General features: G+C 36.8%; 2 protein-coding genes across 2 annotated transcripts; one reads left to right on the plus strand and one right to left on the minus strand.

Annotated features, from left to right (window-relative positions):
• Positions 1 to 33,514: 33,514 nt before the first annotated feature.
• On the minus strand, positions 33,515 to 40,756 carry LOC113232586. The gene is made up of 3 exons (XM_026467354.1): positions 40,542 to 40,756; positions 33,842 to 34,425; positions 33,515 to 33,535 (listed from the first exon to the last, which is right to left on the minus strand). The coding sequence occupies exons 1-3, from the start codon at positions 40,702 to 40,704 to the stop codon at positions 33,515 to 33,517; spliced, it is 768 nt and encodes a 255-aa protein (XP_026323139.1). The 5' UTR covers positions 40,705 to 40,756.
• Positions 40,757 to 49,120: 8,364 nt separating this feature from the next.
• On the plus strand, positions 49,121 to 60,381 carry LOC113232441 (serine/threonine-protein phosphatase PP2A 65 kDa regulatory subunit). The gene is made up of 6 exons (XM_026467176.1): positions 49,121 to 49,462; positions 51,378 to 51,612; positions 51,931 to 52,117; positions 52,498 to 52,652; positions 53,789 to 53,906; positions 59,093 to 60,381. The coding sequence occupies exons 1-6, from the start codon at positions 49,237 to 49,239 to the stop codon at positions 59,942 to 59,944; spliced, it is 1,773 nt and encodes a 590-aa protein (XP_026322961.1). The 5' UTR covers positions 49,121 to 49,236; the 3' UTR covers positions 59,945 to 60,381.
• The last annotated feature ends 3,532 nt before the right edge of the window (positions 60,382 to 63,913 follow it).

Consider the following 63,913-nt stretch of genomic DNA (forward strand, 5'->3'; position numbering starts at 1 on the left):
GTCATCACAAGTAAGGGTTTTCATCTTTCCACATCTCATGCAATTGTTTTCGAATGTTGTACAAGTTTCATGCAACCACATTCGACATATCTGACATTGAATCCAATCTGATTTCGATTTAGTAAAATTGTAATTCTCGAAACATTCTACGCAATAATCATTATCAGAATTTTGTTTATTTATATTTTTTATTTTTAAATTAGCATTTTCGACTTTTATTTTCTTTTCAGTATCTCTCGATCTTGATTTGGTTGGTAGTCCTTTGGTGGCTTTTCCTTTGAGTGATTTCGGATTAATATATATATTTTCTTCATTTTCACTGTCAGAACTGTAAATTTGTATTCTTCTCTTCCTTAAAGCTCTTCTTTCGGTCAGTTTAATATAATCTGTGTTACCTAGAAATGAAGACATAAAAAGTTAACCATTTATTTCATTTTATTTAATAAGTCATTCAAAAACATATCTGACACGGGTGGGCCTTGAACCCACAACCTCAATATTTATTTTATTCAAGCTTAATTATAGCCACAAAGAGTTAAAAAACATAAAAAGAAAAAAATCTCCCTTTGCTCGTAAAATAATTTATAGTTGCGGATAGTTGCCCCAGGGCGACTAGTTTCTAGGGCGACTATCCTTTTTGATACGGATACTTGCCCTTTTTATTTGGAAAAAAAATAAAAAAAATTTAGCAATAAAATGTTATAAATAGTGTAATGTAAACTCTAATGCACGCAACGAAACAAAAAGTTGACTGAAAAGACAATCAGTAATAAAAATATTCAATAGAAATTACTTACCAATATAGTTTCAACGCCTATCGAAGTTTCGCCGCGGAAGATTTTCGCTCACACGGACAAAACGCGTACGTCTAAACTGACGGTTGACGTGGCACTGAGGTCTGCGGGAGGGGTACTTACAATTGTAGTAGCTCGCTACTGCCACAAACGCCCGTAACATAGTTAATTCGAAACCGTGGCAAGTATCCCCGTGGCGCAACTATCCGGCTTTTACCCTATAATTTAATAAAATAATTTTGATATATAGAGGTTGTTACACATAGGAAATGAAACTATTTTTCCGGATTTAAATCAAAAAATAATTTCACAAATAAGTGACGTTATTCTGTTCAAAAAGACAGTGACGAGCTTAGGGAATCTCTTTTAATTAGCAAAAATACTTTTTTTTTAGACTTTAGAAAAGGAGGAGGTTCTCAATTCGACTGTAGTTTTTTTTATATATATTACGCGATAACGGCATTTGTGAACCGATTTTGATGATTATTTTTTGTTGGAAAGATTTAAATTTAAATTTTATTTAAATTTGAAGAAAATATTTCACCTTAAGGGTGGCAAATCGGGGGAAGAATGACTTTTGAGGTCTGTTTTTTTGAAACTCAGTTCTGTAGGTATAAAGAACTAACTGAGATTTTTCAGTTCAGTACGGTAGACAACAGAATTTTGATTCAGAACTAAAAACAGCGCCGTTGTGATACGGTTTATGAAATTATAATCGACAGATTAGAACTACAGGAGTAGGAAAAGGATATTTGTGTTATTTAAAATGTGTTCCTGCTATCCCGGGAATTTTGGTCTAAAAAATTTCGTAACTCTTGACAATTTTTTGATATTTTAGAGACTCGATGCTGATGTTTTCAGTCTTGGGTATATCGAGACCACAGACCACATAAAATGGAGACTTTTGTTACTTAAATCACTTTATTAAACAGTATTAAAAATGTTATTAAATCAACAGTCATTTTTAATTCCTGTTATGTACATAGCTACACCGTAGAGTGGAGCTTAGAATAATTTAATTTTCTGTTCCTATCACTCTGTTTCTGTGGTTCCTATCCATTCCACTAATTATTATGGCATGAATAGAATGCTTACGCGAATGATGCGTACTTTTAATCAAAAATCCGATTGTAGGATTTAAGGTCTCTTATAGAAATAAATTGGAATCAGTCTTTCTTGAAAATGGACTATAAAATAGATGAAAACTTGTTCCCTGAACGGTATACCTTGAAAAAAGACTTTTTTAAGGCTAGAGTGAACAGGCATTATTTAGATATGCATGCTCTTCGCTTTCCATTAGGTGAGATGGAAATTTTGTACCGCGTAGGCACAAGACCGACGACCTAGCAAAAGTTGCGGGAGTCCACAGGATGCGGGCAGAACAAGAGCGATCGTTGTGGTGACATTTTGGAGAAGCCTATGTCGAGAAATGATGACAATGATGATTAAACTTGTATACAAACTTGTTTAATCTCCTTGCGAACACACCGAATATAACGAATTGTGCCAACGATAATTATAACAGTTTGTGGAATTACATTCCCGAGTTTTATTGAAATCGGTAAACGGAAAGTGAGTGAATTCCAGTAAACTGGATTCAGTTCCTAATTTGTCACCCTTACAGCGGTTACTTACGGCGACGGCTTTTAGCAGCGATGTAGTCGCTAATCGCCTACATTTACACACACGCGCGATTTTAAACAGCGATGCAAACGCGATGCAAATGCGATGCAAACGCGATGCAGTCGCTAATCGTTTACCTTTACACAAGCGCGCGATTTTAAGCAGCTATGTAAACGATGCATTCGCGCGTTTGTATCGATGCAATCCCGCGTGTGTACCCAGCAGTGGCGCTTGCATCGCTGCTCAAAACTACCTCTGTGGCCGAACGGTTACAATGACGAATTGCCAAGCAGAGGTTCCAGGTTCGATTCCCGGGCCGGGACAAATATTTGTAGGGCCTACATTTATTTCTCTCGTAAGTTACGGTGTAATTTGTGGTTGTCTGCGTGTGTGTCCATGGCACCCGCGACACAGGGTTTCCCTAGTGTAAAAGTCGCCGTGTGTAACCACTCTTAGAAGTAGTAGAGTATTTTCTTCAAATTTAAATGGGACCACTACTGAGGTACCCCCTTTCAACCAAAGTCGGAGCAATCGCATAATATGCACAAAAAATACAGTCAAATTGAGAACCTCGTCCGTTTTTTTGAAGTTGGTTAAAAAATGGCAATTATTCTGCCATGGCAGTGTACGCATAGGGTTGAAGGTTGAACTGGAGTTCAGCAAAGTCGTCACGAAGTCGACGAAGTGAGTATAGAAGTAGCGTCGTAAAACTTCCCTCTCTACAATATATTGGGGAAATAACATGTTTGCTGCATTTGTGATAGTTTTGCCAACTTTTTTATTGAATAACAACATGTATACAAGATAAGAGTATAACTAACCGTTGTCGTACGATTACCACGCTGGACTGCCACGCAGAGACCCCGGGTTCGATTCCCGAGCTGGGAGAAATATTTGTATGGCCTACATTTATTTCTCCCGAGAGTTTCGGTTTTCGTTCGTTTCGAACGAGCTGTTCTGTGTACTGTTTAGGTTCTCGGATTTCTCTCAATTAAAAGTTTAAGGAGACTGGTATCATGACTGTGACATCACAGTATATTTACTCAAACATTTTGTATGCCCGTAAAAATATACATAATTTCGTTAAGAAAGAAGATATCCATAATATTAACCTTAGAGTTAGAACTTAGGAGTCCAAACTCATGGTACCACGATTTAGTTTAACTAAGGTAAAAGATAATTTTATGGGCAATTGTATACATTTTTACAATAAGATTCCGGAGCATATATTAAAATTGCCATTTTCTAAGTTTAAAACTTACATTAAAAGTAGGTATTTTAATTTAAAAATCATATTAGAAAATTGTAGACTACGTGTTAGATAAAGATGTATGGAAAGACAACGTAAGTCTGGATTCACACAAATTGATTCAAAATGTATTCTATAGCATTTAAGTTTATTTGAAAAGAGCAATCCTTAGAGTCTTCCTCGTTCTTTTCAGGGAGGTCAGTGTATTGAACGAGCAGTAGCTTAAAAAAATACGTTTTTAAGTGTAAAAATTTTACTTATGGAATAAATTATTTTGACTTTGACTTTGACTTTGATTCCTGTGAGCTCAACTGATTCCGATTATGGGAAAATGTCATGTGTAAGTAAATTTTAACGCCCTGATATATGAAATCAACCTTGGATTTAATCTATGACGTACAATACCAACGGAATGTACCGTAAGGTCAACGCAGTACAAATGTCACAGTCATTTACAAAACGTCGACATTTAGCAAAGTGCCCAGTTACACTAGACATTTATCCAAACGACTGCATAACATGCTCCACTCACCAAATGACGACAATTTTTCCCTTTCTGACCCAAGGTTCTTTTTTTGCTTAGACAAGAAACTAGACATTTAGACGAGGATGTTAGATTTTTCCGACAATTGCCTTAATTACCTGGCTACTGGGGTCAGACGACGTTTTTTCTAACGATTGCCGCTAAAGCTGTTTTATACATTTGGAGCGTAAGCACGCATTTTAATTAAATTGAAATATAATCTTTGCTTCCTACACCCGCCGCCACCTCGTAGTTACAATCCATCAGTGTTTTTTTATGATATCAAATGATAGGATGAACAAGGTATACGTCTGATGTTAAGCGACACGCCTGTCCGTAACAGATGCAGTGCCACTCAGAGGCACAGCCACTGCGCCCGTTATCCTGACACATAAGTTGACGAGTCCCGTTTGCCTATAATTTGTCATGGAGTATATAACCAGAAATAGAGACGAATTGCCATTTAATTTGTTTGAAAACTATTCTGCCAAATCATTACTGTGACAACTGCGCTCCGCAAATTAAAAATCAAATTAAAAAGTAGCTAACAGTGTAAAATAGCACATAAAAATTAAAGTCCAATAATAACCTTCGGCGGAATTCAATTTTGAAATTTCTGTCCGTGAAAATGAGGGCACTATCTGCAAAAATGATGCAGTACATAACTAAAATCATGAATATTAGTAGGCTATATTAGTGTACATATTTCAGAGAGGATTTCCACGTTTGAATGCTGATGCGTTCAGTCTATTTATGTATATTATATAGTCTATTTCTGGTTATATACTCGATAGTATATAACCAGAAATAGTTATACATATATATATCCGTAACAGATGCAGTGTCACTAAGAGGCACTTCCACGGCGCCCGTCACACTGAGACATAAGTTGACAAGTCCCGTTTGCCTATAATTTGCCATCGAGTATACAACCAGAAATAGAGACGAAATGTCATTTAATTTGTTTGAAAACTATTCTACCATATCATTACAGTAATAACTGCGCTCCGATTGGTCAGCCCGAATTCGAAACAATTGACGGGTGTCGTCAATTGTTTCACTTCAAATCGACTAGTTTAACTTGAGCTTTGCTATAATGGACGAAAATTGCAAAAGATTTAATATACATATTCAACATAAAACACATTCAATATTCAATTACCGATGAAATTTGATTCCGTTTGTTTTATAATTAGATGTTTTGCTGTTTTTCCCACACCACCGAATGGAACAGCCCCCATTGTTAGAGATATTATCTTTATTACAATAAATACAGAATATTTTTGGAATATACGGAGACGAACACACAGGTCAGTTGTTGGCGCTGTACTATTTCAGTTTTCTCTTTTGTGAATTCAGCGCAAACGAGAGTTGACATTTAAAAGTGTTATAAGGATAGATGGCCCTTATTTCGTCTCTATTTCTGGTTATATACTCGATGCCCTTCATGTATATTGCAGTGATCAATGAAAAAGGCCGATCTGTCACCATTTTTATTTTTCCCTAGGTAGATAAAGTAAGAAGTTACCGCAAGAGAAAAGTAGATACCTGCTTATTTAATTTCATTTCTTTAAATATTATTTTCTTGCTTTTGAGTTTTTGTCACACTTTTAGTTAAAGGCGGCAGAATTCAAGTTACCAAAAGCGAAAAGTACAAATGCAATCATATTCAAAATATTGTCTCAGGCCAAGCATCCCTAGACTCCGCATAATGAAAAGCAAATGTGAGAACAAAGAATTCAATTAAAATGCTTTATTCACGATACACAGAAAATATGAAACTAGGTCGTGTTGCACCCTAGGTGAAAATATTTTTATACTTTCTAGAAGCTTTATAAGTAAGTAAGTAAGCTTTATAGGTAAGAGTGCTGGGAATTGGATTTACAGGCACATGGCACTTTTCAAGTTATGCCTCAGGGTGACGGGCGCAGTGGTAGTGCCCCTCAGATCTTTGAGATTTAAGGCTCTGAGTGGCACTGCAATTGTTATGGATGGACTGGCGTGTCGCTTACCATCAACACGACTTGTCCGTCACGTACATTAAAACACAAAATACTGTTTATTTTTAACCTAAAAAATTTAAACAAACAAATTATTACTGAAATACAAAAATAATATACGTACACATTTCTAAATGTGTTATTGCCGCATCTAGTACGCTCTGTTGCATCGAATATTCTGTGTTCGCTTGTATTTTTGTCTAACTAGATTACATTATTTTCATCACCTACTTACTGTTAGTGCGCTGCTTGTATATTTTAAATTTGAATTATTTAATGCATTGTAATTTTAATGAGAGATAAAATGTTCTTTTACTATTGTTAGTCCGGTGTGCCACAAAATCCATAAGAAGTATGGTAATCGTTTGCCATAAACCAAATGTCAGTAAACAGGGCATTGCGAAACCGTAAAACGCAGTAAATCCCGTCGCAAACAGTTGACGTAACCTGACTGCGTGGCAGATAAATGGCCCATTCATAAAAATTGTGCTCTGGGTTTTCACCATTTTCATGAAACTTCTGCGGCCGTAGTAATTGATAACGCAAAAAACATACAAGAACTAACACACAGAATTACTTACTTAACATATATATACCTATACACAGAAAACAATCGTTGCTGTCTGATGCTCTACAATTTGTTAAGTTTTTATGATTGTAACCGTCAATAACAATGGTTAAATTTACTAATTATTAATTAGTTAATTACGCATCATTTGAATAGAGGGCTTTACATGGACACCGTAGCGCGTGATTCAGCAATCGTGCGCCATTGAGCGCGCGTCAAGAAGTTGAAAGGAAAAGGGAAAGACCGCCCGATTACACTCATCAGTCGTGCGAACAATCGTGCGTTGCAAAGTTGCTTTTAAAGCGCAGACCACACCGGGGACGAATAGAATAGAATACGTTTATTTGCTAGAATACAGTAATTACATAGGTCTTAAGTAAAATTAGGTCCATTGTATTCAACCTGCAAACAGATGTGCAAATATTAATGGGATTTAATGTTTAGTCTCCATAGTTTCAAATTAATGTAATGAATTTGTAAATTATAAGTATTCTTTATTACTATAGAAGCAATGTGTCAATAGCCATTTTGTCAATTGTAATTTAAAAGTGTATCATTGTAACAATTTAATTTTGTTTGGTAAATAATTGTGAATAATAATACACGTGTTGAAGCAGTTATTCTTATAAATTACTTTATTGCAACGGGTTTCGTATAAAAGATTCATAATTTTTGCTTTAGTTTGCCTTTGAATGACTTCACCACGTGTTTTAAAATATTGAGGATGAGAGTTAACTAATACACAGATATCCCTAATGTACATGCACGGAAAAGACAATATGTTTAGCGTTTTGGAGCTAGCTAATTTTGCTATAGGATGTAGCTAGGATGGACAGGCGTGTAACTTACCATCAGGCGCACGACTTGTTCGCCCCGTCACTTGATATTATAAAAAAGCTAGGTAAGCTAACGTAGTTGTATGCAAAGCTGAGCTAATAAAATACGTAGTAACTAATAACTATGTGCAAGAGGAAGGGCGGCAGAGGGACATATTTTACATAGCAAGCAGGATCGTTGGGTTAGTTTAGTTAGCTCGGTTAGCTTAGTTCGCGGTGTGAACCGAAGTGAAAAGATGCCCCGGCTACGTGCGCTAAGTTACCTTAGCTTCGTTCGCGGCGTAGCCTGCACATTACATAAACGCTCTTCCGTTGTAATAAAAACGAAGACGACCAATCGCGCACGAATGAACGTTAGCTTAAAAAACTTCAAACAGGATCACACGCGGTAGTGTGGTGTGTAAGGGGAGCTAAAGTTTGTAAAATTTTCGGTTTATAAAAAACCACTTTTAGCACCACAGCATTTAAGCTACGGCCCAAGATTGTAACTAAGTCTTAATCAAACATGCGTGATACTGATCACTTGAGATTGTATCATCCAAGATGCTGATGTTATGATTGATTACAATGTATTAATACCGGTAAGCTTGAGATGCTTCTCGACATCTGAGTGACATCTCAGCCGATACGCACTTGATACCAGATTTGGATTTGTTATTACACTTCCGGACATATTTCGAGCGTGGTGGCTCGCATTTTTAGTATTAAGTGCTCTAAGCTTATGCAATGTTTCATTGATCAAAAACTATTATGCAATTTTGAAACTAGTATACTAAACGTCTTTTCCATAAGTCCTTGCTGGGAATTTGGATTTGCAGAACCGGGGGAAAGCTTTTTTTCGATAATAAAACTATTTTTGTATTCTAGCCCTTTACGACAAAAATGCGAGGTGGCTCGAATTATGTGTTCGGGAGTATAATAATATTTTAGTAGGGACGTACGTAACCTATTATAGCGGAGAAGTAATAATGCGCGCAATGCGAAGGCCGACTTATAACACTGTCATACAAACATTCTACGGAAAAAATAAAGGAAATATTAAAATAACGGAAAATAACACTATGTAACAAAGATTATATATTTAAAGATTTCTCATAGATGGCGCTACGACTAAAAAGTCGTTGAAAGACCAAGTACAAAGACACGACGCAAGCACATAGAAAAATTCGTGAGGTCCGTTGGTTCGTTCCGTGGCTTAGTTGGTATAGCGTCTGGCACGGTATGCAAGAAGACTTTTTCTGAGTGTTCGATCTTTGTATTAATAATTATAACAAACTAGTGGAGTCATTTCACAAAAAATAATTGAATATCAATTCAATAAAAATTTAATTAATACTATGTAACAAATTTTCAAAAAGGTACTGTTTCTGGTATGGCAGTATTCATTTTTATTTGCCTAATTGAGCAGCAAGTATCGATGTTTAGTTACAGTAGAGGTCCTTGTGAGTTCGTCCAAGGAAGTAAGGTGGCTACACCTTAACTATTTCTGCCGCCAAGGAGTAATGTGAACATTAGTGCGTTCCGGTTTTGAAGGGTAAGGATGCTGGTGAAATTACAAGCACATGGGACTTGTCAACTTATGTCTCAGGGTGACAGGCGCTGTGGCAGTGCCGCTCAGATCTTTGCGGATTTAAAGCTCTGAGTGGCACGGCAACTGTTATGGACAGGGTGTAGCTTTCCATCAGCGCGGTAAAACTCTCAAAGCGGTAAATTTATTGTTGTTTTAAAAAGGAAACACTTGTTTATGACAGTTATAAAATAAATATTTAACAATTAAAAAAATGTAAACTGAACTAAAAATGTTTAATGATGAAAAATAAAAATAAAGAACTAATTTGTGTGGTCTGATGGGCTAACTTTATATAATATTAGGGTGAGCAAATTTTCTTTAAATACGTGAATTACTTAAATCTATTCCACGGCAGCCGCCGCCAAAAACAACGCACGCGCAGTACGGACGCACAACTGGACAAAATGAACCGGGCGACAAGGCTTACTCGATGCTTCGCTTTCGCGCCATTACATTAAATTTATTTTCACGCCTGTCCTGATTTGTCAAAGTAGGACACTTTTAAGTTTTTTGGAGACAGCTGGACTGTCCCGCTCAAAGCAGGACGTATGGTCGCGTTGCCTATACCCCGACACTTTTGTGGTTGTCACTGTAGTATTTACATAACTGTCTATTTACATAGCAACATTTCTTACGTATTTACATAATCTCGTAGATTGTATATGTAGAGTTTTGGTTTAAATATACTGTTGAGTCGAAATATAACGTTCCCTTTTTGTCTTTAAGGTGGTGAAGGTGGACGTGAGGTGTGGGGGGTCGCCCGTCACGTCTTACAATCCGTGTGCTCTTGAAATTAATATGAATAAAATAAGAACAGGTGAAAAAAATTTGACGCAGAATCGACGTACCACGAACGGGCGGCACGTCATGTCGTTAAACTGCTGAGCAATTTGCAAATTCTGGGATAAATGTACATTTAATAACTAAAGGTCATCAGAGAAATATTTCCATATAAAAATTATGTACAAAGTTAGACATATTTTAGAATTTTTTCTGAGTTTTCGATCTTTATTTTAATAATTTTAGCAAACTAGTGGAGTAGTTTCACGTAAAAACAATTGAATATCAATTCAATAAAAATTTAAATGCAATCAATAGCGACATCTCTAGCCGGGCCTGTTAGTTGTAAAGGTATGTAACTGGGTGACGAGATATCATAGATATCTCATAGATACGACGCAAGCACATAGAAAAATTCGTGAGGTCCGCTGGTTCGTTCCGTGGCTTAGTTGGTATAACGTCTGGCACGGTATGCTAGAAGACGTCTGTTCGAGTCCGGCCGGATCGAAGGAATTTTTTCTGAGTGTTCGATCTTTGTATTAATAATTATAACAAAGTTAGGGTCGTATTCTAGAACTCTACTCAATGCTCAAGTCAGGATTTGAGTATGGTTTAAAGCACTTGATATCATACTCAAGTCCCTGCCATTAGGGTCATATTTCCAGTGCTTGTGTTGCCAGTGCAATCCTGACTTGAGCATTGAATAGAGTTCTAGAATACGACCCTTAGACATTTTAATCCTAAATAATTAGTTTTAGTGTCCTAGTTTTTAGCCTGTTTTCGGGTTTTATGTGATCGGATAAAGTACATCCTATCGTGTAACACATTAGCACATTCTTTAGACAATATCATTACGTGTATCGTACATTTTTTGAAAGGCCGTTATTCAATTGTAAATACCTAAACCATTTGATATAGCAAAACAGTTTTTCCCGCTTCTCTTCCGGTGTCTCGCCTTAAATAAAGAGAAACCCTGAAATGGTTTTGGTTAATTCCGCATAATAGTGAAAGTGTGTGTGTGAATTAATCGCTTTGGAAAAAATATATAGTAAAATTGAAGATGTATACACGATTCCTAAAAACACGATTTCTAAAAATTTTCACGATTGAAAAAAAAATACAAACTTACCTCGAAATTTTACCATAGTCCATTTGTTTAGGTACTTAACTAAATGTAAACAATCTTGATACATCTTTTTATTGAAACCATTGACTTACAATTATATGGACGTCGGGTCCGCGCTAAAAAGTGTCCGCACTTGTAAGGCGCTAAAATCGTATACAGAGCGCGACACTCCGCTTTAGTCTTCATTTGTTCGACTGACAGCGCGATACTGCGATGACATTACAATTTAAATTTCGAATAGGTTGACTTGGGACATTTTTTTCGTGGTTTTTGTATTAGACCCGTCGTCCATTTATTTGTAAGTCAATGATTGAAACACATGCTTTACAAATCAATAGGTATAAAAATAGACACGCAATTTCATATGAAGCTAAGTATTTGTATTTTGTATTTGAAGGTAAGGGAAAATCATTTTATAAATGTATATTTCATTAAATAGACATCTCAAGATTGTTTACATTTATTTAAGTACCTAAACAGATGGACTATAGAAAACCGCTGTATTCAATAGGTACTATATACATACCAATGATTTTTTTTTATATCAACTCAACTAAATAGAACATTTATAGTATACGACACGCACTTTTATATGGTTTTAATTTCGTTTGTAAAAAAATTAATCCTGAAATAAAGCCAGTGTCTGCCGTTCGACCCAAGCAAAATGAACCATATTAGTATGGGAGGTAGTATCGACTCTCAATGGTACACAAATATAAATTTATCATTGTCCTGTTCACAAAAGCAAAGTTTTAGCGGGGAAATAAAGTTTTTTCATGCTTTTATGTTAGCACCGATTAGAAAATGATAATTATATTGATTACCCAGATACAAAAATTGTGTTGCATGGAACATAAAGTACAAATTAAAATAACACCTTTAGAAAACACTTTATAGCTTTATATTTAAAATGTAATATTCACCTATTCCGTTACAGTAGTAAATAATAAACAATAATAAATAAATTCCATTTCATTCACCCATATCATTTTTCTCGTAAAAGCTCCGCTGTTGTCGGTTAAAAACAAAAGACTCTCCTCATCACGATTAGCCAATAGTTTTTTGTACCAAAAAGACAAACGCCATTAGCACACCATAGAATGATTTACACAAGGCCCAGGCAGATAAAGTCCATAAACTACTGTGAATCATGGGGTTTCCACGACGACCCACATAGTCATGCGAATGGGCCGGACTAAGTGCGTGGGGCCTAAAATTTTACGATGTAAAACTATCTACATCAAACTTGCTATACACATCGGAATTAATGTAACAACGAATGGTGGGTCTAAACCAGTGAGTAGAATGACAGGAAGAGGCCGATACCTCCAAGACTTGAATAATTAGAGTGAATGTCATGTAATAATCAACTTGTCATGTAATATTCTTCGGTTCTTTTTCCAAAATTTTATTTTAAACTAAAATAAAAATATTATATGTATTTACTTGTATATTCAAAGCCCATGATTAAAACTAAATTTGAATTCTCACAACATCGAAATTGCTTACAATTCAAATCGATGCATATTTGTAAGTACTCGTACGGACGTATCTGATAATTTTGTAATCACTGAATAAGTCGTACTAAATATAACTAAATATTATTTAGCTTTCCAAATCGAACATTTTCCAGAACAAATTTACGCGAGTAAGTGCGCTCTGAGATTGTGGATAATAAAACAAAAAATATTGAAATACCAACAGAGTAAACTATTTCAAACACCAGCCATCGAGAAAATCGTATTTCCGTTGCAAAGTTAAATTAACTCTATGTTGGCAGCAATACGGTCCAATATTACATCAACAAGTATTTTAATTCTCGCCTCACCCATCTTGTCTATCCAGACCAATTTTCAGAAAAATTTCAATGGAGGATGCGGATGAGGAGAGAATTGAAATTTTGCCTCCTCGCTTCGTCTCCTGGCCCCTTATACGATGTACATGCGTTCCATCGCCGCGCACCGTTTCAACGCATCAGGTGGCCTATAGTTCAAATTTTTATGTTTGCAGTGTCGCCGCACAGGCATCGCAACGCCGACGCAACGTATCATGTGGCATCGCTCTAAGGAACAATATTTAAAAAGCAAAACGCAACTTAATAACTGACTAAAGTCCAAATCCGTCTCTTTCTGGAATATCAGTATAATATCGACGTGGGAAGCGTCGATTTCACTTTTCCTAAAGAGATTAAGCACCGTTTATCCAAAAGAATGGCCTTTCGGTTATTATTCGCTTTGCTAGTACACTTACTGAGAAACGATATTGTGACGATATATATCCCTTTACATTGTTTCTTCAAATACGAAAATAGGAGTTCTAGTACCAGTAGAGCGCCATAAGAAAGAAATTGTCCCGGTAAGTAGGTACTGCCACCATACCTATTTCTACTGCCAAGCAGTAATGTGTTTTGGTTTTGAAGAGTAAAGGTACTGGTAAAATTACAGGCACATGAGACTTTTCAACTTATGTCTCATGGTGACGGGCGCTGTGGCAGTGCCCCTCAGGTCTTTGCGATTTAAAGCTCTGAGCGGCACTGCAACTGTTGTGGACAGGCGTGTCATTTGCACGACTTATTCGTCACTTCACTTGGTATCATAACAAAAAGTATGTACGTGATATGTAATATTTGTTACCTATACAAAATTGTGATCATAATAAAATTTTCCTGCTTAAATTCTTTCTTGTATCCTGGAGCACACTATGATTTGCCATACGAAATTGTCTCATGCATTGCGGTTGCTAACGACTTTCAACACGTGCCCTCACGAGATTGGGCTTGAAGTTCATATGAGAGACCTACAAGCAATTCGGCCCTGGCTTGTTTCGCTCATCGACGTTGCATTATTTAGATGTAGAACAAATTACTCACCCACAAGGTGAAGTAATATTTATTGGAGTGTTCAAAAAACCTAACGAAAATTACATTTGAAAATTAGTTCTTACATTTTAGCGATTGTCACATCGCTAGTGTTGCATTGTTACTTTATTAAATCACGTAAAGATTTTTTTTTAAACAAACCAATTCGGACTTTTAACAGGTTCCTTTAAAGGATTCAAAATGTTGGTTTATTCAAAGACAACTAATAAACACGATTTATATCCAAAAAAAATTTTTTCATTTTTAATAAATTTCAAATCGTCTTTACAAACCATTTGTGAGGCAAATTTCTCTAACAAGAATGAGTAAATGTATTCTAGGCGTTGACTTTGTAAATAGATATTTGTTCATATTACCACACAACCTCCATGGCCGAACGGTGAGCATGCATTCAGTAGCAGTAGATCTCCTTATGAAAGAGTTCGTCCAGGGAAGTACTGCCACCTTACCTATTTCTGTCGCCAAGCAGTAATGTGAGCATTACTGCGTTCCGGTTTGGAAGGGTAAGGGTGCTGGTGAAATTACAGGCACGTGGGACTTGTCAACGTATGTGTCAGGGTGACGGGCGCAGTGGCTGTGCCCTAAAATCTTAGCGATTTTACATGGCCGGGTCGGACTGACAATAACGGTTGAAATCATTGCAAACAGATTTCAACATTTTCCTGAGCTCGTGTCCGTCACACACATACTTATTCTTTCTATTTTTATTTTGATATTTTATTTTATAATTATAATTATTACAATTATTTCTGTAAATTGTATAATTCATTTTATTTTATTTATTTGTTTCATGCCACATGACACATATAATATATACCTTAAAGACTAACATACATACAATATAATAAAACACTATTTCTAACTAATCTACGCGAATTGCGCTTGTCGGCGACGTGTGACGCAATCTGGTATCGGGTAACCGGCCGCTGAACCGCCGATATAAGACACCCTTCGGCCAAAATTCTTCCTCCATGAAGGTCGACAGATGTTCGGCCGGTACTCTCACCACAAACGAATTGAAATATTACGTTACGTATAAAAAAATATTTTTTGCTCATTTCCGTAAATTATAATTTTTTTGTAATATGTTTGTGAAAATAAATGGTTAGAGTCATTGACTTACAATTATATGGACGTCGGGTCCGCGCTAAAAAGTGTCCGCACTTGTAAGGCGCTAAAATCGTATACAGAGCGCCAAACTCCGCTTTAGTCTTCATTTGTTCTACTGACAGCGCGATACTGCGATGACATTACAATTTAAATTTCGAATAGGTTGACTTGGGACATTTTTTTCGTGGTTTTTGTATTAGACCCGTCGTCCATTTATTTGTAAGTCAATGGTTAGAGTGGTTTAATGTTGTTTAATATTAGAAAAAATAAACATACGCGATTTTAAATCAGAAAAAAAATACAGTTTAATTTCCAGAGTCGAAATCGTGGAAAGAGTGTTATTATTTCCACATTATTTCATACACAACAAATTAAGAATTAGTAAAGTTGATTATTTGTAGAGTAGTAATCGTTTTTTTTTAATTCATTTTACTCGCCATTTATATTATTTTTCAAGATGGATATAAGACACAATAGTTTTGCAAGGATGGTTTTCTAAAATAATACCAATATTTTGTAACGTTAGTAATTTCGTTCGTCGTAATAGCGACCTACTGAATTATTTATCCGGGGCGCGGGTCGCGACAAACAGTCGCAAATAATTTCTGTCGCAAGCGCTCTTTTATGTCGGCCCTTATTTGGCAGATGACGCGTTGTGTAGAAGCCTTTATTTCGGCATGCTATATAAATATTATAATTGATAGTTGTTTGTTTACATCGAGTATATAACCGGAAATAGAGACGAAATGTCATTTAATTTGTTTGAACCGTGGTTTGTGAACTATTCTGCAATGTCACTAGTGCGCTCCGATTGGCTAGCCTGAGTTCGAAACAATTGACACGTGTCGTCAACTGCGTCACTTCAAATCGATCAGTTAACTTGAGCTTTGCTATAATGGACGAAAATTGCAAAATTGCATATTTAATAGGAAATGAAACTATTTTTCCGGATATGAATCGCGTATATTTGTTTTTTCAAACAAACCGACGTTTCGGCCCCTTTACAGGTCCCATGGTCACGGTTGACCGTGACGATGCGTAACAATCGCGAAAACCTAAGAACTCGATACATATTTAATATTTAATTGCCGATGAAATGTGATTCCGTTTGTTTTGTAATTAGATGTTTTACTGTTTTTCCCACACCACCGAATAGAACAGCACGGCATTGTTAGAGATATTATCTTTATTACAATAAATACAGAATATTTTTTGGGATACTCGGAGACGTACACACAGGTCAGTAGTTAACCTGTCTATATTTCAGTGCAAACGGGAGTTGATATTTATAAGAGTTATATCTCTAATATATTACCAGGAATATACAGCCCTTATTTCGTCTCTATTTCTGGTTATAATATAAACTCTCATTTCGTGCTACATTGACGCATTTGTATTTCTTGTAATGTTATGGGAAATCGATTTGGATTGATTTTTAACCGACTTCAAAAAGGGGGAGGTTCTCAATTCGGCTGTATGCTTTTTTATATGTATGTTACACGATAACTCCGGATTTGGGAACCGATTTTGATGATTCTTTTTTTGTTGGAAATTAGGTGCCTCAGAAGTGGTCCCATTTAAATTTGAAAAAAATGATCCACCTCTAATGGTGGCAGAATAGGGGATCAGCGTTTTTAGCACCCTGTAGTGAGATTTTAACTAGGTGTATTCCGACACATAGGTAAAAAAGTGGTAACGTAATGTAATTGCATAATTTAATTTTATTTTAAATTTATGATGTCTAAAAAAACTTTGTGTATTCTCACAATATATTATAAATGTTAAATTACTGGCGCTTTTTCATCAAACGTAAACAGTTTTTATGTTACGGATGTGTTATCAATTTATCATATTTAATTCAATTTTGAAAAATTACTATTAAGTCAATGTTGCTCCAAATGAGTGATAATATGTCCTGTCTATAAATATTTGTAATATAAAGGATTGTATTACTTATAGGCTCTAAAATAGAGTCGATTACAATGTTTGTGTTGATATAACAATCGACGATGAATGTCAACCACAATATTGCAGCAAATTTGTAATTTAAGAGACATTTTTCAGATTTCAAAAAATTATCTTATATGAACTCTCTTAATTCCCCACACGTAGAAATACTCAAACCCCCAAATGGTTATTTTACAACCCCATTCCCCACAAAATCCCCAATAAAATTTGTAATTCCCCAGGCATTTATTAAGTAGCCTAAAATCGCCTTTTCCTATTTCAAACATAGCCTAAATATCGCCGAGTCGCCGCTCACTTATTTAGTTGCCGCGCGACCCCTCCAAGTACCCTATATGGTCAAAAATCGCCTAATCTGGCAACAGTGCTAGGTATATACTGTCTTAAAAATGATTAAATCATTTTACTTTTAAAAGCGCGTTTTTTTGAGACGTGATAGCCCAATGTTCAATCCGCGCTCGAATGCCGCTGAGTTTCTCAGAAAGTATGTGCGAAATTTTATTTGAAATTTGCCATGAGCTTTTTGGTGAAGGACAATCGTGATGAAGCACGTCGAAGAAGATTCACAAACCTCGGACAACGTGTAAAATCCCCATTGGGCCAAGACACCCGCGCCCAGCAGTGGGACGTATTAATGGGTTAATGATGACTTTTAAGAGATTTCAATTATTGCATGCGTCTCTAGTAAGCTTCCGGTAGCTATAAAGGTACCTGGCTGAGTGATGAAACAGATTTGTCACAAATGGTGCCACGGCAAAATGACGTTGAAAACCAAACACCTGCATCAAGCACATAGAAAAATTCGTAAGGTCCGCTAGCTCGTTCTGTGGCTTAGTTGGCATAGTATCTAACACGGTTTGTTGGAAGACGTTGGTCCGAATACAGCCGGACCGAGGGATTTTATTCGTAGTGTATTAATAATTTATTTCGTTTTTCTCGAATTTCAAGTTAATTTGTACAGTCCACTAGCGTCTCATTTATCCACTGGGCCTGGGAATTTAAGCGTTATGACCAATGGTCGGAAAAAGGTGTTCCACACACATAGAGTCAGGTATAAATATAGTTACATGGAGCGACATAAAGTTGTTAAAACCACAAAATATCAATTAATTACTTTTATCGAATTCCGAATTTCCGGATAAAAGATACTCCTCTCTTCATTCTATTTTTGAAGATAAATAACCATACATAGGTAAGGCCGTCAAAATTGGCACTTTTTCTTGTTTAAGCGTACATCAGTTTATTAATAAAAGTATTATAAAATAATCTAGTGTGATGAATCTAGTACTTCCTTTTAAAATACAACATTTCTGCTAGTGGTTCGAATTTATGATAATCTGTAAAAATAAAATACTTTTAGAGCGCGATCACAACGATTCTCGTGTAAACTAAAATGTTCTAAAATTCCCCTCGTAAATACAATTTTAAAATATTTTTTTTTTCTTAAGTTCCACAAGCAAGTGTCGCCGTTCCGTCAATGTGACCGCCAATATGCGGTATCTAAAGCTAGGGAGGGACGAAGAGTGACCATTCTCGTTCCTTTTTTATTCTCTGTTTTGGTCAAAGGTCAGTTATCTACTGCACTTTTTAAATGGCACCATTAAAATTACATTAAAATAAAACTTCGACTTCCCAGGTCAGTAGTTTTGTCCTACGATGCAGTAAAACCATTTCCGGAAGTCCGGAATTCGGAACAGTAGTTAATTAATATTTGGTGGTTTTAACAACTCTATGTAGCTCCTTGTAGCTATATCTATACATGTATCTACATACGCGTAACACCTTTTTCCGACCATTGGTTATGACATACACATCTTTATGAGGCATAATACAGCATATTCTATTCTTTTTCCTTTATATCAGTTATGGTTAATCGTGTGAAACAACATTCTTTTAACATTAGCATAAAAATGTTATTTAGCACATTTAAAGCAAAAACTGTACTTTAAGTTAATGTTCAAAACTTGAGAAACTTTGCATTCCAGTAGGAATGTGGTTATGTGGTACTTATCAATTACACTGCTACCCGAAAATTTCTCGAAAAGCTTTTACCGCATTAGCGTTCCGTATTTTATGCGCGCGTGTCGCAATTAAATCCGTATCTGTGCAGACTGCGTAGTGTTCAGCCATATGTGGCATTCATTTGCATTGAAGTGTTCATTAAAATACGTTGATATCTGTCTGATATGTTTTGTATAAATAACAGTTACAGTGTTGTAGTTTTGGAATTAGTGGAGGCGAAGCTGCAGCCTTGAACACCGCCGTAAAGTTGCCTGCTTGGCGGTATCATGGAGAGTGTGTGATGGAATTACACGATTTAATTCCGCCTTCCCCTTTCCAAATTATTCCAAATTAGGTATTCCGAAGATTCGCACGAAGCGTTGTGCTTCCACATTTATATGGCGAGCTGCTATGGAGTGAAATTCCCTGCCTGCAGATTTGTTCCCTGTCAAGTGAATAAGTGTTTTCATAAAAACATCACACTCGATTTTAATGCCTTTCATTATGTACACACATAAACTACTATTTTGATCCCGATAGCGTTCCTAAACGTATAATAATAACAAGAATTGTTTATTTTTAGGCAAAAATCCTATTTATTATATATCCAATACAATGTGACATAATTTAACAATAACGACATTAAACTGGAATAAAATACAGGAAAAATAAAGATTCCGCGTTTATGATCGTCAGCGTTCGGAAAACTACAAAAAATCTTTGCGTCCAAATTACCTTAATGTCTGAATACGAAAGTCTTTGACCAGTGTGTGTTGCCAGTGATCACATATGGATCAGAAACGTGGTCCCTCACTATGGGCCTCATAAGAAGGCTCAAGGTCACTCAGCGGGCAATGGAGAGAGCGATGCTCGGTATTTCCCTACGTGATAGAATCAGAAATGAGAAAATCCGCACGAGAACTAAGGTAACAGGCATAGCTCGAAGAATTGCTCAGCTGAAGTGGCAGTGGGCACATGGTTGGGAGAACCGATGGCCGTTGGGGCGGAAAGGTTCTTCAATGGCGACCGCGCACCGGACGATGCTCAGTGGGTAGGCTCCCCACCAGGTGGACCGACCATCTGGTGGAGGTCGCGGGAAGCCGATGGATGCGGGCAACGCAGGACGGATCTTCGTGGAGATCGTTGGGCGAGGCCTATGCCCAGCAGTGGGCATCGTATGGTTGAATGATGGTGATGATTATGATCGTCAAAAAAGAAAACTAAAACATAAAAATGTATTTTTCGCTTGGTCTTCCCCATTGTTTACATTTTGGACATCTAATTACGATTCATACCATAATTGTTTCTCAAAATAAGCACGTAAATTCAATTATAAAAAAATACAATGTATTAACAGAGTGTACTTTTCTTGTACGAATGTATTTGACAAAGTATCGTGTCAGCGTACTTTTTTGCATCCCTAAAAATATCATTCACGGTTATTTGAATTCGGTTCCACGTCCTTCAGTGTGTTACTATGGTACCATTTCTCATCTCGACAGCCTATTACTCGCTCGTCACAAGGACAACATTAATCTTAGGTTTAGCTTACGGAACATGTTTGCTTAGTCGTTGCTCTGATGGAGTTTAACCTTTATAATAAGGAAATGAAAATGCTTGTTGACGTAGTGGCTATAATTAAGCTGCTTAGGTCATAAATCTTAAGACCTTTTTTTTCTAGTAATTAGGTATATTAGGTAATTTTACTATACAGGCTCTGTTACTTAAGGGAGGGAAGGACTGCCGATGCGAAACCGACAATTTCATTTTCGCTCTTATTATACGGACATAACTTTTTTTGATTCCATATCGATGAATGTGCTACCGTGTCAAACCAAAAAACAAAATCATAAACAGCATTTTGAGAAAAAACTGCGTAAATAATTTTTCGTTTTTTTGTTATTTTTGAGGTTACCAACATAAAAACATGCATTTAACTTACGTTGTACATTAGATATTAAAGAAATCTATACGGCCATTACAATTTTACTTTGGAAAGTAAGATATTTCTATTGAAAAACGAATAAATTTCTTTTATGAAATTGAAAAACACTGTATTGAACCTTGCAGATGTCGTTTTTTGTTGTTAAAATTAGAGCCGCGACCAATCTTAGTAGACCTCCTGCGACATTTTTTTCGCTAACTCAGTTGCCCCGCAATACTATACTGCATTTCGCGTGCGTAAATGTCAAACCAAAAGACCTACAGAATTGCTGCATACTGTGTTAAGTAAAAATATTTTCTAGATTTAAAAACTTACAGTTTTTAATATCTCATTCAAAAACACTAATACCTCCAAAGTTGAAATGTCAGGGTATAGATTAGGCTTAGAGAAATCATATGAGTGCTAAGTGACTTTTCAGTGTAAGTATTGGTATGACACGGCAGTGTGTTGTCTAATGTTTTCAGTCTCGCTGCATTTCCGCATCCTGGTAAAGAAAGTCGAGACTGATGCGGTCTCAAAAATACCGAGAAAAATTACTTTCGAATGCTTTCGATACTATTTCAAAAGTAGGTTTCCATGTACCTAGGAAATGAAAATATTTTTATTTAAATCGCGTTTGTTTTTTCAAATAAACCAACGTTTTGGACCCTTCACAGGTCACGTTCACGGTTTACTGAGGTGGTAAAGTCATCAACCATGTCTAATACTAAAGCTAACCACCCATAGGTTTCTGTACTTATAGTCTAAGCGTTTATGCAGTCTAAATATGACTAAAAATTACCTGTGAAAGTTATTTATTGGATTGGGTACCAAAGAAACAGAGGGTTTTTAAATGGTTTTTAATGTAATTTGAGATAATAGAACCTGATTTTATTACTATCATTCTTCAATCTCCATAAATTATACTACGTATGAAGAAGTCTTGTCCCATCTTGAACCTCTGCAACTGCGCAGAAATGTTGCATCGCTTAGCGCTTTTTATACGTACATACGAATGTACTATGGCGAGTGCTCTGAAGAAATATTTGACCTTAACCCTCCCCCCACCCCCCTTTCCTGCTCCGAAACAGTCCTGGCCTCCATAGTCACCGTTTTACAACTTACTGTATACCATCGCGAACTAATAGGTTTGGTAGCACCTTTCTCTGTTGCACAATCGACAAATAAAACTCCCTTCCAGCTCACGTATTCCCTCCGTCTTATGAGATGGGGTCCTTCGAACGAGGCGTCAAGTGGCGTGAATCTTGTAGGCACGGAGGGTGGAGGTGGTTAGGGCAGTGATTGTATGACCATTGCACTACGTACCTTCTCGTTTGGATCCCATTTTCCATTTAAAGTCAGGTAGAGTGGAGTCATCTACCTGCCATGTATAAAAAAAACATAAGTTCCATTCTACAGCGTTGCCACGTAACCAAAATAAAACACAACGGTTGGTTTGGTAGATTTTTCATATTGTTTCATTAGTTAGGCTCAAGTCTTGATTTTCCGAGAATACATCAATCTCGAATCCTGAAAATGCCAAAAAATCGTTGAGAGCCGAAATCATCGAGACGGAAATTCCCGGAATGTAAGCTAGTGGTGATACCAAGTCTCCCAAAGCTTATCCTTGAGAGTTATCTGGGCGCAATACCTAATCAATATTCGAGAACATCGGCGACTCCGTTGTTGCTAGACAAGGTCAGTACTTTTTGTGTCAAATATATAGACCAGAAACAATTGTTATCAGAAACTATCTCTAGGTACGGACGTCTAGGTATTAAAGGTAGTGGCCTTGGAATTTGTTACTCTGATACTCATAGTACAGGGACTTTTTGAAATTAGTTCAGGTCAATACCTGAACTCAACTACAACAATAGCATTAAATAAATAAATATCGTTTATTTCTCCTCCCACAAAAAATAAAAATTGGTGGTCAAGAGTAATTTGATTACCTACGAAATAAAGATAATTGAGCTTGACACTTTGTACTTTGGACCGTTCTTATCGTAAGCGGCATAGAATTGGATTTAAATCTTAAGTGTCAAGCTTGAAGTGCTCTTGACCCTGTACCTATAATTTACCAACACCTACACATTACAGCGTCGCAGCAGAAATAGATATGGTGGCAGTACTTACTTCCCTGCAGGAATTTTTTCTCAAGGACCTCTACTGCTACTAGTTAGTTCAAGCATTGCACAACAATACTGGCCAAAACTAAAGCCTCTTGTTCACACATCCGCTCAAACGCGGACGATAAAAGGTTAAACATATACAGTTACTTGTCTGGCCGTTATAACCGAGAACATAAGTAGTTATAAAACACTGCGTAGATTAAAACCTTCGGAGAAAAGCGCTCTACAATTTCACCATTAAGACAAATGGCGCATTTCTCATATGGCGCAATTTGGCAAAGTGCATTTTATATTTTGAAAGTAAAGGTTCTTTCTCTGCAACATACCTTTTACTCACCGCTTGTTCCGACTACGAAGAACTACTACCGTGTTTTTTTTTCAGTGAATAACGTAAAATACTAAGAACAACACTAACAAAAAAAATCCTTCGATCCAGCTGGATTCAAACCAACATCTGTTGACGTTACGGAAAAAAAGTCGCTAAAAAACAAAGATCTGCAAGAAGAACATAGAAAATTTGTAAGGTTCGTTACGTGGCTTAGTTGACATAGCGTCTGGTACGGTTTGTTGGAAGACGATGGTTCAAACCCTTCTCTTTCTCAAATCTTTGTATTAATAGTAATAATAATATAATTATTTATTCAGATCACTAAATTTTTTTAAGGTCGAATGGTGTTAGTAAACTTCCAAAAATTACTTAAAGACTAGGTTAGTAATAATGGTATAAATGAACTCAAAACTAAATGTTACACAAATAGTTACTTGTTATTCTAGGCTGCAAAGTTCTTGTTTGACGCTAGTGCTTTTATTGAAATCTGAACAAGCGAAGGAAGCTAAGACTGAACTATGACAGAAAAATACAATTCTGAGCGAAGCGAGGCTTTCAAGACACGAGACGCAAAACAACTTTGCTACCTTTCGCTCGGCACACAACTTTTCACACTAAAGCGAGGAAAATGGTAGATGAATAATCTCAGTACAGAGTACTAAAATACCCGACCTCAAAAGTACGTGGAATTACATCTACTTAACAATTTTTTTTTGGATTCATCCCCTGCTTCGCCATTATACGTAACTTGACACAGGAGATAATAAAAATCGGTTCTCACTACTCAAAGTATATTGAGAGAGCAAAACGCCTTGAATTAGAGAATAGCAAAATCAACCATTAAAATAATTGCTCCTTATATTAAGATTTAGGCGCTATTTATAAAAATGAATCTTCAAGCGTAAACAGCCACTCTTAGAGGTGGATGATTTTCTTCAAAATTAAATGGGACCTCTATGGAGGTACCCCCTTTTCAACAAAAAAAGAATCATGAGAATCGGTGCACTAATACCGGAGTTATCGCGTAACATACATACAAAAAAACATACAGTCGAATTGAGAACCTCCTCCTTTTTTGAAGTGGGTTAAAGAAAAACAGTTGAACTCTATCAAATCAGGTTTTTTTCATCGAAACAAAAAGTTAGGTGCACCACAATACATCGTCAAGTTCGAATGCCAAAAACCTTTTCCGTGGAAAAAATGCTTTTACGCGCAGATTTCTAATGAAAAAGCAAGCCTTTCCGAGCTAGTGAGGTGAAAAATTACATTTTTAAAAGTGGCAGGCTACAATTATACATTTATCTCCAACTCTCATCCCGATTCAACTGCCTCCGTGGCTGAACGGTTACCATGCCGGACTGCCACGCAGAGGTCCTAGGTTCGATTCCCGGGCCGGGCGAAATATTTGTATGACCTACATTTATTTCTCTCGTGAGTTTGGGTGTAATTTGTGGTTGTCTATGTGTGTGTCCATGGCACCCGCGACACAGGGTTTCCCTAGTGCGGGGCTATGTTGAGTGTGTGCGTTATTATTATTATTATTATTATTCAATAGACTCTTATATTCGATCAGAGCCCGAATGAAATATTTTATAATGGGTAGGTCATAGTCATATCTATCAGGTATGACTTTAAAACGTTTTTGGTGCAGAACCTTAGTATGCAGTGCAATGAGACTGTTTTTGGCGAATAATGGCATTGAAACCATAAACCCGCGCCTCTGCAAACATGGTAGTCGCACTGCAAAAGCGGAGCAACTCCATCAACATTCTAAATCAATTATTGTATTGGATTATTGTATAGGGCATTAAGCGACTTTTTAGTATAACAGAAAGGAAATTTTCAATGGATTAACATCAAGTAATGTTGCCAGCTGCCAGGTTTTCAATATAATGATATGACCTACGTTTGTTTGAATAATGCGTATTAACTAATACCTATTTCCCATTTCACAAACAGGTGGATTTGAACAAGTTTAGCAAATGTATCCCGAATTCAATCTGTTGAAGTCCCTACCGGCTGCGACAAATATTTTTACAGACAATTGGGCTGCTCTCCTATCTGCCGCAAGAATAAAACTAAAAAGTTATAAATACATGAAATGCAGTTCTCAGCTGCAATTTTTCCATTACTTGGCAGTGCTAAAGTCACTGACGCCCTATGAAAATATTTATATAGGATATTATTATACAGCGTCTCTAGAAGAAGAAACACAAGATCTGAAAACAAGTCGTAGAGAATAGTCTTTTAAAATTCAATCAATGGGTATTCTTTTTTGTTAATTTTGTATTCTGAATAGCAGTATTAAAAAGGTATAATATTATTTTATCGTCAAAGATATAATTCATTAATTGTAAATGTGTACTTTTTAAAGAAACCATATTTTTTATGTTTCATATTATGTATTCATTGGCACTGCCACTGTGCCCGCTGAACTTTTAATGTAGGTATGTTGCAGCGGGGCTGGATGTTTGTGGTAGGTACTGTCGTTGTTTCCGATTTCACATAAGTGCTTTAAATAAATAACGCACACACTCAACATAGCCCCGCACTAGGGAAACCCTGTGTCGCGGGTGCCATGGACACACATATAGACAACCACAAATTACACCCAAACTCACGAGAGAAATAAATGTAGGCCATACAAACATTTCTCCCGACCCGGGAATCGAACCTGGGACCTCTGCGTGGCAGTCCGGCATGGTAACCGTTCGGCCACGGAGGCAGTTAAAAGTTTTAGTTACTTAATTTGGAATCAAAGCAACGTAAGTGATGTCTAATAATTATTTTGTTTTATTTGTTATTGTTATCGTAATATAACTAGCTAGTCTCAAAAGTAATTCTTAAAAATATTTTTTTTTCTACGGAATCCTAAAACGATTTGGTATCAGTTTCTCGTAATGGGACAGGAGAGGACCATCTGCTAGAACCCGCGACTATTGTTTACTACCATCATAGAACCAACTTAATTGTGTTTTTGCGAATAAATCGATTTCAATATTATACAGGTTGTAAGAAAAATATTCAATCACACTTCGGTTTGTGTTTTTGTCTGTCCATACATAGGTCAATGATTTTTTTTAAAGTTCGGTGTTCATGTAGCAAACAACGGGTACAACTTAAAAATATTACCTACCGTAATTAATTACATTGGAATGATTTTTACTTGTATATGCGAAAGCAGTTTGATAAGTCCGAGACTTTGAGAAGAAGAAAAATTTTTTCTCGAACATGCTCAGAAATGTTTTCATACTTTCAAAAAACGAACACGGAAAGTTTGTTATATAATGAACCGTGCGACTTCTTCCCGGTCAAGGCCTGCAAAGTAAGTATAAAAATCCAATAGTGTCCACTTCTCTAAACTTTTAAATGTACTTACTAATAATGAACTATGGAAACAGGCTGAAGAATGTATGAGTTTATACAGCCAACTGCCCAGTGTTCATAGTTGCGAGAATTAATAGTACATTATTGCAGAGGCCGGAATTAAGGGATTGCTGGACCCGAGCCGGCGCTCGTCATCGTAACTCATACTCGTCAAGCAATGCCCGTTCCCGCCGAGACATGTATATTATTTATCTCAAACATTCTAAGGAAGCAATAAAAGACTAAAGGGAGAAAGGTGTATAATAGAAAAAGTAAGAAAATATTAATTAATATTTGACATGTTAGGACAATTAAGTAATAGATTCAAACACGTCATCAGAATTTCAACACACTACTATTAATGTGCCTGGAAAAACAATAACATATTCTTTTAGCAATTGTCCTAACACGTCAAATATTACTTTTAATATAATTTTTTTTTTCTGTTTCCTTGCATTGTTTGAGAAAAATTCTATACATGCCTCGGCAGGAACGGGGATTGCTTGAGGATAGGTGGGACTCCGATCTGCTTGCTAGGTTCATCGAACTTCACTTCCTGGGAACTTAATATCGTGTATCATGTAATCATTTCATTCACGTAATCAATTCAATTCATTAATTCGTTCTTTTTATTTTTATTCTGTAACTTTTCTACTAACAGTAGAATAGATAGCTTGTAAGTGTAATAACAAAATGGACTGTGTATTGTCTGCAATAAATTATTTTTATTTTTTTATATTTTTATTTATTATAAAAAAGCCAGGGTGCTTGGTTTAAAAAACCTTACCTTTCCGCAAGGAAAACTACCTACATAAAAAACATCAACGATTTCAACAACTCGACTGTATTTTCTTTTATTTTCTTAATTTCTTTTTCGTTTTAGTAATGTAATAATTATAAATAGTAAACGGAAGGACCCTGGGTCAAAGCAAACTGAAATGTATTGTGCAACTAATAACGACTCTGCTTTACGTTAATTCCCCAACTATGGATAAATATCACTGGTGAACACTCAATATTATCTGTTACGTCCGTCCACGGTACTACGGTATCTACTGATATTCTTTGATAAAATTCAACACTAAGGCTCTACTCACACTGGCGCAGAGTCGAAGCATCACGTCGCGTCCTGTTTTTCAACTACAACCCACGGCGACGCGCGTCGTCGCGCAACGATGCTCGCATTAGCGCGTCCAGATCACAGTGCTGGACCGGTTCAGAGAATTTTGAACATTCGTGAATGGCGCTCGTGCTCGACAGTACACTACGGTTGATATCGATCTTATTATAATTGCTCTTATATTTGAAGCTGATAAGGAAGAAACTGAAATTATATCAGAAGCTCAAAGGAGAAAAAGAAAATGAAAATTTTTGAGTTTACGAGTTACGGAAGAAAAGACGTACACTTGGCGAATTCAAAACACTTTGTAGTAACAATTTAAGTCGAGACTCATTATATTTTTATGATTATTATGTTATATAGACATTCATATTTTTGGATTAAGTAAATTAAGTTTTCGTCTTCATTCACTGTCGCGCACTCGTCTCGTCGCAGTTCGGCACTGTGCTACATCTGGTGTGGTCGGACGCGAGCGCGCAGTGACGTGTCTACACTGAGCGCACTGCGCGTCGCGCACTGTGCGCGAGCTTCTATAGGCGAAAAACATGACGCGTCGCGACGCTTCGACTCTGAGCCAGTGTGAGTTGAGCCTAAAACAAAACACTATTAGTGTTTTGTTGGGACAGTTTGTTTGGAACATCAGGATGCTTCCTTTATTTGTGAACTGTGAATGTCTTGTGTTATAGATTGAAGTCGTTGACTTTATTTCCATCTTTTTATTTTCAGGCTAATTTAAAAAAAGTAGCGTCAATTGCTTAGTAAGGAGTACTATAATAAATTCCTAAAAAGTTTTGATTTAGTCTTAAAGTTACGTATTTAGCGATCATCTGCTAAAACCGCCCTCGTACGTTATGGAAAATGTAATAAGCCCTATGAATACTAGCCGATTTGAATTAATAGTTTAAGTATACGCTTCTCTATTAAGATTCCGGTTGATATTCAAAATTTGCCATTTACGATGTTTGCAGTTAATGCGTGAAGTCGTAATCAACTTCATGTAGACGAGACCTCAACTGCATGAAGTTGATAACGATTTCACGCGTAGTAAATACGTGAAGTCTCAGCTGCATGAAGTCGGTTTCGACTGCATACAGTTAATGCGTTAAGTCGTTATCCAAGTCCTCGCCTGCATGAAGTTGATAACGGCTTCACGCATTAACTGCATACGGTCGAAACTTACTTCATGCAGCCAAGATCGACTGCATGCAGTTAATACGTGAAGCCGTTATCAACTTCATGCAATCGTGGTCTCGGCTGCTTGAAATTGATTACGGCTTCACACCTTAACTGAAAACATGCAGTTAATCTGTCAGGAGCCTAACGGCGCCAGTACACGCTAAGAAAAGTCGCTGGGTCTATGGAAGAATTCGTGTCGTTTCTACACACGAACTGTGTACACAGCCTCGGCGCCGCAATAAAAAAAATTCTTGTCTACCCCCGACGCGACGCGCTCTGCCGCTATTGCACAGGGCGCATTGTCAGTAAACGACCAACCTCTTTATTTCCGCTTTATTTCTTTTGACAGTCGGTAGTAAAACGACAGCTACCTCGTCAATGCATGACACGTTTACCCTACACGCGTCTGCCCGAAAGAATTCGTATCGTGTATATAGTCATCATTTTATTGTCTGCAACAGACACGAAATATTTTCGTGGCTAAATCCGACAATTCTTGTCGTGTATAAGGCCTTTCTCGTTTTTTCTTTTGCAGACACGACAAATTTCTTAGCGTGTACACGCGCCGTAAAGATACTGCTTCTGCGTACGTGAATGAGAAATAAGGTAGCCTGGTCTACGATGACGCAATGAAGAGTACGCAATGTACATTGCCGAGAAGTTATTTACAATACGCAACTAAGTTCAGTGTCATTTTGTAGTGCTAGGAAGTGGAGATTGTTGTGCGGAAAAATATTCAAAAATTATTGAAAACCAAGAAACTACCTAAGTCTGAAAATGTTTATGTATTTGCATAAAAATTTTTGGTATTTTGAAAGAAACCCAGCATATTTTTTAAAAACTGACTTTGTATCAAATCGCGCAAAAACTCGTCTACAGATCAAACTGCAAACGATTCTGGTCACTTGCAATATATGGCGTTAGTAGCAGTTTTATTCTGAAATGGCTGAAGTGTGCAAGAGTACGCAACTCGACGTGTTGCACGAGTACGCGCGTAGTCTCAGATCGTTCTTTTTACAATAGTGTACTTCTGAATTAAATTTGTCGCTGTGCCTCGTTCTTAAATCAAGTGAAACCTTTTGCGAGAGTCTAGTATTTTTGAAGATTTAACAGACCTGAGGCATGTGCTGCGAATCTGCCTGAAATATCGGCTGCAAGTGCGCCTAAAGCACCACCACCACTCTGAGGTATGTCGTGCCACAAGTAGACTCTTCTCAGCTCTCCACGAGCAAAGGCCCAGGCATACGGAGACAAAAAATCATATTACCAGAAAGGTATGAAGGTGATTCGTGCAACCGATAAACGAAGTCCTATCAAAAAAGGTGTTGTGTACTCGTACCGACACACATGCGTACTCTTACCTATAGTACAGTGTAAGAGTACGCAAATCCAGTTTTGCACTTTTTTATCAATTACAACCACATTATTAAATATAACTACTTTAAATATAACACGTTGTTATAGTCAGATAAGTAGACTATAAAATAAAACAATAGCAGATTTTCTAACACTTTTTGTTTTCATTCTACACCGTCTCAAAGCTTAAGTGCGTCGTCTTAAACCAGGGCTACCCTACTCGTGGTAGTGGCCCGTTTAACTCTTGCATGTATTCTCGACCTAAGATGTTTGAAATAAATATAGTAAAGAATAAATGTATTCAAATGTGCATTTACAAAGAGCAACCCCTAGAGTTTCTTGCTCATACTTCTCAGGCGTTATTTGCGACGATTTCAAGTGTAATTTGCGGTGGTACTAGTGGGAACGAAGGTATAGAGATGGTAAAGCATACTCAAATTTTAACGCTTACACCCTAAATATTTTCAAAACAATAAACAAAACACGCACATTCCCTTAATCTTTTCTTTGTCTCGGGGTTAACCAACCGTCGCGTATTGAAAGAGCCCTAACCTAATGCAGCCGGCGGGGGGCGAAGTCTCCGGGGGGCAACTTCGTTACACATGCGATTCGTAGAATATTACACAAATACCCCTAAGAGTAGGTATGGTATATGTATCTACCTACATATGCTTAAACAAAAAATACTTATACCAGCTTTATGAAATAACTGACATCGGTTCACAAATAGCGGAGTTATCGCGTAACATACATACAAAAAAAACATATAGTCGAATTTAGAACTTCCTCCTTTTTTTGAAGTCGGTTAAAAATATATAGTATTTTACCTACCTACTTATAATTAGTACAGCCAACAGGACATCAAGCTTTACACTTTTGTTCGAATATCCCCCTCCAGAGCATCGAAACAAGAACCGTCAATGTGTAGTTCGATATCATGTTATCCGTAACTACGTACAATGACATTTCCTTTACTATTCAGATTTTTACATAAGTTTTACATTATGACATTGATGTTTTCTGTTTCTTAAACAATAAGATACTGCCACCTTTACTCTGAATAAAATTAAGGTCGTTTCTCATTTTTCCAAACTCGAATCAATATTGACATCAAATAATAATTATAAATTACGCACAGACTCATAACCTCACATTAGGAAGACCATGTATCGTAGGTGCCATAGACAACCACAAATTACACCAAAACGAACGAAAGAAATAAATGTAAGCCATACAAAATATTTCTCCGGCCCGGGAATCGAATCTGGGACCTCGGTATGGCAGCCCAGCATGGTAACCGTTCGGCCACGGAGGCAGTCAAATCTGTAAAATTATACTTGTGTTATCATTGACCTATTTGTTAGGTCAATGTGTGTCATTTAATTATATCTCTTTGCAATTGAAATGTTATGGAGTTGTAATAATAAGGCAATCCACGATAAGAAATCCCCGTAGTTCACCTAGGCACATAGGTGACCTGTGGGGAAAACAATTTGCCGATGGTCCACATGTATCTTTTGGTTTTGGATTTTCAACGACTTTTTAGCCGTAGCGCCATCGAAAGTATTTCGTCACCCAGTTAGATACCTTTACAGCTACCAGCCCTGGCTAGACATGTCGCTATTCACTGTATTGAAATTTTTTATTGAATTGATATTCAATTATTTTTTATGTGAAATTACTCCTTGATAAATGACTTTGAATAAATTTTTAAGGTCTTGAAATTCTTTAGATCCAATTTCTCCCAACATCACCTCATCCTGTTCACTAAAAACGGGTTAATGATAAAAACAACCAATAATTTAATACTTTATTAAAGAAATTAAAAAATATTTAACATTTGATACGGTTCATATACATACGATAACGCAATAATGCAAAGTGCCTCATCAATACCGAACTTATCACGATCAATTTAATGACAACTACTTTATGTCTAAGATATAATAATTCTTGAACAGGTTATAACGCATCGTTTGTTTCATTGAAATAACATGTTTGTCTTAGGTGAAGTACAATGTTGTATACGCGCTACTGCCCACCTATTATTATTGAGTAAGTTTCAACACCCGGTAACAGAGCTCCCAGTATCTCCATTTCACGCGCAGCTTACTGTTCGTCTATTTGAACTAGAAAGGTTCAATACACATTTTCCATCATAAGAATAGTTCTGAAGACATTGTTATTAAAGCCTTCTGAACACCATTAAAATAGCGTACGTTCTCGAACAATTTATATAAAGTAGACAAAAATATATCACAGGTTTCTGCACGCTTTGACCTTTTTTTTCTCGCCATAAGTTCACATGACTATATTAACATTTTACAACATTTCACTGAGTCTACAAAAGTCAGTATGATACGAGACAGCAAATAACACACTATACAGGATTATTTGTAAAATACAAACGGGACTACATTACTAACATCATAAACAACAACTTTCCTTCCACTACTTTTGATAATCCATCAGATTTTTCTTTCATACAAAAATTACAATATTTAAATGGTACGCTCTAAACAGTCCTAACTCTGCGCGTGAGGACGCTTGCACATTTCAACTTAACCTTATTATCAATAATTGATTATAATTATTCTATAATTATTATAGATCTAAAAAGTGTTAGATAGTATAACAAAAACTTAAATTTATTTTTAGTAAATTTATTATATTTTGTAAAAAGGCATAATAGAAAAATTATTGTTTATGATGATGACGTAATATAGACCTGGGAGGTTGTAAGAATTTTACAAATAACAATGAATAATAGAAAAATAAATACATGAATTCGATTAACTAAAACTAAACTATGTACTGGGCGAGATTTTAAAATAGAAGCAGACATAGCAATACACAAACCTTCCTGGTTAAACACTGAAATTTCCTAATATCCAGAAAAATGCAGTCACATTAAAAGAAACAATTGATGCAGTTATTTATATAAATAACTATTACATGGCGTGTTCAAGCCAAAAAAATCACACTTAATAAGAATCACGAGAAAGAACGAATTTAAACTTAGTTGTCATATACACAAATTTTAACGCCGAATGAACACATCATCATCGTAAATAAAAATTTTAAATGTTCTACATTGGCACCTGCTGCTGCTGCAATTTGCCCAATTTGCTAAAACCAATACTTCGCCATTAACGTGAATTTGATTAGAGTCATGGAACATTTCGCTGCTTTAGCGCCAAGTCAGTCAATTAATTTCGGCGTTGCAAACCTAAAGCTAGTTTCTTCTTCATCAATAATAAAAAATATTTACTCCCATTTTTTAAATTTGGCGCTTCTATTCATACCAATGAGAAATTATTTTTATCGCCTCAAGTATCATTTTAGTTTTTTTTTAGATACTTTACAAATGTTATATTTGGTATGAAAATAATTGATAACCTTTACTTTTTTTTTGCCTTGTCTTTTTCTTTCTCTTTGGCCTTCTTCTCAGCAGCGGCCTTGGCTTTTTCTTTCTCTTTGGCCTTCTCAGCGAGCATGGCCTGCTTTTTCGCAGCTTTTTCTGCTTCTATCTTTTTCTTTTCTGCTTCTTTCTTTTTCTTTTCTTCTTCTTTCTTTTTCCTTTCTGCTTCTTTCAGCTCTTCTTTAGTCGGAGGCGGACCGAAATTCGCGTAGTACAATTTGTGAGCGAGAAATTCTGTTATGGCCAGGCCTATGGGAAACAACATATTCACGTAGCTGAATCCGAAGTATGTCACAAGAGCACTTCCGGCAGTGTACCACGCATACTCATGGCAGGTATGCTTAATTGCGTAGTAGCAAAGAGAAATAACGTTAACGGAAATGGCAAAGTTTGACAAGTGTGGGCTGTCGTTGCCAGACACCGCGACGGCGAATGGGAGCAATCCTGTAGCAAAGTGGGCTACGCTGATGTACTTATTTTCGTAGTTAAGATCGGCCATGAGACTTGGTAAGGCTAAATACTGCACGGCCATCTTGGTGATCCTATATACTGGTTGAACGTTTAATCCGGTAATTTTCGCTAAAACATAATAAATTAAGTTTATACACGAATGTAAAGGTATATACGAATTCAAAGTCGTATTAAATTATCGTACACTGAGAATGATAACGTCACTATATAAAAACCGACATTTTTTTATTTGTAACGCCGTCTTGGCTTTGTGAGTACGAACTTTATAATGCAAAAACCCCCGTGCACATTGTTTGCCTAGAACTGGCTAGATGATGTAGTGACGTTATGCTGTATAAGGGGAACGGGGCATAGGAGACGGCGTGATATCGACATTTTTTAGTAGTGGTAGAGATGGCAGAGATGTTGAACAGTTTGGTCTTATTTCCCCTAATACCACCTCAGTAACCGATTTACCAAAAAATGCGTTCATTAAAAACAATCAATAATATATACTTTAAAAAAAAATGTTTAACATTTGTTACGGTTCATGCAGATACGATATGCAATGATGCAAAATGCTTCATCAGTACCTAACTTATTTCCGGAGTGTTCCCAGAATTTACGATCAATTTAGTTAGGACTATTTTATGCCTAAGATTAATAACAAATAGACTGGAATAAAGCGCACATAACCATAGTGTTGAACCGGTATTAACTCTTCGCTTATTTCAATACAATAACATGTTTTTCTCCAGCTCAAGTACAATATTGTATTCGCGCTAGAGTTCACCTATTCTTATACAGGGTGATCAAATATTGCGAACTTTCAAATCCCGATAACAGAGCTACCTGTATCTCCATTTCACACGCGGCTATAGAGTACCAATTTGAACAATTTATATTAAGTATTCAAAAATATTTGACAGGTTTCTGCACGCTTTGACCTTTTTTAATTTTTTTCTCGCCCTAACTTCACATGACTTTAATAACATATTACAACATTTTACCTAATCTAGAAAAAACAGCATGGCACGAAACACACCAAATAACAACACTGTGTTATAAGAAATGAGAAAAGTAAATATGTGAATTCGATTTAACTAAAACTAAACTGTGTATCAGTGGGCGTTGTTTTAGAAAAATTAAAGAAGTCATAGCAATGCACAAACCAACCTGTATAAACGCTCAAATTTTCTAATATCCTGAACAATGACGTCACTAGAAAAAAACCAATTGATGCAGTTATTTATATAAACAACTGTTACATGGCGTGCACAAACGAAAAACACACTTTCTTAACACGATTCACGAGAAAGAACTTAAACTTAGTTGTCATATACACAAGTTTTAACGCCGAATGAACACATAATCATCGTTAATAAAAATTTAAAAGTTCTACATTGGCATATAGCTGCATTTTGCCCAATTTGTTAAAACCAATAAATATATCTACTTCGCAAGTTACGCGAATTTCGTTGGAGTCATGTATACTATCACTACTTCAGTACCAAGCCAGTCAATAAAATTCGGCATTACTAAACTAGCTAGCTCTTTTATCAATAACAAAAAATATTCACTCCCATTTTTTTTAATTTAGCACATCTATTCTTACCAATGGGAAATTATTTTTAAAGCTTCAAGTATCATTTTAGTTTTTTTTTAATAATGTTACATATTGTATATATTGGTATGAAAATAATTTGATAACGTTCACTTTTTTTTGGACTCTTTTAACTTAGCTTTTTCTAAATCTTTGGCTTTCTGAGCCGCGATCTTGGCCGCCTTTTGCGCCTCTCGTTCTGCTGCTTGCTTGAGTCGTTCTGCTTCTTTCTTTCGACGATTTCTTTCTTTGAGCTCTTCTGGAGTCGGAGGCGGACCGAAATTCGCGTTGTACAATTTGTGAGCGAAATATTCCGTTATGGCTAGGCCTACGGGAAACAGAGCATTCACGTAGCTGAGTCCGAAGTATGTCACTATGGCACTTCCGGCAGTGTACCACGCATACTCATCGTCGGAATGCTTAATTGCGTAGTAGCAAAGAGAAATAATGTTAACAGAGACGGTAAAGTTCGATAGATGTGGGCTGTCGTTGCCAGTCACCGCAACGACGAAAGGGAGCATTCCAGTAGCAATGTGCAATAGGCTGACGTGCTTATTTTCGTAGTAAAGATCGGCCATTAGACTTGGTAATGCTAAATACTGCACGGCTTGCTTGGAGACTGTATATAGTGGTTGAACGTTTAATCCGGTAGCTGTCGCTAAAATATAATAAATTAAGGTTATATACGAATGTGGTGGTATACACGTATTCAAAGTCGTATTAAATTATAATGACAATTTTGAAGAGATTTATCTTTAGAGCACTTGCGTGATCCCACGATATTCATTGACCATTAATACTTATGTATATGCACATCTAGCAGGTGTATAACGGACTCCTCGAAATAAAATAAAGTCTAAATCTACACCCAGCCTTTACAGTGGTGGGCTTACAGCGCACGTGAGCGCAGGCTCTTCAGCCGGGTACTCATTAGCTGTAACTGTAATGAGACAAAGTAACGAGGTTCTATAGTTTAAAGACAAACTTCAGTTGTCACTTGGTTAACCGGTGAAATACAATAATTACTGTTGTACTCTTTAATTTGGTCGCATGGTATTAGTTATCATTTTTATAGGCTAGATTTTAGGTTGTTTATCGTAGGAAACTTGTGATAAGTGTTATTAAACATGTTTAATGAAATACTATATTTATATTATACCGGGTACAACAGAATGACCGACAAAGCCGAAAACTGTGAAGAGTCTTAAATATGTATACTTAATTGTACTCTTAAGTGTAATTAATAGTTTCCGAGTTATTCAATGATAAAGATTTGCTTAAAAGGTCTGTGTTGTCAATCTTACACCAAAAAGCACAGCTGTTTGGAGGCAACTACTGGGAGGTACTCGGGACAGAGAACAAAAAAGTACCGAGAATGGAAACACTCCGCCCCTCCCTAGCTTTAGATACAGGACCACGCCCCGCACATTGACGGTCACATTGTCTGAACGGCAACAAGGCTGTCGGCGAGCCGTTTTTCATATTTGTATATAGTTTTCAATTATTCGTTATGAAATTTGTACGTTATCATATGACATCATTGTACGTTACTATTTATAATGGTCGCGAGTGTTGCTGTGTACGGCATCATCTAAACGGGATAAAGCGAGGAGTTTTTTTCGTTTACGGAAAGATGAAACGAGTAAATAAAAAAACTTATATTTGAGACTCATTCAGTTATTGTTTTCTTCATTTATTTGGTGCAAAATACTATTAAAATACAGATTTATCACATCAATATAAAGGGATGTAATAAAGTAGACAAGGGTTCTCGAGTGTTCAATTTGTATTGCCGATAATAAATATGTAGTGAATATAATTATTTACTAAGTAATGATAAAGTTGAAACGCAATTTCAAATACCTTGGTTACCTTACTTAAAAGTACCTATCTAAAATATAACATTTTAGGTGCTTCTAATTTTTTTTTAATAAACCAAGATGCTCCACCAACAAGAGTGTAACTTAAGTTTGATGATGATGAAATAAACCTTCAGGATTATTCTAGTTAGTGAATTAATGAAAAAAGAATATTATATTGATATAAATACCTAATTAACATGTGTAATTATTAGAATTTTATTAATAGAATTATAGATAACAGATTCGCACTAGAATTTTCGCTATGTTGCCGCTCTGACCACGTACGAGAAAGTAATGGGCAACCCTGCCACTTCACTTGTGTGCACATTTGTGCGTGTGCAGATAGCGCCTTGCTGTATGTAATAGTAGTAGGTAAATAACTTTCGACTGTTGCATGGAGTGTCCGGGGTGTGCTCAGGGCAAAAAGTTTGAAATTTAATAGGTCGTCGACCTCTGCCGTCAATCAGGACCCCATCAGTCACTTTCTTTGACCAATCATCAAGTGAATAATGATTTATTATGCGGGTAATAAGTAATTAACACTCCTAAATTCCCAGACCCAGTACATTTACCGAGAAAATGCACCTCTCATAGAATCTTCGGGAGACATATGCACATGACAACTAACATAGTATTATTTCAAAATTGCTTTAAGTTACATTAATATTACCTATTTAATTTCAAACCAACAGTGTTGTCCTCACACTTTGAAAGTATACGAATGATATACAAATATAGCAAAATCTTGGGGGAGAAATTATTAATATAACGCAATTTGGAGATAATATACAAAATAAGGGAAATTTTTAAGATAATACTACGTTAGTTGTCAAGTGCGATATTGTTTCTAAACTATGCGACTGTCGTGTCTAGCTGTTCCTACTAGATCGTGACGACAATTTATCGTTTCACGGCAGCCGCGTTGTCGTTTGCACGACAAAGTCGTTTGATGCACTGCAGCTCAGATTACAAAACCTAGGCAGATGGAGCATACGCAACAAACGATGTGAAACCGCTTTTATGTGCTGTGACCATTAAGTCTGATTAGTGATATTTGCTTTAGTCTAGTTGGCAACACTGCTTTCCCATTCATCAATTAGTTCAAAATGACCGGCTATATAGTTTCCTGTTTTTCTCGTGTTTACAACACAAACAACGTTTACTTATTATTTTTTTGGGTTGTGACAGCAACTTATTGGAATACTGCCGTTATTAAGTAGTGTTTGTGTTAAGCAAGTAAAGTGTACACAGTGTTTGTGTGGAAAACCACGGCTTGTGACCGGCACACCCAGGAATGTGTCTGGAATGTCTGCAAGAGTAAAGAAGACGTGGACAAATCGAACATCCTTTTAATTTAAGGTAAGTTCAATGTAAGGCAAGCAGTTCTTTCTCACTTTCTATTTCTCTCACGAGTGCCAATGACACGAATGTCGCCAATGAGGCGACAGATGTACTAGCGCTATCATTCGCTTAGGGTTGTAGCAACACGAAAAGTTTACATCTGAACGAAAATTTTTCAACTGCTCTGGTTTTACATTTAAAGTAAATAAAACTCATGTATGTAGGGTTTTTAACGTGACACTTTCGGCTTTGTCGGTCATTCCGTTCCACCCTGGATATTTAGTACTATTTTAAATAGGTAGTTCGAAATGTTGTCTATTACCTGAAAATATAATCATATATTTATAAATATTAAAAAGTTAATACCGGATAATGCCTCATAAAATGCTTAATTACGGTTTATTTACATTAATCAAATAAAACTTTTTAGTACTTATATAGTGTGTACGTATGAAACAGTCGTCACTCACAAGACTAAGTACCTAGTTATCGTCGGCACACTACGAACCGCACGCGTTCAGCTAGTGGCAAGCTCGTGAACCCCGTACACAATGATTTTGATAACATAACATGCAACGCTTACGGTGACAGCTCCTAGTGAATACCCGGCTCTAGGGGGCTCCAAAGAGCCTGCGTCTCTCGCGGTACAAGTAACCGAGCTATTGTTTTTCAACATCGTTTATAATTGCACCATTTGCACCCAAATTTCTGATCACTTGGAGAATTGTATAACCAACTTAGTTCCATTTTGATCGCGAACCTACTAGAGGGCGCTTGGGTATTGCTTGCGCCCAAGCACTACATGGGCTAGCGTCGGCGCTGCGTGGTGCGCTAAGAATCAATGCACACGGCGTGTTTTATATGCGCCGACGACGCGAGTTTCGCGAACTTGTTTACGGCGCCGTAAACACGCGTCATTTGCGCGTATACTCGCCGCAGAAGCGCTGTAGTGAATCGATTCAAACGCGCGCAAACATCATATTACAAGCAAGAAGCTACTGGAATTTACACTTAAAATTTAATGTAGTTGCTTCATTTCAAAAAACTAACTGAAAAGAACAAACTAAAGTGAAAACTACCTTTTATCAAAATGCGCAAAAGCGCGTCTGTGGGGTGTAAACGCGCGTCGTCGGCGTTAATAAAATACGCAATGTACATAGGCTCTAAAACAGTAAGTAAAGAGAACAAGTAGAACTTGCAATGTCTAATTTTTGCGATTATTCACCTAATACAAGTTTCAGTCCAATCACCAACACTCGATCCAAATTAAATATCAATATGAGTATAGTACTTAATGCTGCTCGTGTGACAACGCGATTCCGCTTATAAATCATCCATATGCAATGTAGTATAGGAGCAACTATGCTCGCCTTCAGATACAGATGTATCCTTAGTGCGTAACACTAAGGTAAAGGTTAAAGATAAAAAAATAAACTAACACACAAAGTGAAATCCTCCCGTGAGTCCATGAAGGAGGTAGTTGGCATGCATCCCCGGATGGGTGAAACTCGTGCCATTTGTTGTGCCAAGCGCCTTAGTAGCCACCCCGGCCAACAAAATATGCCCAAAAGCCGCGATAATGTCATCTTCATTTTCATCCATAATCCTACTCCATCAATGAAACGGAAAAATTTATTTATCGGATTTCAAAAAAGGGTCTTAAAAATTTTATTCTAATGACAAATGCTGAAATTTTCGACTGTTTTTCCAAGAACTAAAGAGTTTTTTTTTATATTAATGGCTTTGCCTTCGCATTTAGCCAACGAAAGGGCGGAAAAGGAGAATTACAGATTGTGGAAGAGGCACGATATTTTGATGTAAAAGGATATGGTAGGTAGGGTAGGTGGGTAGCTATTATATATCGGCATACATATTAAAGCTTGACATTGTTATTTTCGATAAATAATGCCAGTACATTATGAACATTTTTGTTACATAAATAGAATAAAGTTGTTTTGGAGGTGGGGAGTGGGGAACTGATGGCCTGGAGTTCGGATATGAAAGTGTCGTGATCAATTAAGGTGCAGGAGAAGAAGATATGGTTTAGATCCCCATAGGCCTCATGCCGCATAAGCATCCAGGGTCAGGAACAATATTGAGTTTGGAAAGGTGCGCTGGGTTGTCACGTGACCAAGTCGTAGCCTACAAATAGTGGAGTTAGGGTCGTATTCTAGAACTCTACTCAAAGTCAGGATTTGAGCAGACTTGAGTATGATTTCAAGCACTGGAAATACGACCCTAATGGCAAGGACTTGAGTATGATTTTCAGTGCTCACTGCAATACTCAAGTCCTGACTTGAGTATTGAGTAGAGTTCTGGAATACGACCCGTAGTCTTTTTGTCAAATTTCATCTTGATGAACTATAGTTTAGGCACCAGTCTCCACAAATTGCTATTTCATAAGATCAAATTGTTCGTTGGTTACATCTAAATTTTGTGGAGGAAATAAAGAAATTTATTATTATTATTATTATTATTATTATTATGGCTTGCGAGGAATTAACTCTTTCACTCTTGAATCAAGCGGTAGTGCTTCCCTTTGGAGATATCTGTCATCCAGCTTCTATTCCATGCCTCGAATAAATATCGTTTCGGTAGGTTTGCCAGGATCCCGATTCAGAACTCTTCGATATTTTAACCGAATCGTTCGATTGGACATCGTTCTCGAATCGAAGGGCGCTTTCCGAGCTATTCAGAACATTCCGAGTTAAACGTTAGATTCGGATACGATTTCGTTATCCAACGGCGTTTACTTTTATACACATTTTTAAGACTTTAAAGGCCTACAATATAAGAATTAGTGTTGCATTAAAATAAATTAATAAAATTGAACAATAGCCAATAGCTTTACTTAAAATAATAAGAGACTTCCATATTACATTCTTGCTTCGTAAACAATAGGACGTTCGGTAACTTTCATTCGGTAACTGTGTTCTGAATAACGTTTGTAGCCTTTGCCGGTCGAGAAGTTCGAGTACCTAATCGTACGGATGTGACGTCATTTCGGTTCGGTTTCGAATACGACAGTGTGACGTTCGATTCGTGTGTTGCGAATTAAAATGAAAAGAAATCGGTCGACAACTGAGTTATCGTAAGGTTCTGAATCGACCCCCTGGTCATGGCTATAGTTCGCGTAAAGATGGATGTTCCCGTCCCGAACAGCTTCCTTTGCCAACCTGTCAGCTTCCTCATTGCTAGAGATGCCTGCATGACCCGGGATCCAGGCAAGAGCGACGACGTAGTCCTTCGACGAGCATTAGAAGAAGAGATTTCTAGTTTCAAAAATAACAGACGCTTGTTTATGGCTTTTAAAGGTAAACCGCGTTAGCGCCTGTAGAGCGCTGTGTGAATCACTGAATATTATTGCTTTTGACAGTCTCATTATAATCACACATTCAATGGCTTGCAGTACGCCGAAGCATTCACCTGTAAAGACCGGTAAATGCGGTAATTTAAATTACCGCCAGAGTCCTCGATTATATAGTTATAATTATGCAGTAATAATTCAAAAAGTTCACTTTTTTTTAATTATTACTATATAATTTATTTAAAATAAATTATGCATCTTCTGATTACAAAATCACTTGCCCGTGGAAGGAAACGTTCCTGTTTACCCGTTTACCGACAGTTATGGTGCTTTTGCAGTTTATAGTGGCACAATTATGCATTTTTCGCGTTTTCGACTGGTGTTTTTTTATTTGCAAACTACGGAAGAAAAACCTATCACTTTGATATCGTCTTCGATATCCTACCCTCCGATTAAAAAACTGACCTCAAAAGTCATTCATCCCCTAGTTTGCCACCCTTAGAGGTGGAATATTTTCTTGAAATTTAAATGGGACCACATCTGAGGTACCTTCTTTCCAACAAAAAGAATCATCAAAATTGGTTCACAAACGGCGGAGTTATCGCGTAACATACATACAAAAAAAAGATACAAACGAATTGAGAACCTCCTCCTTTTTGAAGTCGGTTAAAAATTAAAGGGTGGATCGCAGCATTCTACTTGTAGGTATGTTATTGGACTGGATTTCATTGCCCCCGTGATTATTCTGAGTGCTTTTGATTATACGTTCTCTAGTTTTTAAACCGACTTCAAAAAAAGGAGGAGGTTCTCGATTCGTCTGTATGTTTTTTTGTATGTATGTTACGCGATAACTCCGGTATTTGTGAACCGATTTTCATGATACTTATTTCGTTGGAAAGAGGGTATCTCCATAGTGGTCCCATTTAATTTTGAAGAAAATCATCCACCTCTAAGGGTGGCTGTTCACGCATGAAGATTCATTTTTATAAATAGCGCCTAAATTTTATTATAAGCAGCAATTAATTTAATGGTTGATTTTGCTATTTTCCAATTCAAGGCGTTTTTCTCTCTCAATATACTTTGAGAAGTGAGAACCGATTTTGATCATATGTTAGTGGCGAACTAGGGGATGAATCCGGGTTTGCGCACTACCCGGTAACCGATTTCAATAAAACATTGTAATTATATGTAATTCCACGTAGTTTTGAGGTCGGTTTTTTTAGTACTCTGTACTGAGATTATTTAAGACTCTTACATTGTCAGGTAGCAAGAAGGTTCCGTAGTCGACGGCGCTCCTTATTAGGGCGTTATACAAAAGTCTCATGGTAAATGGGTGGGCACACCACCAGACGCCAGAGAGGCATCTTAAGATATTCAGATTGCCTTCACATTTCGTCAAAGTGTGTTCACAATGCGGCACTCCCGAGAGTTTTCAGTCCAATATTACTCCTAGAATTCTTAGATTTTCGCGATTGTTGCACATAGGAAATGAAACTATTTTTCCGGATTTTAATCGCGTATATTTGTTTTTTCAAACAAACCGACATTTCAGGCCCTTTACAGGTCCCATGGTCACGGTTGACTGAGGTGGTACAGTCTTCTACCAGTTATGTCTAATATTGATGCAAACTACCCTATTTTTTCACTATAGTTACAATAGTTTATTTTTAATTTTACAAAGAAAACATTCCAATTTACGCTACATTAAGTTTTACAAATTATTTTATTGAATGAATTTTTGTTAAGTTCAATTTATTATTAATTAATAATAGAAATTAGAATAAACTAAAACATATTAATTAGTACTGAAGTCTTAACATATGACACCCAAATCCCAAACAGACATCTGTTTGGGATTTTTCATTAGAGGAAATACTGGATCCCAAACTGGTGGTACGGAGAAACCATCTTCCCTGTTGAAATTAGGATGTTTTTTAATTTCAATAGTCTCTCGCAGCATCCTGGGTCAATAACGGGCTTCTTTTGCAAGAAATGGTAATTCCCATCGCCATCCTAGCTAGTTAGCTACCGAGAGCAAATCTTTGTTTCAGAGAGCACATGGTGTCTGCGACAATAATCATCTGGCAGGGGAACTTCAGCATATAAAGCAAGTCCAATATGCGAATAAGTTGAAGATTCCACGCCAATGCCGCAGGCCCGATGTGAAACCACCAACAGTCGTGCGAAAATCTGCCATCTTACCTTACGTGAGAGGTGTTAGAGACAAGATCGGAAGAGTCCTCAGGCGTGCATGTATCAAGACCTATTTCAAGCCCCTGAGGCAGATTTCTCAGTTCCTGAGACCCGTGAAATGTAACGTCCCCTTACAGGATGCAAGAGTTAGCTTGACTGTGAGTGCGGTCACTCTTATATTGGACAAACAAAGCGAAGTATTTGTACCCGCGTCAAAGAACATATCGCTGAGTCAAACAACGTCGCGCAAACAAATCTGCAGTCTGCGAGCTTGTCATGGATAAACCTACACATTCAATGAAGTTTGACAAACCCCAGGTCCTTGCAAAAGAAGCCCGTTATCTACCCAGGATGCTGCGAGAGCCCATTGAAATTAAAAAACATCCTAATTTCAACAGGGAAGATGGTTTCTCCGTACCACCAGTTTGGGATCCAGTATTAGAGGTAATAAAAAATTCCAAACAGACATAAGACTGCAGTACTAATTAATATGTTTTAGTTTTAATATTAATATATTCTAATTTCTATTATTAATTAATAATAAATTGAATTTAATAAAAATTCATTCAATAAAATAATTTGTAAAACTTAATGTAGGGTAAATTGTAATGTTTTCTTTGTAAAATTAAAAATAAGGTATTTAATTAATAACTATTGTAACTATAATGAAAAAATATGGTGGTTTGCATCAATATTAGACATAACTGGTTGAAGACTGTACCACCTCAGTCAACCATGACCATGGGACCTGTAAAGGACCCGAAACGTCGGTTTGTTTGAAAAAACAAATATACGCGATTTAAATCCGGAAAAATAGTTTCATTTCCTATTACTCTTACAAATTTGCTTGTTCTTAGCTGGGAGGGACCTATCGCCATATTTCACATTCATGACAGGAGGCATCAATTTCCTTGAGAATAGAATGGCAGAGCTTTTGGATGGGGATAGATCTAGGCCTAGATCTAGGCAAGACTGTCGCTAATCTGCTGAATACAATGCCCAGAGACATACATCAGTAAGTCGTCCGCATACTGCAGGACACTTGAGTACCTGCTGATGGAGCTTTCCAGATCGAACGTATAAATGTTGTACAGTATTGAACTCAAAACAGAGCCCTGGGGTAAACCTTTACAAATGGTTCTATAAATAACTGTATGGTCGGTCAAGTCATCTCTCAGATAGCGTATTGATTATGAAATTCAATAAAGGGGGCGGGATGTTCAAGAGCTCCTACTTGGTTTTTAGTATTCCGATATTGACATTATCGTTAGAGTTATGTATAGGTAGAGATATATTTTTTTTTATTTTTTTTTTTATAATACCAAGTGACGGGACGAACAAGTCGTGAGCCTGGTGGTAAGCTACACGCATGCCCATAACAGTTGCAGTGCCACCAAGAGCTTTAAATTACAAAGATCTTGGGGGCACTGCCTCTGCGCCCGTCACCCTGAGACATAAGTTGACAAGTCCCATGTGCCTGAAATTTCACCAGCACCCTTACCCTTCACAACCGGAACACAGTAATGTGACCATTACTGCTTGGCGGTAGAAATAGGTAAGGTGGCAGTACTTCCCTGGACGAACCTTTTCACAAGGAGCTCTACTGCTACTAATATTTATTATATGTCGAATCATGGGCGCCGGGGGTCCGTGGTGAGCCTACCTAATAACACGATTAACACGTTAATAATAATTATAACTTTTTTATTTAAAAAAAAGATCTTAAAAGTTTGCTTATAGCGGCTTTTTGGGATTGCATCTATTTGCCGAGTTTTATAGAAATCGGTTACCGGAAAGAGCACGAAAACGGATTCATCCCCTAGTTTGCCACCATTAGGGGTAGAATATTTTCTTCAAATTTAAATGGGACCAATACAGACGTACCCTCATCATCAAAATCGGTTCGCGTAACATAACAAAAAACAGTCGAATTAACAACTTCCTTCTTTTTTAAAGTCCGTTAAAAAATAGACGATGTTGGGACGTGTCTTTTCGGAAAGGGTCCTAGAGTACTTTGAAATTTTGAGAAGGGTCCATGACCAGCAAAAAGTTAAGAAACCATGTCATAGAGTATACATGTAGCATATTAATTAGCCAATATGTTTGGTAACGAATAGAAATCAAAATTTTTTTTTACCGACTTCAAAAAAGGAGGAGGTTCTCAATTCGTCTGTATGTTCTTTTTCTTTTTTTTTGTATGTATGTTACGCGATAACTTCGGTATTTGTGAACTGCTTTTCATGATTCTTTTTTTGTTGGAAAGGGGTACTTCCATAGTGGCCACATTTCATTTTGAAGAAAAGCACCCACCTCGAAGGGTGACTGTTCACGCATGAAGATTCATTTTTATAAATAGCGCCTAACTTTCATTTAGGAACAATTAATTACTTTAATGGTTGATTTTGCTATTCTTCAATTCAAGGCGTTTTTCTCTCAATATACTTTGAGTAGTGAGAACCGATTTTTATTATCTCCAGTGTCAAGTCCTGTATAGTGGCGAACAAGGGAATATTTCAATAAAACTTAGCAAATAGACGTAATTCCACTTACTTTTGAGGTCGGTTTTTTTAGTACTCTGTACAGAGATTATTTTCAATCAACGTTTTAATGAATGGGCTGTGCTCTTGACTACGATTCTCCCGTATTTTTTTTATTTATTACTTTTCCAACAAACTATTAATTTAACATAAAAGTAGCTAACAGTGTAAAATAACACATAAAATATTAAAAACCAATGGTAATATTCGACGGATATCAATTTTGGAGTTTCTGTCCAAGAAAATGAAGGCACTTCAAAAGTTACTCAGTACATAACTAAAATCTAGTAATATTAGTAGGCTATTGCATTGGTGTAACACCGCATGTAGACTATTAGTGCTCGCTTTTTGCATCGCCACTCGTCGAAACAATAGAAGACGAAACATTCGTGTCGAGTGGCTGAGATGCACTCTCACATTTGTGCGAATGGCGATGCGAATAGCGATGCGATACGATACACGCATAATTATATAAACGGTCAGCTCTCTATTCTTATCTTATTCTTACTCGCATCGCCTCTCGTGCGATCGCGTCGTGAGCGATTTTTCAAGCACGAGTCAAAAGACACGAGTAGCGACGCAAAGTTAGTGTTTACATATTCGTCCCGCTTCAGATAACAGCTAGCGCCCGACCCGATAACATACACCTTGCAAAATGGTTTTTTTTAGTAATAATTTGTTCAATTTTAAATCTGTTTATCTGAAGCAGGACGAATAAGTAGTGTTGCCACCTAGCCCAATGTAACTAAACCTAAGTAAAAAAAGTAATGCTGAAATTATTTCAGAAATTAATTCTGGGTAAAATTGCCTAAAGTGGCTATAAACAAAAACATAATTATGAGATTTCGTTTTTAAATACATGTTTTTCTTAACTTTATAAATTATAAATGGAAAAACAATTATCATCAATATCAATTAAATCATTATGATCTTGTGATAACGAAGGTTTTTATATAGTTTTATTTTCGTTTTTTTTCCAGTTTTTTACTTTTCTTACTAAATAAGCTAGATTTAGCTACCAAATATTTTGTTTTGTAGCTAACAATTTCGTAAATGTAGCTAGATATATAATAGCTAAAAGCCGGCTACAGTGGCAACACTGCGAATTAGTGTAACTTCGCGTCGACACTCGTGTCTAACTTCGCTCGACAAGTGGCGATGTCGCGACACGAATAACGGTGTGACCGTTTACATATTATGCGTGTGATACACGTATCGCATCACTATTCGCATCGCCGCTCGCATGAATGTGAGAATGCGGCATAAGATAATTAACTGGTCAATTAAAATTAAGATTTTTTAAGTGTTGCTGCTTTTTGGACTTTTTTAGCTAAGAAAGTTTTTTAGTATCGCAGTGTTATTGATAATTAATTGAACATATCTACTACATTTTTCTTTTAAATAAATGAATAAAAAATGTCACAATATTTTTTATTATTATTTTGCTAAGCTTATTTCATGCATAAATGTAGCAAAAAATTTGAAGCTGGTTAATTTTTTCTAGGAATAAAGTATTGATACTATTATGGCTTCATACTAATTCCGTACAAGTCTTTTATGATCTCATTTTGACGATAGTCTAAAATGACAAGTACTCAGAGCTGTACATTTGGTTTTTAAATCAATAAAAGGGCGGGCTTTCGAAGTTACAAGTACAGTTTTTAGAAAAAATAATTTTATTTTAAGTACCTATATTAAGAATATAACACGAAGAAAGTAATGGTGATGACGAAAGACGTAAGAATTATATTCCTTATTTTATACGAAAGAGTTTATCTTGAAAATTCCAATAATTACGAATTCAAATTGACAATAATGTGATATACGTGAAAGTGAAAACATAATGCATTAACCACAATGAAAACTATTCATTGAGGATCCCGAATGGCTCAAAGGGCTTATACCCCAGCCAAAACTCTTATTAAAAAAAACAAAAGTTGTTGGTTGTTGGTATTGGCAACACTGGTTTCAGCTGCCATTTTGCTTCTTTCTGAGTTTATGCCGTGCGTTTTTACAAAAATACCAACGTAAATCGTGGTGTGTCGTTACGGAAGGTGTTTGGTATTCAATATTAGTGTTAAAATAGTAAAATAGATAATGGCTGCCAGCGATTCAGGGACGGATGAATCATTGTATCCTATTGCGGTACTGATTGACGAGTTGAAAAATGAGGATGTTCAGCTGCGTTTGAATTCGATCAAGAAACTCTCCACTATCGCGTTGGCCCTGGGTGTAGAGAGAACACGCTCGGAATTGATCCCTTTCCTCACGGAGACCATTTACGATGAGGATGAAGTGCTGTTGGCTCTCGCCGAACAACTTGGTAAATATCTTTTTTCATGTCTATTTCTCTTCTTTTTTCTCATTCGTATCGATAAACCCATACTTTGTTACTTTTAGTGTCTATAACGTTAGAATGCTTTCAAGATGACCATTTTCTCTTCTTATCTAACTGATTCAGTGCTCATGATTAGTCATAGAAGTAAAGTTTGACAACAAATCAGATCCGCCATAGTCTAGAAATTCGCATACCTTATTTTTAGCACTAAAATAGTTTTAAACAACATAGAACGATACCTTTTTAATATTGTTAGTTTTTATCTGAATGTAAGATCTCTCCTTGTGTTGAGATAATTACACTACGCAAAAAGCTCTCGGTTCTCTATGAGTCTTGTGCATCAGTATATCCAGGGTGCTGTTGCCGATGCACATATAGTTAGGTTTGAATGTTGTTTGGAACATGAAAATGAAGCGGTATCTTCAATGCGCAGAGTGTGTGGCAGTTACAGCATTATGAGTATCATTACTGACATGTTCCACCTGTTCATGTTCATTCCTTGGACACCGGACCAAATTTCATGTGTACCCCAAACCTAGTACATATTTTTATAACATGTAATTACTAACAATAGAGTGTAAGTTTTTTTTCTTCTGCTGACCAATATAGATGAATAATCAGAAAAATATTATTTGAATTTGAAAAAAATAACCCATTATATTTATTACATTATTAAAAGTATTTTACTGTGATTTTAAAATTGCTTCTGTATTTCATAAGATTATGACATTCTATTCATATAAATTTAAAACAGTTTATTACATTCCTTTATTTTTAATTCATCATGAATCTGCTACTTTATTTATCTGTAATATTTCAACTGGTGGACAATTTAAAACAATTTCAGGTTTTTAAAAGCAACAAGCCAAGATTCATACTTAAATGTATGCAATCTATAAACAAATAAATAGACTTAAATTCACGCAATGAATACTCATTTCATGAATTTAAGTATGACTCCTGCTTGTAACGTTGTATAATTAGTGTTGAAATTATTTTTAACTGCATTAGCTTCTACTAGTTCAGTATTTATTTAAACATAGTAACGGTTCACAAATAATGTACGATACTTAATAACTAATTTCATACTATAAACTCTTTAGCTTAGAACAAATGACAACTCGCACCCCTCATGGAAGAATAGCATAAGTGGAGTTACATCAAAAATGTTTATTGCTCCATTAGATATATTACCCACATCCTCTCCAAATCTTGTAACTCTATCTACAGTATTAGTCGTTGGAGTTACAAGAATTGGAGAGGATGTGGTTATATTTTTCTGATCTAATAGAGCAATAAATGTTTTTGACGTAACTCCACTTATGCCATTATTCCTTGAGGGGTGCGAATTGTGCACAATATTGAAATGAAATAGATTTAGCTAAATATCCTATTTAAAAATAAACAAGAACTTGCATAAAATGAAACAAAATAGAACTTTGAGGAAACCATAAATTAAAAAGTTACAAAAAATAAATAAAATACATGCATCTTGAATGTAGTTGTAAGATGCACACTATAAATGATTATAAAGATTGCTGAAATATGTCTACCTCAGTATCTTATTTCTAAGAATATTTATAATATAAAGAATATTTCTATATTTTCATGAAAATTGTTGGTTTGTTAATGCTGCAGTGTTGTAGCCTTACTTAAACCAGGTTTTTTTCCTATAAATGTGTTTATTTTTTTATTAATAAACAAACTAAGTAAATTGTTAACTACAAAACCAGTCTTAAACTACTAGTACTAGACAGCATTTTACCAATTTAGAAACAATATGAAACGATTCTGATATTAATTTTTACTTGTATTTAGATTGTTTTGTACAATGTGGCATGAAGAAGACACCGCACAGTAAAACTTCTACTACTAAGATATGATTTTTTTTGTTTTACAGGCAACTTCATCAACCTGGTGGGAGGTGGAGAGTACGCACATTGCCTGCTTCCTCCACTAGAGTCTTTGGCCACCGTAGAGGAAACAGTGGTCCGTGACAAAGCTGTAGCATCACTAAGGGCTGTTGCTGCACACCACACTCCGCAAGCTTTGGAGCAGCATTTCGTACCACTTGTACAACGACTTGCTGGTGGTGACTGGTTTACATCTAGGGCATCGGCTTGCGGATTGTTCAGGTACATACCTTTAGGATATTACAAACTCAGTTTTGAATTTTTTTTTATTAGCCCTGCACTAGGAAACGCAGTGTGTAGCAGTTTGCCATGGACACACACATACACAAACACAAATTACACCCAAACCACGAGTATGTGTAGGCCATACAAATATTTCTCCCTGCCCGGGAGTAACAGGCTTAACAGTTACCAGTACGGTAAAGACAGAAAGGTTCTTGAGATCTGTATTATATTTGTTAATATCTTATGTCCCGGATGATGGTGATGGAGAAATTCAACTTTGCATCAAATGTTCAACAAACTCTTTTAACCTGGCAGTGTTTGTTACCCGCGAGTGTCTGCACCTGTCAAAGCAGAGCTGCGTCAACACTTCCGCTCGCTGTGCCAAGACGACACCCCAATGGTGCGTCGAGCCGCCGCGTACAAGCTCGGCGAGTTTGCACGCGTCGTTGAAGTCGAATACGTCAAGAGTGACCTCATTCCCATGTTCGTCATTCTGGCACAGGTAAATACACTATATATGTGAACTTGAACCAACCGACTTTGAGAGTTTGCGCTGATCGGTAGGACTCCACAATGGTACGTTGTTAAATGCAGCTCCACATTGAGTAGTTTTGATGATGACACTATCGGTTATAAATTGTGTTACTAACTAGTATTTATATATTGGTTTATACCACTTACGCCTTGATAGCCTCAAGTACAGAAAACGGTTATTAATCTGAATCATTGACCCCGGCCAACTGAGCGGTCGCTGGGAAGTACCGCATTAAGTATTGTAGAAAAAAGAAATTGATTATGAGTTACACCGCTTTTGCGCTGACCGCCCCATTCGTGAAATGGAAGTTGTCAGCGGGGCTGACTGGAGCCGACCTCGCGTTGCAGGACGAGCAGGACTCGGTGCGGCTGCTGGCGGCGGAGGCGTGCGCGGCCGTGGCGTCGCTGCTGGCGGCCGAGGACATGGAGCAGCTCGTCATGCCCACGGTGCGCGCGCGCGCCGGCGACACCTCCTGGCGCGTGCGCTACATGGTGGCCGACAAGTGAGCTTTCTTTCTGTCTGCGAACGAGTCGTGTGCCTGGTGGTGGTGCAGTGCCGCTGCGCCCGACGCCTTAAGACATAACTTGACAAGGCCCATGTGCCTGTAATTTCACCAGCACCCATAGAAACCGGAACGCAATAATGTAGCAGAAATAGGTAAGGTGGCAGCACTACCCTGGACGAACTCTTTCACAAGGAGCTCTACTGCTACACTACACTTGGTACCTTGAAAAAAATCTTTATGTTTGTTACTTTAAGTCTATCACACTAACTTGGTAACTGGATTCTAGATTTTGCATACTTTCACGCAGATTTCTTGTATAAAATATAATAGTTGAAAATTATTTCATTGGAAATGAAACTATTTTTCCGGATTTAAATCGCGTATATTTGTTTTTTCAAACAAACCGACGTTTCGGGCCCTTTACAGGTTTCATGGTCACGGTTGACTGAGGTCATCAGGTACAGTTTTCAACCAATTATGTCTAATATTAATGCAAACCAGCAATTCATTTCATTGCTTTCATAACTACTTGTTGTTTTGTTAACGATAATTAGAAAGAAAGAAGGAAGTTTATTCACTGAATTTGAAACACTACACACACTTATATCTAAAATTACAACTAAAAAGAAAACAACTTATTAATTTAAGTGAGTAAGTGTGCGTAATTACTTGTTGATGTATTTATGCTTTAAAAATTTTTCGAAAAGGCCAAAGCGCCATTTCGAAAATTTTTTCAGAGGACCATACTTAGGTTTTAACGACTCTTCAAATATTTACATCCTGTTGTTTTTAATTAATTTTAAATTTGCATGTTATTTATTACTTACTTTGAGATCAGAGCAACGGATGTAATGTCTAATATATGATTCATATGTACACTGAAAATTACTCTTACTTTGGTGAAATTACACGCACGTGGGACTTTTCAACTTGCCTCAGCGTGACGGGCACAGTGGTAGTGCCCCTCAGATCTTTGCAATTTAAAGCGCTAAGTGGCACTGCAACTGTTATGGATAGGCGTACAGCTTACCATCAAGAGCACGACTTGTTCGTCCCGTCACTTGATTTTATAAAACAAAACTGATTTGCGTCGAAAAAGTCCAGTACGTTAAACAGCCTCCGACTACTTTCAGGTTCGTGGAGCTGCAGCAGGCCGTAGGCACGGAACTTGCACGGTCAGACCTGGCACAGATCTTCCAGGCGCTGCTCAAGGACTCCGAGGCTGAGGTGCGCGCCGCCGCCGCGGGGAAGGTACGCCACGCCACTCACATTCGCACCCCTCATAGAAAAATGACATACGTCAAAAACTTTTATTGCTCCATTATATACAGAAAAATATAACCAACACCCTTTCCAATTCTTGTAACACTATCTACAATATTTCTCAATGGAATTACAAGAATTGGAGAGAATGTAGGTTATTTTTCCTGTATCTAATGGAGCAATAAACGTTTTTGACGTAACTCCACTTGTGCCATTCTTCCATGACGGGTGTGATTTGCTTATGCTTAGAAAGGTATCACGTCACCGGTACACTCGCTGACCGAAGGCCAAACGGTTACCATACTCGACTGCCACGCATCAAGTCCCGGGTTCGATTCCCGGGCCAGGAGGAATATTTGTATGGCCTACATTTATTATCTAGGTGAAAGGTAACCAGTAAGACATACATATAGAGTATACTAGGAAAATGGTGTGAGTAAACCGTCTCTATCACCCTGTGATGACCTACTTCACTAATACAACACGATATTGTATATTAATTATGTCGACGCTCTTAACACCGAAATGGAAATAGGCTATATATTCCATTGATAACAAAGGTGTAGTGACTTTTTATTTGAAGTAACTTTTGGGCCTAAAAACCGACCTGAATAGTTCGTGGAATTACATCTGTTTGCCAAGTTTTATTGAAATCGATTACCGCAAAGTACAGTTTTACACATCTTATAATTCCTCGCGATGTACCTGCGCAGTAGATAAATTTTAGTAGCGCGGGAATATTCGATCTACCAATGCCGAAGTAGAATGCTACGCGCGCCAAAATCTTGCGCCGTTATTGGTAGATCGATTTCGCGGCAAAATCACTACTGGTCGAGCGTGCGTCCCCCATCTTGTTCATCAGTTTACGCGTAGACTGCAAGCGGAGCGTACGTTTCTTTTAGTTTCGATTTACACTTCGTGGCAAAATAAAGGGTTTTTTGTGTTAAGTCGCATTATGACTTTGTTAAAAAGAGGGCGACCTTTAAAGAGTCAAGCGAGAGAAATTATCTTTAATGTTCACCGATATATGGAAAAAGAAGCACAAAAAGCCAAAAATCAAGTTTTGAGTAAGGACTACTTTCAGCAAATTTTTAAAAGAACATCTGAAGCCACTGGTATTTCTACAAAAACAATTTCAAAGATTTTAAAAGAGCAAGAATCATCAGAAGGTGCTTCGACAAGTGCAGGCCCTTCGTTCAGCACGCCCAAAAAAGGACGAATGAAGAAAGCTCACCGCTTGGAGCTGGATGATTTTGACTATCAACTAATTCGACGAAAAATACACGACTTTCATTTAGTTGAAAAACAAGTAGTTACTGTAAATTCACTCTTGAACAATTTAAAAACTGAAATAAATTTCAGTGGGAGCAGAGAAACCCTTAGAAGAATAATGAGGGAACTAGGTTTCAAATTCAGAAGAGTAGAAACAAACAGAAAATTATTAGCAGAAAAAGATGAAGTGAGACTGCTAAGAATAAAATATCTTAGGGATGTAAAAAGAAACAGAGAAGAAGGCAGAGACATTGTGTACGCAGACGAATCATATGTGCACACGACACATACAAAAGAACGTGTCTGGTCCGATAAAAGTGGTAAGGGGCTAAAGAAGCCTATATCAAAGGGTCAAAGGATGATTATTGTTAATGCTGGTGGAGCAAAGGGATTTGTACCAAACGCTTTACTATTATACAAATCTTCTCAAACAACTGGAGATTACCATCATGAGATGAATAGAGAAAATTTCGAAAAATGGATAACCACTCAAGTCATTCCTAATTTGGAACCAAATTCTGTTTTAGTCGTTGATAACGCAAGCTATCACAATACCTTAATAGATAAAGCCCCAAACTCAAATTCAAACAAATCGCAGATGCAAGAATGGCTAAGAAATAAAAATATTGATTTTAATCCAAAATCATTGAAGCCTGAATTGTACGAAATAATTAAACGGCACAAGAACGAATACATTCAATATTCATTGGACAGTATCATGGAATCACATGGACACAAGGTGTTAAGACTTCCACCTTATCATCCTGATTTTAACCCCATAGAAAATATTTGGGCACAAGTCAAGGGTCATGTCAGCAAGTTCAACGTCAGTATGAACCTTACCGAAGTAAAACGACTTTTACTTGAAAAATTTTCATCCATTACTCCAGAAGATTGGCGCAAAGTGGTCGATCATGCCATAAAATGTGAGGATGAATTTTTGACGACAGAAGAAGCACTTGACCGTCGTTTAGACGAATTTATTATTAATACCAATGATTCGTCATCGTCGTCAATCGATTCAAATGAGAGCAGTACGGACGACAGTGATTAGAAGTCAATTTTAGAAGGCGTTCATTCTTTAGAATAATCAATATGCACTGGTGGTCAGCATTGATATTGTCGCTCTTGAAATATAAATATATAGTATTTACTATTGTAAATTCTATTAATAACTAATTAATTTTGCATGTTTATAAATAAAACTAATTTGTGATTAACAAAAGTATTTTGTTTTATTTAAACAATACCGTCATTTAATAAAATTAAATAAATACCCCCACAAAATGTCCGACAGTGTACGAATTGTGTGAGCGGGACAAAGCTAACAATGCAACGCAAGCAATACTCTGCTATTTGCATTGTGAATAAAGTTCAATTTACATTATTCACACGTTCGGCTACAGTCGGAAATCAGTATGCGCTTTTCTGCGCAAACGAAAACTGCCGATCGGACTTATTAGTTGTGTAAAACTGTACGCGAAACCAGATTCATCCCCTAATTTGCCACCCCTAGAGGTGGAATATATTCTTCAAATTTAAATAGGACCAATACTGAGCTACCCTCTCCTACAAAAAAAAAAGAATCGTCAAAATCGGCTGACAAATGCCGGAGTAATCGCGCTCCTCCTTTTTTGAAGTCGGTTAAAAAATAGTATCTGTTTGTATCTAAGCACAAAACCGGTTTATATTGAACTCCCGACACTAGATATTTTACATAAGGTTAGCTTATACTGGCATTTGGATTAGAATTACCATTACTTACATTTTACAATTAGTGCGTCCGTGCGCATATATGGGCGCGTTTGCTCACTTAGTGATAATAGCAGCAAACCGGCACTGTAAACTGCCGTAGTTTATAGCATTATAGATGAGTCAAGGCCATTTTAGCATAAGTAGTTGCTAACTTGGCCTATATATAACGTAAACATTTTTTTTCCTATAAAGCGGGACACCTACAAATTTATTACTGTTTTAAAAATAAAACACTTGTTTAGTTACGAAATGTTTTGTGATTTAACAGGGAGCAGAGGAAAAATTCCTAATCTTCGATTTGATTTTAGAGGGGTATATCCACTTTAAAGTTAAAAATAAAATATTGTATGAGTAACTACACGATATATTCAAGCATAGACATTAATCAGAAACATAAAACAATAAAGTTTCCTCGATAGATAAAAATCACGAAATGACCTCTAATTTTCACATTTTTTCGATTCATCCTCGAAATGCTACAGGTTTAATAACCTTATTAATTTTTGTCCTAATGGACAAAAATTAGATAATTAATTATATTTATGCATGATCGACAACTGTCACTACGGATTTTTTTTTAATCCCTTTAGTTTTAGAGTTATTCCGCTAAAACGAATTTGGTACTTTTAATGCGCACAATTCTACATCTTCTGTCGCATTTCACGCGAACTTCAGGCATATATTTGTTTCACAAATGTGGGCGGAGCCAACGTCAAAACTTTTTTGGCATGCTCCCTCTTAAACAAAGGAACTAAAACATTTTGCTAATCTCAGTACAGAGTACTAAAAAAAACAACCTCAACAATACGTGGAATTCAAGTTTTATTGAAATTGAGTGCGCAAACTCGGATTCATACCGTAGTTCGCCACTATATGGAACTTGACACAGGAGATAATAAAAATCGGTTCTCACTACTCAAAGTATATTGAGAGAGAAAAACGCCTTGAATTGGAGAATAGCAAAATCAACCATTAAAGTAACTGCTCCTTATAATAAAATTTAGGCGCTATTTATAGAAATGAAACTTCATGCGTGAACAGCCACCCTTAGAGGTGGATGATTTTCTTCAAAATTATATGGGGACCACATTGACTTACAAATAAATGGACGACGGGTCTAATACAAAAACTACGAAAAAAATGTCCCAAGTCAACCTATTCGAAATTTAATTAAAAATTAAATTTGTAATGTCATCGCAGTATCGCGCTTTCAGTCGAACAAATGAAGACTAAAGCGGAGTTTGGCGCTCTGTATACGATTTTAGCGCCTTACAAGTGCGGACACTTTTTAGCGCGGACCCGACGTCCATATAATTGTAAGTCAATGGGGGACCACTATGAAGGTGCCCTCTTTCCAACAAAAAAAAGAATCATCAAAATCGGTTTACAAATGGCGGAGTTATCGCGTAACATACATAAATAAAACATAGTCGAAAAGAGAACCTCCTCCTTTTTTGAAGTCAGTTAAAAAAGTCTAGTCTTGTGTAGCCTGGTGGGCTGACTTTTTTCGGATGAACGAATTTGCTTTAATATGTATCGGCGTGATTTTTAAATTTATATGTCACGTGTGTCGTGTTACATCAAAGCGGGACATTTTGAAGTATTTTGAGTTTATTCCCAGTCGTCGCCACTGGCTTTGTTCCAACTGGCGACTAATGGGAAAAAAACTCATATTACCAGCTCTCGTAGCATGGCTACGCAAGATAGTCCCGATGTGCGCGATTAAATTTAAATAAGCGCGCGCTATTGGCTGTCTCAATCAGCCCCCGTAGCATGGCTACACATGATAGTCGCGACGCGCGTGATAAAATTTAAATAAGCGCGTGCTAGTGACAAATCACCTAAAATCGGGACTGTCCCGCACAAAACGTATGGTCACGTTATCTATGTATGATTGTGTTTATCTCCGTAAATGTTACTAATCAAGTTATCATACTAAATTTGTTTGTATTTTGCCCATGCGGTTTGTTTGAGTTCTACAAAGAATTTTATAAGAATAATCAAAAAAACTTATTGATTATTCTTGTTATTTTACTGCACAAACGTCTTTGTTATTCCTTGTTAGTCATCTAAGATACGAGTTTTTACTCTCGTCACAAACTTGCTTGTTTCTCATTTTCTACAATAATATACTGTATCATTTTCAGGTGAAAGACTTCTGCATGACCTTGGACAAGGCTCACCAGGAGCAAATTATTATGACGATGATCTTACCACAGATCAAAGATCTGGTCTGCGACCCCAACCAACACGTGAAATCAGCTCTGGCCTCCGTCATTATGGGTCTAAGCCCGATCGTCGGCAGGCAGAATACCATCGAGCATTTGCTGCCGCTCTTCCTAACACAGTTGAAGGACGAGTGCCCCGAAGTCCGTCTAAACATCATCTCAAACCTAGAATGTGTAAATGAAGTGATTGGTATACAACAGCTAGTCCAATCCCTTCTCCCAGCTATTGTTGAACTGGCTGAAGACACAAAATGGCGCGTCCGCCTGGCCATCATCGAGCATATGCCTCTGCTGGCCGGTCAACTCGGACAGGAGTTCTTTGACGAGAAACTCACAGGTCTTTGCATGTCCTGGCTCATTGACCACGTCTACGCTATCCGTGAAGCGGCCACACTGAACCTGAAGAAACTTGTTGAACAGTACGGACCGCAATGGGCCGAAACCAATGTCATACCGAAAGTCCTCGCTATGTCTCGCGAACAAAATTACTTGCATAGAATGACATACTTATTCTGCATCAATGTCCTTTCTGAGGTTTGCGGCAAAGATATTACTACAAGAGTGTTGTTGCCTACAGTCTTATCTATGGCTGATGATAATGTTGCCAACGTAAGGTTCAATGTGGCCAAATCCTTGCAGAAGATGGCTCCCTACCTTGATCCCAGTGTAATCCAACCTCAAGTGAAGCCAGTTTTGGAGAAATTGAACGTAGATCCCGATGTGGACGTGAAATATTTCGCTTCAGAAGCCATCGCAGGAATAGCTGGTTAGATTTAGTCAAAATATTTTTATTTACTACTCAATGCAGTCTTGGTTACTTCGGTGTCCTAAATTACAGCCTGACAAGTTTGATTTCATTATCATGTTGCACGATTCTCCAGCAACACAAACCAAGATGGTTAATACTTACCATTTCAAGATCAAAAGTAACTAGTCGGTTTTTACTTGAGTTTTACCTAAAATATGTACTCGGAATGTGCCATTGGTTACAGAAATATATAATAACAATACTGCATTGAGTAGTATAGTTTATATTGAACATGGGTATTTTATAAAATTAGTATTTATTCCAAACAAATCCCTGTATCAAGAGATTACTCGGTTTTGGATAAGGTAAACACGTGTTTCTAGAAAAAATATAGCTTCATTCCATAAGTGTGAATGTCTACTTAATTCATTGGTCATTTTAAAGCATTTAATTCTGCACTTGAAATTGTAATACGTAATGAAATTAAATATAATTATCACTAAAATACATTTTTTTGTTTTATTTTTGTTTAATGATCTTAGTTGCCCCGCGGGCAGGGCTCCGTCATTCGCTCAAGGTTACGCGATATGTGCCTACCGCTGAGTGTACCGACGTCGGCACTAGCGTGTGCCTTATTCCAGCGTGATCATGGTCGAGTTTTTGAAATTTGACTAGCCAGAAAAGTCTGCGTGAGCGGGTTCAAAAAAAAAGATATTGGCTGATTGGGATCGTGATGTTGCGTTTGACAATTTGTGTACTCAAGAATTAATAATTAATGTAAATAAGGATTCAAGTGATGATTCCCGTTCATATGGAGAAGAATCATAACCGTCAGGATGGCTGGCCGCCTGTCGCATCTGGCACTGAGTGTATATTCAAGAATTGCCACCTATTTGCTACCTTTGAAATATTCTGAGAAAAAAAAATAGTTTACCAGCCATTCTGACGTCAGGATGGCTGGTCAATTATTTTTTTATTTCTCAGAACATATTATTATCATAATAGTATTGCATTTTTTGTCTATGGTTGCACAATGGTTCTTTGTCATTAATTACGGAACTTCGGAGGCATGCATATGTCAAAAATGAAATAAATGGTTGCACGGAGTATAAGGAAGGTCACCGCTCCAAATGTTCTTGTGGAGAAATCCAGAGTTTATGGATACCTCACAGAGATCTAGGACATTCGGATTAAAAATTACGTAAAATTTATTTTTTCATTTATCATCATTCATCATTTATTGAGAACTGCAGTCAAAAGTATAAAGTCATAGAAAAAACAATGACATAGAAACGTGAAACGATATTTAAATTTGAATTACAAAGGAACGCAAGTACTAAAAAGGTTTGCTCTATTAAAAATATTTAACCTCCTTCAACAGTTCTTTCTGAAATCACTCAAGATATCGTGTTCGTGGTGATTAAAATAATTTTGAATTGACAGTGTAATATCGAGTTCTTAGGTTTTCACGCTTGATACGTGGCCATGGGACCTGTAAAGGTCCCGAAACGTCGGTTTGTTTGAAAAAAACATATATACGCGATTTAAATCCGGAAAAATAGTTTCATTTCCTAGAGTGTAATAAATAAATATTTTAAATATCTACTGAATTTTGAACACAAAAAATGACTGGCGCTATAAATTATCATAGTCATTCTCAGTCAGTCAGTCTATCATTATTCAATTAAGTCATTCATTTATTATTAAATAATATAAATTATTCTGATCAATCAATGTCGTACACGATTGTACTCCACGCGCCTCGTTCGTCTCGTGTAAGCCAGGAGCCCAACATGACATACATACACTAATAAATATCATGACAATCGATAAATCCTATTGCCACTAAAGAAAAATAACTGTTAATGTTTTTGCTAATTTCCTTGTATTAGAAACTAAACGTTATTAAAACCTTCAAATAGCATTTATTTCAAAAAATAAACAACAAATCCTGTATATTATGCAAAGTTTGTACGTGAGCTCCGCGACTCGGGGTTCTAAACAAAGGGGCGACTAATTCTAAAATTTCGCGACTAGAACCGAGTAATTCACGACTTTTGGTGGGTGCAATCAGATCTGAGCTAGGAGCTGTGGTTCTCGAGATTCAAAATGGTGCCGCCGGAATACTTATTTCAGCGTGGACAGTAAAAAACCTTAATAACTTCAAAACGGCGTAACGAGTAAATCTACTTTTTTACGACTTGAACCGACTAAATCACGACTTTTTTTATTGTAATCAGATCTTAGTTAGGTGTTGTGGTTTTCGAGATTGAGAAATGGTGCGGCTGCAATAAGCTTATTCGAGTGTGGACAGTAAGACACCCTTATAACTATTGAACGGCGGACCGACTAAATCTAGCTTTTTGCGACTAGAATCGACTAAATAGCGACTTTTTTCTGGCTAGTCAAATTTCAAAAGCTCGACTATGGTCACGCAGAAATAAGGCACACGGAACAAGCGCTCTTAGAAGTCTTTCATTTATGAGCATTCGGCTCCGTACAACTACACAAGACTGGCAACGTTATTTTCACCTCTGAGCGCGTGCTTAGGTTCCTTTTTCCTCGTAGTGAGCGCCTGTTGTCACTAGTCAGATTTAGCTGTTACTGCGTAGGTATTTTCTCGATTTTGTATGAGACTCTCATACAAACTTTAAAATTACAGTGTACAGTAGTAAGTAATCTGTGCCACTGGAATACTATAGACGCTCGATATGAAGGTACCGGTGTTGACCAATTAAAAATCGAACTTTTCTAAATTGATTCTAATGTGGGCGTGTAAGTTTCAAAATTGCCGCCGTAAATATATAACGTTTTCCCGCGAAAAATTGTTAGAAAAACTTATACAAAAATTACAGTCTAAGATCCTGGCAGTATGGTTAATTAGATGCCTTAGCCTGTCCCGAATGACGAAACATTTCAAAGTAGTCCTTTTGTTTAGGTAGTTAACTAAATGTAAACAATATTGAGATGTCTATTTTAATTAAATACACATTTATAAAATGATTTTTACTTACCTTCAAATACAAATAGTTCGCTTCATATGAAATTGCATTTTTCTACCTATTGATTTGTAAAATATGTTTCAATAAAAAAGATGTAACATCAAGATTGCTTACATTTTGTTAACTGCCTAACAAATCGACTATAGTACTAAGTGTGGTCGTGCCTTAATCCAGCATCACTATAATCGAATTTTTTAATTCGACATAAATTCTAGTCGCAAAAAGTCGATTTAATCGGTTCCCCATTATTCATTCTTGAGTATAACACACATCTCGATTAAAAATTGCGCGCCACAAGTCGCAAAGGTACGTCTCGCCTGGTATTGCTCTCAAAAATGCGTTGGTCTTCGTGCCGGACTGGGACCCCGGAGTGGAACCCGTCGGCCAAACTTAGGTTGGACCGGGGGCCCTTCCGTCCCCCACGCCAGGGAGGCGCTACACTTGGTTTTCCAGGGTGGAATATGGTCTATTCTTTACCAAAGTAACTGTTGAGATTGTGGCAATCGGCTTCGCAACGCATAGGCAGCTCATCTGATGTTGCAAATGTCCATGGGCGACGATGACCACCTCCTATCTAGTGGCTCCTCTGCTCGTTTGCCTCCTTCTTTACATAAAAAAATAATAGTTTCTTTACTCTGGTACTCAGTCCAAGGAAATCCCTAGTTTAGTCACTAAAGGTAATTGTTCTAATTATTATTGAGTGACATATTAACGTTACTCTGTCATTCGTGAATAATTGACTATTAAAATAATTACCTATAAACTACCTACGGAAGTTGACGATTACGTTAAACTATTTCATTGTAATGTATTTACATGGCATGGTTATTTGCTCACGGTCAACACATAATTCAAATAAAATTGTCACTCTGAATATTGACCTAATAACTATAACGTTAAGACAAACTTTTAATTACACTGACAAGCAAGAAGTACAATATTATATTACGCAAATAATACTCTAGAATTAAATAGATCAACAACGCAACT

Source organism: Hyposmocoma kahamanoa, unplaced genomic scaffold (assembly GCF_003589595.1).
Source record: "Hyposmocoma kahamanoa isolate Upper Pololo Valley unplaced genomic scaffold, ASM358959v1 76, whole genome shotgun sequence".
NCBI classification, from domain to species: domain Eukaryota; kingdom Metazoa; phylum Arthropoda; class Insecta; order Lepidoptera; family Cosmopterigidae; genus Hyposmocoma; species Hyposmocoma kahamanoa.

What these genes read in the sequence shown, in the direction of transcription:
- LOC113232586 (XM_026467354.1), bottom strand. Translation starts at nt 40,704, where the DNA reads ATGGATGAAAATGAAGATGACATTATCGCGGCTTTTGGGCATATTTTG. An exon ending in GGGAGGATTTCACTTTGTGT is followed by an intron (nt 34,426 to 40,541) that starts GTTAGTTTATTT and finishes ATTATGTTTTAG; the next exon opens with CGAAAATTACCGGATTAAAC. An exon ending in AAGAGAAAGAAAAAGACAAG is followed by an intron (nt 33,536 to 33,841) that starts GCAAAAAAAAAG and finishes GGCAAATTGCAG; the next exon opens with CAGCAGCAGGTGCCAATGTA.
- LOC113232441 (XM_026467176.1), top strand. Translation starts at nt 49,237, where the DNA reads ATGGCTGCCAGCGATTCAGGGACGGATGAATCATTGTATCCTATTGCG. An exon ending in GGCTCTCGCCGAACAACTTG is followed by an intron (nt 49,463 to 51,377) that starts GTAAATATCTTT and finishes TTTGTTTTACAG; the next exon opens with GCAACTTCATCAACCTGGTG. An exon ending in CGCTACATGGTGGCCGACAA is followed by an intron (nt 52,653 to 53,788) that starts GTGAGCTTTCTT and finishes GACTACTTTCAG; the next exon opens with GTTCGTGGAGCTGCAGCAGG.